The 61,123-nt window shown below is 41.5% G+C and overlaps 1 long non-coding RNA gene across 1 annotated transcript; it reads right to left on the reverse strand.

Moving 5' to 3' along the window:
* Positions 1 to 30,085: 30,085 nt before the first annotated feature.
* LOC131399633 (uncharacterized) lies at positions 30,086 to 60,585 on the reverse strand. Its single transcript, XR_009217175.1, has 3 exons — positions 60,528 to 60,585; positions 58,387 to 58,465; positions 30,086 to 32,200 (listed from the first exon to the last, which is right to left on the reverse strand). It is a non-coding gene; the product is annotated as an uncharacterized LOC131399633 (long non-coding RNA).
* Between the last annotated feature and the right edge of the window lie 538 nt (positions 60,586 to 61,123).

Here is a 61,123-nt window from a genome sequence, read left to right on the forward strand (position 1 = left end):
CCACTCCTTTAATCCTAATACATTCATGTTCTTCCTTCTTTACGGCCTTGTCCTCCACAAACCACCAAATCCTTCTTCCCAGGTACCTTTTATTCCCTAAACAAAATTGTCAATACATATTGTGTTATCTCTGCAAGGGGCTGGCTTAAACTTCTGATCATTAATCATCTACCAAATTCAGTCACCATGAGCAATTTCTTTAGCTTCATTCCATTTTACACCTCTCAGTGTAACGTCTTTGTCTCCACACGCTCTTCCTGGTTAGTCTTCATTATTTTCTCTCTTTCCTTATATGCTCTAATAATAATAATCCCCTACATAATCTAAGCAAAAAAACTTCAATAGCATATACATTTTAGCCTTCAATGGCATAATAACTTCCTCTATGCTCTTTTCTTGGGATGTACTAGAAGATCCATAGATAAGACCTAAAATAACATATACCTTTTCCTTCTCTACCCCACTCTCGGTTCCTGTTCGGTACACACTAGGCCCCCCTTATCCGCAGGGGATACACTCCAAGACCCCCAGTGGATGCCTGAAACCACAGCCAGTACCGAACTCTACATACACTGTTTTTTCCTATATATACACACCTATGGTAAGTTTAATATACACATTAGGCACAGTAAGAAGTTAACAACAATAACTAATAATAAAATAAAACAATTATAACAATATACTGTAATACAAGTTACTGTAGATCTTAGCAACCTCAGCACATGATTTTTCCCTTCCTTATTAAGTCGAGAACTTTCACCTTTTCACTTAAAGGAAGCACATTCTGCTCCTCCTTAGCATATCCGAATGCCAGCACCACTACTCTTACGCTGTGGGGCCATTATGAAGTCAAATAAGGGTGACCTGAACACAAGCACTGTGATACCACGACAGTTGACCGGATAACCGAGAGGGTTACTAAGTGACTAACGGGCAGGTGGTGAACACAGCGTGGATCCACTGAGCAAAGGGATGATTCGTGTCCCGGGCGGGACAGCACTAGATTTCATCAAGCTACTCAGAATGGCCCACAATTTAAAACTTATAAATTGTTTACTTCTGGAATTCCCATTTATATTTTTGGACCATGGTTGACTGTGAGTAACTGAAATGTCAGAAAGCAACACCGCGGATAAGGAGGGACCACTGCGTTTGTGCCTGTGTGTGGTAACCCCGTCTTCTCAGTTTCTGCTTTTACCAAAAGAGTGGGTAGTGATCACATTTTCTGAGGAAGGAAAGACTGATATAATTTCAGGTTAAAGTGGAGAAAAATCAACAATTAGGTTTGAGATGTTAAATTTGACGCGTTTTGGGACAACTGAGTGTAAGTGACAAGTAGCAGCTGGATACACCACTCTGGAACCCTGGAGGAAGATGTGGCTGGAAGTAACAATCTGGGAACCAAAGACACACAGATAATGTACAAGAGCAAATGCTCCCACCTATACCAGTAGGGTGAATCAGAAAACACGTATGAAAGAGGAGAAATCAGAAGTTCCATTTGAAACTTCTCTTATTAGCAAAGCTGGCCACTGGTGTAAGAAAACTAAAAAGTTAATGGCCAAAACGTGCAATGGTTACATTAATTTTAGGCACAATTTTGAAAATCAGAAGGAAAACCAAGTAAAATGTCATGGTTTTTCTTTAGATTTTTCAAAACCTCCAGATCCGTACTACTTCAACCTAGAGTATTTGCAGTAAAACACAAACAACAATAGTAACAGTAACAAACTACAAAGTCGTGACCACACTCGACAACGCCAAGGCCCTGTGCCCGTTGTTCTGCTTCCCAGGGATGATGCACCAAGAGGATATATTTTGAGAAGGGTGAAACGGAACTCAACCACACAACTCTCATAACACTAATAAAAACCGCAGTGTCCCAAGGCTGGCCCCGTGGCTTAGCGGTTAAGTGCGCGAGCTCCGCTACCGGCGGACCGGGTTCGGATCCCGGGCGCGCACTGACGCACAGCTTCTCCGGCCATGCTGAGGCCGCGTCCCACATACAGCAACTAGAAGGATGTGCAACTATGACATAGAACTATCTACTGGGGCTTTGGGCAAAAAAAGGAGGAGGATTGGCAATAGATGTTAGCTCACAGCCGGTCTTCCTCAGCAAAAAGAGGAGGATTAGCATGGATGTTAGCTCAGGGCTGATCTTCCTCACAGAAAAGAAAAAAAAAAAAAAAAAAAACCACAGTGCCCCAACAGCATATTTCTGATAGATTTACAAAGTGAAAATCAAATTCTGTCCTGACACATCAGTGATACCAGGGTCTGGTACCCTGATGGAAACATCTGCTGGTAAGGAGACAGAAGCTCTGTTTCTGAAAAATGTCACCTGCACTGTGTGGCATCAAGGTGAGTTCAGGCTGGACAAACTTGAAAATCACGCCTCCTCCACAAGCAAACACCTCCTCAGACGTAGTTTATTCAGGACACACCAATGGGCTCTGGACTTGATGCGTGCAAGTCACTCTGGATTGCATGGTATCGCACAGAGTGTTTCCCTTCACAGGGCTTATGTCAGCTTAATTAACAACGATCAGTACAGTTTTCTAAGTAACATCTGTCTCCCAGACTGTAATCAAATCCCATGGGGTAGGAACCATTTCCTTCTTGTTCATCATTTCATTGACCACTGCCTAGCACACAAATCTTTGTTGACTAAAAAACACAAGTGTGCCAAATTTCATGGGGGTGGGAGTGGGGGGGTGGCATCTAAAGAAATATAACACAGCATCCCTATCCTCAAGGAGCTTACAGACCTAGTTGGGTAGAGAAGGCATCACAGAAGATAAGACAAAAGATAATTTACAGAATAGATGCAGTATAAGATAAATGACAAATGAATAATTTAAATAATAATTTTAACAGACCTTTCACACATTAGTACAATATACATCTCTGTGCATAAAGCCCATATTGTGTAGAATTACATTCTTAAGCAATACTCCCAGAATTGGAATGAGTTGGTAGCATTCTAGAGAAAAATAACATTAACACACTTTTTTGTAAAAAAATTAATTTAAAAAATGTTAATATTAGGGGTATCCTAAGCAAACTTCCTGGTTAAAGTGTCTATAAGATATTTTAATGGAAAAATTATTAAAACACATGGAAAACTAGACAAAGATAAGGAACAATTCCTTGCCACTCAGTAACTGTTATTACCCCAATGTGTAAAGAGCTGACAAGTTGTTCCTCCTGCCCTTACAACAAGAAAAAAGCTGAACAAACTGAAAACTAATGACCCTTCTTGGAGCCATCCCAGAACTGTGGTCACAGGGCAAACCACTGCCCCCAAAACTGGAGACAGAAGAAGAAAGAGAATCTCACAAGATCAGCTTAGCTGGAGCAGGAGTGCTGCAGCCATGACTGGTGGGAACTCTCAAGCAGTGATTTTGATGAATGCTGGGGCTACATGTGGACTAGCTCGAGAGTGAGAAATTCCTGGGGGCCACAGTCTTAGGGGGCACCCCACACTTTCATGGGTTGTACCTCCAGGATGCCCACCAGATTCTCCGGTGAAGAGCCAAGAAAAATCCCCCTCTGTTTCTGGCAGGGAAAGAGGAAAAGTAACCAGTTTGAAAGGCACCTGGAGCACTCACCATTAGAAAGGCTACTCTGCAGGGAAAAGACTTGTCCCACCTGGGGGAAGACATTCACCCACTCTAGCCCCCTCCAGCCTTCCTTTCTCACCTAAGGAAGACGGTAGGGGCAGGAGCTCAGGTCTACTTACAGAAGGGCAGAGCATCGGAGAAGGAATCAATGAAGGAAAAGAAAGTATTTTTTTCATATTCTTAATTGATCTCATAGATAACTCTTCAAAGTAATCAAGATAGCTGTTCAAAGTAATCATCGTAACAATGCATTGGGTGACTATAGCATATGGGTAAGTGCAACGAATGACAGCAGTGTTATAAGGGATGGGCAGGAGGGATCAGGAACACTTTGTTATAAGGTACCTGCCCTCCTCATGAAGCAGGATAGTGTTATTTGAAAGTGAACTTAGATTAGTTGTAAATGTATATTGCAAACTGTAGGGTAACCACTAAAAAAAATTTTAGAAATAAGTATAATTGATGTGCTAAGAGAGGAGAGAAAATGGGAGCATATAACATTTTGATCATGTAACATAATTAAAACCAGAGAAGGCAGAAAAAAAGAGAGAAAAAATAAAGAACAAGCAACAAATACAAACATGATAGATATTAATCCAACTATATCAATAATCACTTTAAATGTGAATGGTCTAAATATACCAATTAAAAGACAGAGATTGTCTTGTCAGAGTGGATAAAAAAAACTAAGACCCACTAAATGTGGTCTCCAAATACCCAGTGTGCTTTCTGATTCCCTGACTGATCACAGCACTGTACCTAAGCTTGGAGCTCTGCAAGCATGGAATCTAATTTGTTTCAACACATCTCAGCAAAGGGATAGACACTAAAAAATAATAATAATGATACCTACCATTGATTAAGTATCTACTATATGTTAGGCGTTGTGACCTCAGGTTGTAGAAGTCCTTAAGGACGATTTGGTGAATGGATGGATAAATTAATAAACCAGTTATTTAATGAAAGCCCCAAGCATGCTGAATTCTCTCTTCATCTGTATCCATACCGAACTTTCTTTTCATGAGATCGTTTCAGATCGGGGGTATATGAGCTGCAAAGGAAGGGGGAAGAGCATAGATTTTAACCTAATATTAAGTTCTCCATGAGGAAACTATTTCAATTCAGTCAGTGAACTTTTCACCTTTCACTGCCTTGCCATTCACTAACACTGCCGAGGACTGGTCTCCCTGCTGCTTCTGTCCCCGTGCACTTTTCAGATGGAGAACAGGAAATGGATAAAAGACACAGCCTTGTTGCTTCACCAACTGGGTTATCACTGTCCAGTAGAGAACTATATGCCTTGGGAATAAAAGTCTCCAAAGTAATCCTGTCTACAGGGATCCTATCTTCCCTTCCAAAAGTCATGACTTGCACAATCTGGTATGTTACTTGACACCCAGTCTGAAGATGGGACTGAATGTTTGGAACCAGACCATCCTGGAAGCCCACTAATAAATGGTCACCAAGCAAAGATGGCGGCATGGGCATCAGCCTGAGCATCAAGAAATCCAGGTTCTTGTTCTGATGTCTTGCTAATTAGCTAGTAATTAGTCTATACAAGTTTCTTCACTTCTCTGGCCTCAGTTCCATCATCTATAAAGTGAATAGACATACTCTAAATAATCTCTACTATTCTTTCAAAATTCACAATTCTATAATTCTAAATTGATGATAATAATACAACAACAATTAAATGCACACAACACTCTACTGTGCAGTTCTAAACTATATGTGAATTTGCATACAGAGACAACACAAAATACAGTAAGATAAGTTCTGTTGCCATCATTAACATTATTTTATAATTTGAAAGCCAAATGGTAATTATTTTTTATCAAATGTAAACACAATGTACATAAAAATAGCCCCATTCCACACTACATTTGTTACCTCTCTTCACTCCTAAACTTACTTACGTTTTAATTAACACCATGTTTCTTGACAACGAGCCAACTTTCAAGCCTCTCCACTGTTTGTCCTGAATTTCTGACTATTGATTGTACTGTTTTAAAGCCAAGAATCCTATCACGTCACAATAACACCAATATGAATGAATACCACTTATGTCACTATACTGTACACTATACTTGATGGTGTACACACTGCTTCATTTAATCTTCATTACAGATCCATGAAGTAGGTATTATCCATATTTAATTCATAAAGAAACTGAGTCTCAGAGAGCTTAGGTAAGTTGGTCCATGTCATAAGTCCAGTACGTTTCAGAGCCAAAATTCAAACTCAAATCTGTCTGAGTTCATATCCATGTTCTTATCACTTTATCAGAGTTTTCAAATATCTTTAGTAGCAGAACACTTTTCTGAAAAAAAAAATGTACATAGAACCTCAATATACAAAACAAATAATAGTGATAGTATACCGGACGTATATAATGCATAAATAAATATATTAATACCCTATTATAAAGTAAATCAATGAAAATAATAATAAATTCTGGTGAACATTTGAAATCAGGAGTTGCTGGTTACATTAGCAATTTTTTCAGCTCTGTGTCCAATCTACTTTTGTATTTTGTTTGGTTGCACAGCACCCTACCTAGCTGAAAATAGCAATGGGTTTTTCACATTTCACCTTGCAGTCTCGGGCTACTCTTGAATCAGCCTGAGCCAGAAGGTTGAAAGAAGATGAGTAGAACAGCATAAAAACAAGAAACGAAGTGCCAGACTCACAACATATACCACCCTCACCTAAGATACAAGAGCATGACGCCAAGGTGCACATCCACTTGTCACTACAAAACTGGCTGGCGGGTCCTCACCAGCTCAGACCCAGATAAACGCTTCTGAGCTTCCCTCACATCTCACTGAGCCAGTAGCCAGTACAAACATATACCCATGCTCGGGTAACATAATCTTTCATAGAATTTGATGCGAGTAGGAACCACAAACCCAAATTCAAAAAAAAAAAAAAAAGATCATTTAAAAGCTAAAACTTTTTAAATTAATGATAGAGACATAGAGTTATAAGAAGTGCCGCCAAATGGCAGGACATTCTTTATTTTAAAGTCTTCCCCAAAGAAACTAATCTGGAAGCATAAATTAATGTCTTAATGGTTTGGTATTTTGTAACGTGTTAAAATATGGAATATATTGCAATTTGAGGATGTTACTTTTACCACTGTTTTTAAAAATAGTTTCAATTCCACACAAAGATACGTACTCATATACACTGTACTAACGCACACTGCCTTGGCATCATTGGGGTTAGTCCTGATTGCGACATGTACAGAAGGACCATCGAACACCAAATGCCCAACAGGACTGTCAAGATGCGATGAGTTCTTCACAGGAAGTCAGTGGCCTTGCTTTCTTGGTGCCTCTCCTTACTGGGAAGATAGCACAGCGATACTGCACTGGGTATCTTTTAAATGCTCCCTTCGAGGTGCGTGCTAAATTGGTATTTTGTAGACTAGTGACGTCTTGCCAAGTGTCAAAAGTAAAACAGCAGAGTGATTTGTTCCAAGGATTTTGTTAAATAATATACAGTTTTTGTGCTGAGTAATTTATTAACAAAACTATTAATACCTGAAATGTTTTTGTCAAGTTTTGCAAAAATGGCATAAATGTTTAAGATGCCATCCACACAGGCTAAGTGCCAGGAAAAAGCAGTCCCATTATGTCGGACTTTATGGAATATTTATAAGATACAATTTAAAACAATTCCAGGCAGTCTGCCAAAGTACAAGATAGTTGTTTCATTTTTATAATTTAAGCTTTTTATGAAATTCAACAAAACAGAAAAGGAAGAGAATTAGAATAATTTTAGGTGCCCCAATAATACTTCTCTTGGGATTGTTCAATATACTCATAGATATATTTTTATATAGTTATCCATTTCTTCCCAAAGAACCCCTAGATGTCTTCAGAATTTAGTTATGTTGCAAAAATAGTTGGTCCTTGACAGATTTTCAGTTTAGTCAACATATGAAAGAAAGCAGAGGGATTGCATGAAAAGTCAACAGACAGAAACGGGTCCCTGGACGTGGGTATTGGAATTATTAGACTATTAGACAAATTACATGTGTGAAAAGCTACAGTGGACAAAGCCCCTAAGTAGGATGAGCCCGACTTGCCCAGCGAGGAGGACACTGTCCGCCAGCGCAGCCTTCTAGTGTCCTCGTCCTCAAATAAGACCAACGTGCTGTGTTGAAAACAGCACATCCTTCAGCAGGAAATCACGATTTAATGAAGAGGGAAGATGCTAATGCCAGGGATTTTGCTACAGTTCAACTTTTCACTGGGGAAAGGACAGATTAAATGAATTATATGAACTATTTTTTTTTTAATCCAGACTCATTCACCCCAGGCCAGTTGAAGGGGTGTCATTTACATCATAAAACAAAAATTGTGCTTGAACACAGCCCTGATGAGGCTGAATGTTGTGGCCTACTTCCAGGAATTCAGGGCTGAGACTGATACAAACAGGGCATCTCCCACTGTATCACACGGAGAGCCAAGTTAAGGTAGAACATTTAAAAAATAGAGAGCTGAGCTCAACAGAAAGAACAGAAAACCCCAGAGGCCAAGACTAGAAAGAGAAGCCAGGAGAGGAAGTCTGCCAGCCAATACTTTGGTGACCCAAGACCCCAGGGACTGGAGACAGGGCTGCCAGGGCCCGCAAGCTTCTGAACGTGCGGCCTGGGTCAGACACGGGGAGCTGGGGTTGAGCCCTGCGGATGAATCGAGGACCACCACCAGCACCGAGGAATAGGGGGCAAAGACGCTTGCCGCCTCTCCAGGGTTGGGAGAGGTAAATCCTCAGCCATAAGACGCAGAGTGGCCAAGTCTGCAGTGCAAGAAGGGGGCAGAGCCTGAAGGTGCTGCCCGCAGAGCATGGGGCTCCAAGCAGGGAAACGACCCGCATTCTCGGACTGAACCTTGTGCCTCATGGACCAGAAGAGCCACAGGGAAAACACTCTGGATGGGGAGCTTCAAACCAGGACAGATGGAGATCACACACCACACACTCATATGCTCCACACTCACACACACCACACACACTCACACGCTCCACGCTCACACACACCACACACACACTCGCACGCTCCACACTCACACACACCACACACGCATACGTTCCACACTCACACATACACACTCACACATACACACACACACCCCACACACTCATATGCTCCACACTCACATGCTCCACACTCACACATGCCATACACACACTCACACGCTCCACACACACACACTCCACACATCACACACACACACTCACACACACTCCACACTCACACATATCACACACACACTCACATGTTCCACACTCACACACACCACACACGCATATGTTCCACACTCACACAGTCCACACTCATACACACCATACACACACACCACACACTCATATGCTCCACACTCACACACTCCACACTCACGCTCTCCACACACATGCCACACACACCACACACTCCACACTCACATACAACACACACTCATACACTGCACACTTACACACTCCACACTCACACAACTCACACTCACACACACCACATACTCATATGCTCCACATTCACACACTCCACACTCACACTCTCCACACACATGCCACACACACCACACACTCCACACTCACATACAACACACACTCATACACTGCACACTTACACACTCCACACTCACACAACTCACACTCACACACACCACATACTCATATGCTCCACATTCACACACTCCACACTCACATACACCACATACACACCACACACTCATATGCTCCACACTCTCACACTCCACACTCACACACTCCACACATACCACACACACCATACACCACACACTCACATACATCGCATCACACACACTCACATACTCTCACAATACACACTCATTTTTAAATTTTAAAAACTCAGTTTTTAAAACACAATTTTTAAATCCAACATTTAATCTCTACACTGTTGCACTCACACAGCTGAATGAGATAGGAGGAAAATACATGGCCGGGACAACAGATGTCACTTTGAAGGGAAATTACAAACTCAGAATCAAATGAAAATGGATGCACTATATAACCAAAATTTGGGAAAACAGCTGACATGGTACCTGAAGAGAAATACTTAGCCTTATGTGCATATGTGAGAAAAAAATTAAAAATTAATGAGCTAAGAGTCCAACTTAAGCTTGTAAATCCTCAAAAAGGAGAGGGAAGGTGATATGGACTGAATGTGTGTGTCCTCCCAAAATTTATATGTTGAGGCCCTGACCCCCAGTGTGACTGCATTTGGAGATGGGGCCTCCAGGGAAGTAATTAAGGTTAAGTGAGGTCATAAGGGTGTGATCCGCATCCAATTAGGATCAGTGTCCTTATAAAGAGAGACACCAGGGGCTGGCCCTGTGGCCTAGCGGTTAAGTGCGCACGCTCCACTACTGGCAGCCCGGGTTCGGATCCCGGGCGTGCACCGATGCACCGCTTCTCCGGCCATGCTGAGGCCACGTCCCACATACAGCAACTAGAAGGATGTGCAACTATGACATACAACTATCTACTGGGGCTTTGGGGAGAAAAAAAAAGGAGGAGGATTGGCAATAGATGTTAGCTCAGAGCAGGTCTTCCTCAGCAAAAAGAGGAGGATTAGCACGAATGTTAGCTCAGGGCTGATCTCCCTCACCAAAAAAAAAAAATCTGGAGTTCCTTTAAAAAAAAAAAAAGAGAGAGACACCAGAGAGCTCCCTCCCGAACTCACCAAGGAAAGGCCATGTCAGGTCACAGGAGAAGGTGGCCGTCTGCGGCCCCAGGGAAGGGGGTCCTCACCAGAACCTGACCCTGCTGGTACCCTGGTCTCGGACTTCCAGATCCCAGAACTGTGAGAAAACAAAAGTCTGGTTGTTTAAGCCACCCTGACGATGGTATTTTGTCATGGCAGGCTGAGCTGACGAAAACAGAAGGAAATAAAAGCAAGAGCAGAATAACCGTGTGGAAAATAATGAAATTAGACACATTTTACAACACGTGGTCTTCACAAACCTCTTGGGCCATTTTAATCTACGAGATCTTGGATGTTTACAAGATAGGTCATTCTCCAACATTTTTTCTCTTCAGAATTGCCTGGGCTATTCTTGGCCCTTTTTATTTTCATATAAATTTTAAAATTAGGCTATCAATTTCCACAAATATTGCAGGACTTTTATTGGAATTGCACTGAATCTGCAGATGTATTTGAAAATAATGACATTTTTACAACAATGTGTCTTCCAATCCATGGATATGGCAAGTCTCTCCATATATGAGGATCTTCTTTAATTTATTTCAGTGATGTGTTATAATTTTCAGTATAGAGATCTTGCACATCTTTCATTAGGTTTACTGTCAGATATATGTCTATGATGCTACAGTTAATTTATTAAAATTTTATTTCTAATTATCTAATGACAGTATATAGAAATGCAATTATTATTAACCTTATAACCTGCAACCTTGAAAACTTTACCTATTAATTTTAATAGTTTACCTGTAGATTCTTTTGGATTTTTCTATGTACACTATTCAATGCAATGTCTGAACACATTGAATCCAATATCTGAACTATTTTCTATTTGCTGAGTGACTCCCTCAGTAGCATTGATGACTCTATTTTTTAAAAGAATATTCAAGAAATATGTTCCTGTTTACTTCAATTTGATTACAGTACATTAGAAGAACTAGAATTCTTCTCTGACTGCCCCACCCTTCAGCCCAGGCTGAACTAAATGCCCTTTCTGCGTGCGTGGACAGCATATTGTGCCCATATTTATCTTTATGAAATGATCTGTGTATGAGATCATTTTCCCCTTCCTTGTCTTGAAAACAAGGTCTGTCTTATTCAATTTTCCATCCCTAACACCTACTAGAAGATAATAAGCTCTCAATAAATATCTATGGAACTGAAGAGCCCAATGAAATTGAGTCCTATGACCAAGAGTTTCACTGCATGATCTTATATGATCTTATTCAATCTTCATGAAAACCTATGAGGTAGGAAGAGCAGATATAATCAACAACCAGGCTATAGGAAATTATGGGTCAAAATAGTAATTAAATAGGAGTTGTCCATGGTTGCAAACCTGGGGCCGATCCAGGGCCAGGAACTCATGTACTTTCCCTTTTGGTGTAAATGCTGGGAGCATGACTCGGGTCAGATTTTAGAGTCATGTGCACATAAAAGAATATGCTTTGGTTGAAGTCATTACTGACTTACATGTCTGTCCCTGGCATCCAAGCCTTCAGGAATGAAAGGGCCATTGTAGCTGGCAAGAGAGTCTCCTGCTCTTATTGAAAACTGATGGTAACTAGGCAACATGGCTCAAATCTACAGATCATTATAGTCACAGTGGGCTGTTATCAACTGAACTGTGTCCCCCTAAAATTCCTATGTTGAAGCCCTAACCACACATGTGACTGTATTTGGAGACAGGGCCTTTGAAGAAGCAATTAAGGTTAAATGAGGTCATAAGGGTGGGGCCCTGATCCAATATGACTGATGCCCTCACAAGAGGGAGAGACACCAGGGAAGCACACAGAGAAAAGGCCAGGTGAGGACACGCAGAGAAGGTGACCGTCTGTAAGCCAAGGAGAGGCTTCAGGAGAAACCCCACCTGCTGACACCTTGATTCTCAACTTCCAGCCTCCAGAGCTGTGAGAGAATAAATTTCTGTTGTTTAAGCCGCCCAGTCTGCGGTATTTTGTTATGCAGCCTGAGCAGACTAATACATGGGCCCTTGGCAAAACTATCAGACAAAATCGTCTCCCATGTGTTTGCATCTCCCGTGCTTTGTCTCTCCCCCGCCTCTCATGTGCTCCCTCCCCTCCCCTCCAGGCACCCAGGAAGCTCTGAAGGATAGCTCTTCCCACTCACACTTGTCCTCTCCAGCAGAACCCGACATCGGACCCCACTCTCAATCCCCAAACATAGCTATCCTGTGTGCACAACCGTCTATGTGGATATATGAGGAGCCAAAGCAGAGGGGACAAAGACAAGCATTGCTACCATGAGGAACAAACGGGACACTATAAGCAGGACTCACCATACACACACAAGGAGTGTGGCTAGCTACATCGATGACCCCTATACACCCCAGTCTGGGCACCTAAGGCTTCTGGATAACGGTAAGAGGAGAGGGTAACACCCAAGCAACGGATTCCCAGCTTGTTCTGACGCGAGGCCGGCTCACTCCACTTCCCAGTTCATGGTTTATTCAGCGCAGTGATCATGGTAGAATAAGCAAGCAAAATGGATTTGCAACTGCAAGATTTATGACCAGTGCTTTCTTTGATCAGTCTCTGGAGAAGCAGCAGGCCCGCTGTACCCAACACGTCTGCATACACTATGCTTGTATTTGTATATTTACGCAAAACTCTAAATCTTTAAAAATACTCAACTTCGTACAAAAGTTATCATTCCATGGCTTCTTCCCTTGACTTCACCCAGGTTCCCACCTACTACCTCCTTCAAGACATTCACATAGTAGCCCATCCCTGGGGTCAAATTAGGCTCGCATTTCTAGTTACTTCTACTAGCATCTCCGTACAACATGAGAACCTGTCTGCGGTTCTGTGCCGCCTGTGGAGTCTGTCTTTGGTGGTAACATAAAGGGCAGTTGGTCGTTTTCCACCTGTGTGCAGACCATATCTTGCTTCTAGAATCCAAACTGTGCAAGAACCTCACATTTTGTTCCTGCTACATCTCACCAGGTCCCTGAACTAGTAGAATCCGGTAACCTCCGTAGTTTAATTAATAGCATTGTGCCCGTGTTCATTTCTTAGGTGTTTTTGTTAGTTCTGATTATATGATGGTTATACGTTAACCTTGGAGGAAGCTAGGTGAAAGATATATGGCAACTCGGTAATATTCTGCAACTCTTCTTTAAGTCTAAAATCATCTCAAAATAAAAAGTTAAGCAAAACAAAAACACTGGCTTTGGAGTTGGCCTGGAAATGACAGTGAAGAAAACATTAAAGTTGTTGCCTGTTTTCCGGTTCAGGAATTGAGGGATGGTGGTCTCACAGTTGTTAACAAGGAGCCCTCTATTTATTAAGAGAACATTGGCATCTGTCACAATCCCCAAAATTTCCATGGCTCAACACAATAAAATCGTATTTCCCCCTCAAACACCAGTATAGTGGAGGCTCTCCCATCTTCAGTTCATGGCTGCTGAGGTCTCTCGGGGTGCCAACATTAGTGGCAGATGGGGAGAGTTCAAAGGCTTGCCCATGAGAAGTTTTCATGGCCAGACGGGAAGCAGGACACACCACTTCTGCTTAAATTAATCGGTTAACACTCAGTCACGTGGCCACACCCAACTGAAGGGGAAGTCAGGATGCACAGCCTTTCTGCATATCCAGGACAAACACACAATGAATCCAGCAAGCACTGGTAGGCTCTGCCACTCCCACCCCTAGGCGCTGTTCAACGACCATCACAGCCTCACACGGAAAAGATATCATCTCCGATGGCGGTGGGGCAGCCAACAGGGCCCTGCTCTGAGTGGTGCCTCAGTTGGTGCCACAACAACCGTATGTTGTTGTGATGGAATCACAAAGTCATTCCTGAAGTTCTTAGTCTGGGTCACAGGGTTAAGTAGTCAGGACGCTGCAAAATCATAATTAGCCAAACTCGGCTGGCCACCATAAATCCGGTAGTTAGGCGAAAGCAAGGATGAGAGGGCACAGCCCATGGAAAAGTCTCTGAACCAGCTCCGATTATGAGAAAAGGGAGGGCCTAGTATTTACTAAGCCCTGTAACACTCTAGGCTGTGCGCTGTGTGTGTGACATATTGATATCTGCTTTATTACTCACTCTCCCCGCCCCCCCCCCCACCGTGAATTCAGGACTGATATGCCCATTTTAGGACTGAGAATCTGAGGTTAGAAGTTCCTGGGAATCCACAAAAGCAGGAAAAGACAGTCCCTGGTTCCTGGGACTTACATTCAGTTAGGGATTCCAGCTGACACGTGTGAAGGGAGCACATAAGTCATATTCCAGAGTGCCAAGGCCTCCACGTCCATGCCTTTCCACTGGTGACACACTGCCCAAAGATGTCCCTGCAGGATGCTGGCAGCTTTAAAGTGGCAGCAGTCCTATCTTATCTGGTCAACCCCATATTTTTAAAAGACCCACATGATTCTCCGACCAGAATTTTTCACTTCACCATTGCCTATAGATGCATCTTCTTTGAGAACTCCTACAAGAAATGTTAACACCATGCTTGAAAACTTGGCCCCAGGATACCTCCTTGTCATTATTTTGAACTTTTCTTGGTGAACTCCCAACTTTGGACAGCTAAGGACCTAACTTCACTGAGTTACTGGAAGTAACTACTCCTTAAAAAAAAAAAACTATTGAACGGAGAAGAAACTCAGTGTCCACACCTTACATTTCCCTCCTGGCTCTCCTGCGTCTCTCTGACATACGCCAGTTTAAATCCTAACACTCATCTTTTGAAACCAAAACAACTGAAGAGCTGGCTTGACCACCGTCTGCTGGGAGGGCAGCCCACTGCCCTTGGTCTTGCGCCCTTTCTCCTCCTTCAGAATTCCTTTGGGCTTTACATGCCCCTCCCAGGACCAAAAGACTTCCAACCAAGGCCCCCACGAACCTCGAGTCCTTTCTTTCCCTTTCCTTTCTTTTTATGGGCGAGGGCCGAGTGACTACAGCGCTGGCAGAAAGTGAGTGCTGACTCCCCAACAGCCTCCTTCAGGGCCCAGCCGCCCAGCAAACCCACCAGAACCTCCCACAAGCTCCCTCTGTTCAACGGCTGCTGGTGAGATTCATCATCGCTGCTGGCGCTGGGGCGGCCACAGGGATGTGCCATCCGCCACTTACAAGCAGGACTTACACATCACAAGTGCTGAGACCTTGAAAGAACCCACATTCCTGAGTGATATTTGTTCCTATGTTAATTTGATTTTGGGAAAACCAGGTTTCCCTCCCAAGGAAGGCAAGTGCCGACAGAGGAGCGAGCTTTTAGCCAAAGTAAACGGGCCAAGAATCCAATTCCATTTTTCCTCGTTTCACAGACCCTTTCCAACGTAGGGATTTAAAGAGGTTCCCCTCTCCACTTGTTTGTCCCTGTGACTTAAGACAAAGCCAGCTGACAACGACAAAGCACTTCCTTTGTCCCCACATCAGTTAATTTCAAGGGGACATGTTTACTACCAGCTTAATCTCTTTAGTGCAAATACTCTTCTACATTCTTCTCCTCCATCAAAACAAAACAAAAAAGCCTTCAAAACTGGCATGGAAACTTCCGAAGTCCTGAGTTGGCCGTCATAGCCACATGATGGCTGTGTGCATCCTCCTTACACAAACAAACCTTGGTCAGGTCCCCAAACTTCCTCCGTCCATGAAATGTCGGGACCAGAAGCTGGCGCTTTGGGTGGCTGGTCTCCATTTGCACAACTTCTCACCGCGCGAACAATGACACAGCCACGAACACTCACTTTGATCCAAAGAAATTCCTTCCTCTGAGAACCAGCTGAAAGGAAAGCAACTTTTACGCTCCGCAGAAAATTGACAGTAAGCTTAACTAGACTTGATATATTTAATAAGCAAACAATTGCTTGTAATTTCACAAACAGAAATAAGCCAAGTTTATTTTATTTCACAAACAGAATAAGCCACGTTTATTTTTCTCTAGCTATTATGTAATTTTATCAGGAAACGTTTGTTTGTACCAAAATAATCAGGCACATGGAAGTTTTAACATGGATTTGCGAGAGAGGTACAGTATGATTTTAATACTGTACTTTCTTATATTTTACTTTAAATACAGAGTAATCTTTTACATTGAATTTAACTATAAAACTTTCATAAAATAAAAATGCATGATCTCATAAAATCAAATCAGTCTTTAATTGTAATAATAAAAATTACATTTAAGTAATGGTGTTTCTGAGTTAATAGCCCCATAAAATAGCAGCTGAAAAGCCAATCTTTGCTACCTGAGCGATTATTTTTTTAACATTTCTGTAATTAAAAGATGAAGTTCTGATACGGACTCAAATTGTGCCCTGACTTGGCAGAACTCCTGTCTGGACTGAATTCCCAACTAGCTCACCAGTGAGTGGCGAGAGGGACAGCGCAGAGCCGAGACACGGCACCTTGGTCCCAGAAGGGGTCACTCATTTTCAGTAGACGCCAGAAGAAAACGGCCACATTAAGCCAGGAAATGTAAAAAGAATCTGTGCAACATTATACTTCTTCATCGAGAGATGGAAGTAATCGTTTTTGTTGGTGTTTTTCACTGCACACCAGGAATAATATTTTCCCAGTATTATACACCATTATTGCTAATTGGTGGATTAGGGGATTTATAGGTATGTTCTCCATTTTTTACAGCATCATGAAGCAAGCCAGCGAGGAAATTCTACTTTACAAAAGCATTTATGTCTAAGAAAGGCTCCTATTCGTTTAAATCTTCAAGGTAACGCGTGTTACTTCTGTGCATCAAAGGAGGCTATCCACAGTTAAAAGGCACCCACGGAACGGGAGGAAATATCTGCAAATCGTATATCTCATAAGGGATTGATATCCAGAATACAAAAAGAACTCCTACAACTCAACAACAACAAAAGAACCCAATTCAAAAATGGGCAAAGGACTTGAAGAGAAATTTCTCCAAAGAAGATACCAAATGGCCAATAAACACAAGAAGCAGCCTTGTCTATTAAAAAGTTAATTCCCCTTTCCAAGGTTGTCAATTTTCTATCCACCCAATTACTGGGCAAAATTACTTGCAAACAGCAGGACTAACTAGTGACTCTGATAACTCAACAGCAGACGCTGGGCTCTGAACTACCTGGTCATACCGCAAGAGCATGTTTTCCATCCTTGTTGGAAATAAAGGGACCACGGGGGCTCTGTGCTGACCTTTGGGCAGGGGACCCGGGGTCACTGAGTCTTGCCCCTCACACCACCCTCAGGCGCCATGAGTCCTGGAGGGAGAGGTACGAGCGAATCAGGCCAAGCGGCACCGCACCGTGTCGTTGGCCGGCAGCCCCGACCCCAGTGTACAATCCCATAAATCAGGCTGGACACGCAGATGCCTTTTTTTCTAAGATACTTTGGAATAAATGACTTTAAACCAGGAAAATTCGCGGCTGCCTCTCTAGTCTCTGTCTCCACCCTCCCCACCTCCACCTCAGTCATGGAGCCGCAGCCTAATCCGACCCGTGTGACACAAAAAAGGCCATGCGGTGACACCCACCATGGCCAGGAAGGCCGGTGGCCTGCCCAAACCGTCATCCCCTCCGCCTCGGGGACAGAGCCTGGTGTGCGCTGGGCGCTCGCTCCCAGGCATGGCAGACTATGCTGTCCCCCCTCCCCGAACACGGTGTGGCCACGTGACCAAGTTCCGGCCAACGTGTGTGAGGAAAAGGGCTCTGACGGGCCTAAGGCAGCTGGAGAGGGCTCCCGTTTCCTTCCTCGTTCCCTGCCTCTGCCGGTTTTGTCAGGACAGCTGCAGCTTCAGACGAGGTCGACTGTGGGAATGGACGTCACTCCAGCAAAACAGAAAGACAGGAGGATCCTGAGGGTCAGATTCTTTTGTGGAGCTGCCACACCAGCCTCCGTCTGCCAGATTTCCTGTGTGTTTTAGTTCCTGTAATCAGAGCTCCGTTATTGGCAGTGAAATATCATCCCAACAACGCCCTCCACCCCACCCAACCCTGCCGCCTCCAAGGGTGAAGAACGAGACTGAGACCAAATCCGCCCTCGGGGTCTGTGGGATTGGGGAGGAAGACTTCCCAAAAAGAGCTCCTTCCCACCCCACCTGCCCCTGGAGCACTGCTCTATGCAAAACGCAGAATACACATCATTGCTTATTACTGATACCATTAACTCACCCGAGAAATCCGTTTTCTTCTCCTTGGGATGGAATTAAGCAAGCAGAAGGCTGTGAGGATCAACTCGAGGTATTTTGGTAACAATCACCTGACTTCCGAAACTAACATTTTTTTTCAAAGTGCAATAAATCCTAAGTGAATGGTCATATACAGTGAATTCTGAAGATATTCAGAGGAAAGGATCACTCTAGGATGCACATCAGAAGGTAGGTGCAGAGGCTCCGACCAGACGCAATGGAGATCTGACCTGGGATGCCCGCAGTGGAGGGAAAGAGGGCGGGGCTGGACACGAGCGGAGACAGGAACTGCAGGGTCTGTGGAGCCACTGCGTCTGGTGTACACAGGCAGAGAGGTCAAGGACGATGCCCAGGGTCTGGCAAGAGCAACTGAGTGGATGGGCTGCTGAAACTAAAGCAGGGACACCTGGAGAGAACCCCACATAGGAGAGGGCCGTGAGTTCAGCTTTAGGAGACTGTGAGCCATGCAAAGGGAGATGCTGTGTGGACAGTGTGTGGGTCTGGAGACCAGCAGGCAGGTGGAACCTGGATATGAATCTGGGCAGACAAGAGTGGCAGCATAGGAGTTGATGGGATCACACAGGGGATGTGACAGAGGGGAGGCAGAGGACCGGGCCAACCCTGAGCAGTGCCAGCATTCACAAGGTAGGCAGAGAGAACGAGTTCCCGAGTGCTGCCAAGGAGCGCCAGCCAGGCAGGGAGCAGAGCAGGGGAGGGGGCCCAGAGACGAGGCCCCAGGGCAGGCGTCCACCACGTCCAAGGCTGCTGTTCCCGAAGCACAGGATTCAGGTTCACAGAAAAGAAGAACACGTTGCTCATTCAGTTGTGTCATCACTGGTGTGGTCATAGTTTATCATCTTATCCTGCATCTTGCAATGTTCAGTATTTTTGCTGCAATATTAGTTAAATGAGCTTTCTCAACTAACCTTAGAATCCACGTATAACTTACAGTTTGTGTTACAAGTTCCCCCAAAAAAAAGCCAAAGCCAGACTTACAAAGGTGTTCCAGGAAAGATGTCCATGACGGAGTAGAGACTTCACAGAGTGAATCCAGTCAAAATCATATTTAAGGAAAAGATGGGACCTCTCACAGAAAGCATCTATAGCTAGATCGCAGCCTAAAATTACACAATAATACAGCTCCCAGCCCACCACTGCCATTTTATAAGGCTCATAACCTCTGTGCTCTATTTGGCCAATTGTACCTTTAAACCAGCAGGAAGGTGCAAAGGACCTAACACAAGCACCTTTCAAGGACTTGCCCATCGATGGCACTTCTAAAGTGCGTGCTCAATGAAATGTGTTCAAAGGCAAACGTGTGTGTGTGTGTGTGTGTGTGTGTGTTTATACTGAACTTAAACATAATGAGTAGTCAACATCTAAACAACAGACAATGTAACTGTCATTGTTTTCATCCAGTATTAACTGGGAGCCATTGACTAAAGAAGAGAAATTATTTGCATCTATCTACATCAATGAAGTTTACTTTCTCTTTCACAAATCAACCTACCTCTTTGCCCCTCCCCTCTCTTTCTTTCTCTCTCTCTCACACACACACACACACACACAGACACTTTATCACTATCCTGAACTGAAATGCTAAGTGTCAAATGAATGGGATAGGACTTAGATGTTATAGCAATGAGTACTGAATCGACAATGCATTCATTGCCATGAGAATTTCTGTAGCACCATTTTGCCCACACTGGTAAACTACAGAGTTTCAGGAAGGTTTTTCTTGGGCTGATATGCCCACTAACAATAGTCGGATCCCACTGTCCTTTTGGCTAAGAAAAGCAGTTTTCAAAATAGTTTCACATCTAATTCCAATAGATCTTGTTCAGAGATTATCAGGAAATTCAGTGAGGGTTCTTTTTAGCTGACTCACCTAACTAAAAAATTCTGTTTTATACGTAAAATACGAAACAAAACAGATCATAAATTTGAAATAAGCAGGATAACTGAAGTCTACCAATCAGAGCTAAAACAACAGGGAGAGACTCCTAGATGGGAGGAACTGTGAACGTCCTCTTAGATTTGGGAAGGCCCTCGTTACTGCTGCCAGTAAATCATATTCTCTTTGCATGAGGCCTTCCTTTCTGGTTCTAATATTCTTTTTTTAAATCACTTTATTGGGGAATGATTAACATGTAAAAAGCTGTACCTATTTAATGTATACAACTCGATGAGTTTGGAGATAAGTACATACCTGTGAAACCACCCCCACCATTAAGGCCATAGACATATCCATCTCTTCCCCAAGTGTCCTCCCCGCCCTTTATTATTTGTGTGTGTGTGTGTGTGGTAAGAACACTTAGCATAAGATCTATCTTTTTAGCAAATTTTAATTATACAATACAGTTTTGTTAGTTATAGGCACTATGCAATATAGTAGATCTCTAAAACTTATTTATCTTGCACAATGGAAACTTTATACCCTTTGACCATAAGCAACCCACCCCTCAAGCCCCTGACAGCCACCATTCCACTCTGTTTCTATGAGTTTGACTGTTTTAGATTCGACATATAAGTGGAATCATGCAGTATCTGTCTTTCTGCATGTGGCTTATTTCACTTAGCATGATGCCCTCCGAGTCCATCCATGTTGTTGCAAACGGCAGGATTTCCTTCTTTTTAAGGCTGAATAATATTCCATTGTATGTATACCCCACATCTTCTTTATCCATTCATCTGTCGATGGACATTTAGGTTGTTTCCACATCTGGGCTACCGTGAATAAAGCTACAATGAACATGAGAGTTCAGGTATTTCTTTGAGATCCTGATTTCTATTTCTTTGGATCAACACCCAGAAGTGGGATTGCTGGATCATACGGTAGTTCTATGTTTAGTTTTCTGAGGAAACTCCATACTGTTTTCCACAGCATCTGCACCAATTTACATTGCCACCAACAGTGCACAGGGTTCCCTTTTCTCCACGTCCTGGCCAACGTTTGTTATCTTTTGTTTTTTTAATAATAGCCATCCTAACAGGTGTGAGGTGATATCTCATTTTGATTTTGATTTGCATTTTCCTGATGATAAGTGATGTTGAGCATCTTTTCGTGTACCTGTTGACCATTTGCATGTCTTCTTTGGAGAAATGGCTATTCAGATCCTCTGCTCATTTTTAAATCAGGTTATTTGTATTTTTGCTATTGAGTTGTTGGTTCTAACATTCTTAACGTTCCCAAAATGCAAAAATAAGCTACGCCCATGAGCTTTTAGGAGAGATTTTTGACTTCATATCCAAACTTTAGAAGAATGAACCTTCACACTTATGTAGTGAACGTCCAATTATTTTTAGCAGCTGAACGCTTTCTTCAAACAAAACCTGATGTGGAAGCCCCAGTTTGCCCTACACCCAACAGCCCGCAGACCCTCTCTGGGTGAGGAACGCAGGTGGCCTGTGCCTTCATTCGGCTGCTCACTCGGCCTCTAAGCTCCCAACGTGGCCACAGAGACCCCTCCACTGAACGCCCGGGATTTGGAGAACCGTAGCTTGAAACTCCTAATCTGCTCCAACACTCTACCTCACAAACGAAGCCCAAAGTGAGGAGTAACTTAGCAAAACCGCACAGCGCATTGTGGCGCCCTGAGCCGAAACGCCACCTACTGCCTCTTCCTGCTGTGCCACCATGGAGGAAAACTGACGAAGAGAGGTGACAATCAGAGAAATACAGTAGGACTGGGAGCCTCTAAGGGGCAACTGTGGAGGTCACGATGTCAAAACTTCGGGCTGGGAAAGTGTAGGAGGGCTTCTTATAACAATGCCATAGGAGTGTTAGGTGAGTCTATAAGACAACCTCGAAAAGACAAATGGATGACAGAATATGAAAGAAAGATTTCATGGCGCAGGTTAGAATCATATTATCCTACAGGTAAGAAACAGGTAATAACTTCATGCTGTCTTAGAATAGAGATTACTGCACCAGCGCCAGGCTGTGAATTTACCGATCACCTGTAAGTGCTCAGCCAAGGCGATGGAGATGAGAATGAGGAAGGAGAGTTCCACACCACCTATGAGAACTGGACCCGTTCTACCGACGAAGTGCACGGGCACGCACGGACAACTCACTCAGAGCTCTAGGATGAGCGCCACTGACATGAGTCAGCTACCCACGAGGTACAATGTGGACAGTACGTGTCGTGTTTCAGTGCTTCATAGCAGAACGCAAGGTGGAGTTGGTCTCGGGTCTGACTTGAGAGGGATACGGAGGTGAAGTACCAACATATGCACAAGCGGGTCTGGAGAAACATGGGCAGCACGGCACAGAGGAGGTGGACGGGACAGGGACAGGGTCGGCTCTGCGTGGCCCTGAACGACGTCCAGCCGTCCCTACCTCTAGGACACACAGCCCTCCACCACTGCCCACCTCGAGAACATCAGGACTGAGGTCACTGCACTTTACCCTGGCTTATCTCAGCCACCCCCAAAACCCACAGCTCTCGGGTGGTCCCTAGCCCCCAGACCCTGGGCCCCCTGGGGCTGCACATCCATCTCTGACTGCACCCTCACCGATTCCTGAGTCCCTACCCCTGTGCCTGTGCCCTGGAGCGCAGCCAGCAGCATCTCCGAATGCCATCCTGACCACATGCTCACAGCCCCCGCCCTCCTCAGCAGCACCCACCACCCTCCAGGACCCCTTGGTCCCATGCTCACGTCCTGGAGCACCTTTCCAGCTGCTTCGATGAAAAACCAGCTGTCATTCTTGCCTCCTCTTTTCCCCTCACCCCATTCCCACAATATCGGCCAGTCCTATCAGCTCCACCTTCACAGCACGCCTGAGCCGATTCTGAGGCTCTTTTTTTCTTTTTTAATTTTAATTTTTTTTTTTTTTCCTCCAAAGCCCCAGTAGACAGTTGCATGTCATAGTTGCACAGCCTTCTAGTTGCTGTATGTGGGACGCGGCCTCAGCGTGGCCGGAGAAGCTGTGCGTCGGTGCGTGCCTGGGATCCGAACCCGGGTCGCCAGCAGCGGAGCGCACGCACTTAACTGCTAAACCACGGGGCCGGCCCTCTGAGGCTCTTCTTACAGCCTGCGCTGTATTACACCACCAGCTTTCCTGGGTCTCCAGCTTGCAGACAGCAGATCGTGGGACTTCCTGGCCTCCATGATCATGGGAGCCATTTCCTCAAAATAAATCATACGTATATATAGGATTTAGGATATATATATTCTACTGGTTCTGTTTCTCTAGAGAACCTAATACACACACACACACACACACACACACACACACACATATATCTCCCTTGAATGAGACCTGGTGATCCATCCACAGGTGTCCACATTGCATTATCTGATTTGCAACTTAGATCAGATCAACCCCATCCAGGCCTTCCCTCTGCTCCCTAAAGCAAAATCTCTTCTTGCCCATGACTGGCAAGTTAAATCACTGTTAAATGTATGCTTTTTATGATAAAATATAAAAGTGATACCAGTCTTGAACAATTTAGGTTCACATTTTTGAAAGTCTAAAAACTGAATACTCAGTAACATGATAATGTTCCATCGAAACGTAGCTTATTCTGGCCTGCCAACACCAGGTGCCTCCAGGAAGACGTTTTCGCCTGGGGATGAGGAGAGAGCAGCCACTCCCCAGCTCTCCACCTCACCAGTTCACGGACCTTCATCTGTCGGCAAATTTTGAAAAGCAACAGTGCGTCACAGAAGCAGGAGCATTTCCCATTTCACGCTTCGGGTGCTGGGTGCTTGATTCTGTACTCCCCACGAGCCAGAAGCATGGCGTAGGCTTGGTTTGGGGATATTTCAGTTGTTTCTTTAATTATTTTCGTTTGGAATAAAATGGGGGAAAAGCTATTGAGTTTTGATGCTAGTTTTTAAAAATCCTGATGCAATAAAATTGCTTTCCCTAGCCGTAAAGAGTAAGTCACTAAATATCCTTAAACATCTCCATTGTAATTGGAAGGATACGTGGTAACTTGCCACTCTAATATTTCCTAATGAGGTCCAGAATGATCAAGGTAATAATAAAGCAAAAATCGATATTCATTTATGTTAAACTACTTAGATGGATTAGCTAATTTAATTTGCACATCAAATAACCCAGTAGAGGAGGTACTATTATTATCTCATTTTAAAGATGAGGGAGCCGATATTCAGATTAAGAAATTTGACTGAAGTCAGACCCTTATTCAGAAGCAAAGTCTGAGCACCTAACCCATTTCTCCCTCATTCCAAAGCCCATTCTCTTAAGTAATGATTTTCAAACTGTGGTTAAAGTCGAGTTCATAGACCTCCACCGGCACTTTGCTTATAGCGAAACAAAACTGGAAGGAGCTGGAAGAGAACAGAACAGAGGATCCAGTCGCGTGGAATTCGTGTACTCACATCGTCGCACGTTTGTGTGTGCTGGGCCTCGGGGTGAAGGGCCTTTCCTGCTGTGCTCACACTCAGAGGGCCCGAGGGCCGCAGCTCTTGAAGACGGCGTAAGGAGTCCTCTGGAACGTGGGGTAACAGTGTGCATCTCGGGCTCCTTCCCAGAAACCGTGATTCTGCAGATGTGTGGTGGGGCTGCGGGACCTCTGTTCTCAACAAACACGCCAGTGCTGCTGAGGGAGTCAGTCCCTGGATGCCCTGAGTCAGTCGCACAACGCCATACTGTGCCTACAGAGTTGTCAACAAACTGTCCTCTACTCCAAATGCAGTTTGGGTTCAACTGACAAAGACAACCTGAGAAATACTCCTGCCGGAAATGCTGGGTAAAATATGAAAAAAATTCTTTTAACCTTCAAAGGGTTGCACAGTAGTGAACAAAATGAGCTCAGAAAACTCTGCCCATTAGAGCAGGAAAAAACCAAGGAAGCTCACCTGGCTCAGCCAGGCTCTAGGTAAAACAACTCTCCCTCGGAAGGTTTGTGCCTCATGTGAGCTAGCATTTGAAACTCCACAGCCCATGTGATCTGAGGACCCTCAGGGCCAGAAATTAAAATAAACATTGTCCCTGTGCTTGTCAGACCCACAGAAAACCCATGGGAAATACACAAAAAAAATTCTAGAGACATGCACCTCTCAACTCAGGCTGCTCACGCTCGTCCAGATTGGACGAGCAATCCCAGACGTTAAACACAGAACTTACATTCTAACGGGAGAGAGACACACAAGATGTGACGGCACATCAGATGGTAAACAAATATTGATTTGGGAAGTGTGGCTATTTTTATAGAATGTGCAGAGCACATCACTGATAAGACATGATTCAAACAGGCCTGAGGAAGGAAGCGAGTGGTCCAGGCAGATATGTGTGGGAAGAACCTGTCCGGCACAGGGAAGGAAACTCGAGTGCAAAGGTGAGAACACGCCCAGCATGTTCAAGAAACAGTGAGGAGGCCTGTCTTGCTGGCAAAGGGAGCAAAGAGAAGGAGGGAGGAGATGGCGTAAGACATGGGGGAAAGGAGATGTGCAGACAGTATCAGGCCCCGTAGACTACTGTAAGCTTTTGGCTTCTAATCTAAGTGAGGTGGTATATCGCTTTTAGTAAAGTAATACATGGTCTGATTTTCAATTTGAAAGGATCTCTCAGCTGGGGTTTCCAGAAAAGAAAGTATGGAGCAAGGGTAGAGAGACAGGAAGACCAGATAGGAGGTTGTCCTCAGGACAAGAGAAATGATGGTGGCTTGGTCCACAGGGGCAGCATAAGCGAAGGTAAGAAGGGGCTGGATTCTAGACATATTTTGAAACTGAGCCACCGAGGAGGTGAGCCAAGGATGAATCCGAGGTTTTTAGTAAGAGCACCTGGAAGAATGAGGTTGCCATTTTACGACACAGGGAAAGCAGCCAGAGGAGGAGGAAGTGATGGTGAAACCAGTTCAGTTTCCACACGCTAACCTGGAGAGGTCTATTAAACGTAAGTGTCAGACGTCTCGTAAGCACTGGATCGGATTCTGCGAATCAAGGAAGAGGCCACGCTGGATATCTAAATTCGGGGGGCACCAGCTTTTACATGCTAATACACTAGGTGAATGAACCTCGGAGTGAATGCAGGCAGAGAAGGGAGAAGGTCCAAGAACAGAGACCAGGCGTGCTCTACATCCAGAGGCTGGAAAGACGAGGAGGAACCAGCACAGCAAATGCAGACACAGCAGTCCAGGAAGCAGGACAGAGCCAAAAGAGTGGCGTCCTGGAAGCCAAGCCAGGAAAGTGTCCAAGGAGGAAGATCAACACCGCCCAAGGCTACTCACAGGTGGGAAAACGAGGAGTGAGAACTAGTGACCTTGATAAGAGCTGTTTGGGTTCATTAGTGGAGATAAAATGCCTGATCAGAATGCTTTCAAATGACGAGAGGAGAAAAAATAAAAACAGCAAGTATAGATAATGCTTTCAAGAATTTGTGCTGTAAAGAGGAACAGAAAAACAGAATTGGTAGCTGGGACGGGATGTGGGCCAGGGAGGATTTCTTTAGGATGGGAGATATTATGCAAGTCTGTATGTTGATGTGAGTTATGCAGTAGAGGGAACACTGATGATGCAGAAGACAGAGGGACAAGTACAGGACGTCCCTGCACACATGGTAGGGCTGGAATCTAGTGCACAAGTAGTCAACAGTCGACCCATAGAAACAAGAGTGAAGGCAGAATTTGCCCCTACAAATGCAAGCAGATTGGCAAACGTGAGCCGGTGAACATGTCTCCTGGTGGCAGCTATTTTCTCAGTGAAATAGGAAGCAAGGTCATCAGCTGAGAGTAAGGATGGGCAAGGTGATGTTAGAGGTGTGAAGAAAGAGGATAAACGATAATTATTTGGGAGAGTAAATGGACTAAGGACGTGTGTTTGGATTACTGGGTGGTGCTAAGCATCCAGCTGAGGTCAGTAATGATGAATCTAGGCAATGTAGTGGTGAGTTTTTATCCAGCCACAATTCAGCTGCTTGGGTGCAGACACAGAATGGACTGAGAGTTGGATTTAACAGTGTCGAGTTTTTCCTAGGTGACCATAACAAAGCGAAAGAGGGACAAAGAAGTTCGGGGTACGTTCAAGAGTAATCACTGTTAAATATGTATCCTGGATTAAAGACAAACCTCCCTATCTAAGCTGGGGAAGGAGGAAAGCGAGGACATGAAGGGGGGCAGCGAGGACACTAAAAACGTGGCAAGATAGTCTGTGGTTGAGACAGAGATGAAAATTTCTCGGAGTTGAGGGAACTAGAAGAAGTGAGCAGAGCTGGGGTAGTGCTGGGAGTGTGGGTGCTTGGCATCGAGTGATGAAGAGGGTGTAATATGGGGAATGTCGGGGTCCAGGGTATGACCATGGAAGCAGGCAGCGGAGGTTGAGCAGATGAGGAAATATGAAAGAGAGGGGGTCAAGGAACAGGAAGTCAGGTGATGGGAAGAACCATCCATGTCAATGTTATAATGACCACAAATTAAGATAGCAGGAAGACAGAGGAGTGACAGTGGGCCAGGGGTTAAAATCTCCCAGAAAGGGAATAAAAGGATTATAAAAAACAACACATTTAATTGAGAACAAAATGAAAATTATAAAACTGAAAAATATAATCATTAAAATAAAAAATCCAATGTGTTAAAAAAAAGGAAATTATTGCCCTGGAATATAGAGCTATAGAGATTGCCTACAACACAGCATAAAAGGATGGGAAGCAGGAGGAGAGGGTAGGAGAGTAACAAGATGTAATGTATGTCCAACAGAAGAGTTCCAAAAGGAGTGATGAGAGAGAGAAAAAGGCAATACTTCAAAAGATAATGATACAGAATTTCCAAGAATTGCTCAAAAGCATAACTTCTCAATTCAAGATGCATACTGAGTCCTGAGTAGAGTAAATAAAAATGAATCTATACCTGGACATACCATAGTGAGTCTGCAAAACACCAAAGACAAAGGCAAGATTTTCAAGGCCACCAGAGAGAAAAGACAATCTACACGGAATGACTCTTAGACTGACAGCAGCATTCTTCTCGTGAGAAACAGTAGATGTGATGGAACAATAAGACATTGGAATAATAACTGCAATAACAATAACCACAACCGCCCTTACCGCACAAACTACAGTTCACCACGTTCTGCAGATTATTCCTTCTTAGCGCCTCTGAAATCTGAAATGCATCACTTCCTTCCTCTCCAGTCCAGGCGCTCTGCACGACATGCCTGGATTATTGCATCTGCCTCTTAACTCGTCTCCTGGCTGTTCCTTCTACTTGCCTTGACTCCTCCACCCCAGCTCCCAACCCATCCCATAGAAACCTGACCGAGTGAGCTGCACACGCTATTTTACCGGCTACCTCTCCACCCAAACTCCAACAGCTAACACCTACTCACTCATTAAAGTACCATTTGAGCAGTTAGTCTGTGCCAGGGACTCGACATGCAAAGATATAACAGACATGATCTCCACTCTCAAGAAGCCCCAAACCTATTGGAAAGACAAATATATTAAAAAACAAACAACTAATCGGAAAGTCTGATGTATCACATAAGAAGTACATACAAATTGTCAGAGAAATACAGAGATGAACTTGGGGAAAAATCAAAGGCTTCATAAATTTTCATGTCATCTTTGCATAGGAAGTGAGGACCTTAAGTCCAAACCCTCTGCCAGACTCGTGGGCCCCTTGAGATATGGCCCCACTGTAACTCCCCACCACACAGTCTACTGCTCGCTATTCTGTGCCATGTGGTCATCCCTTCCCTCTGAGCACATCATGGTCTCCCTCTAGCCCTGTGATCATGATACTCCTGGCCCTCTTCTCTGCCTTGCTAACCCCTCTCCACTCATCCAGGCCCACCTGGGCAAAACTCTTTCACAAAGATTCCTCTGGCTTATGTTGATTTTTCTTCCTTCCTGTTGATTTTATAGACACTTAATTATTTCTAATTGCTTTGTGTATGTTAATCAAGTCTTCCTAATTTAAACTCTAAGCCCTTTGAAGGTGCTATGGAATGATATTAGACCAGAAGATGAGTCTACTTAGTTCTGACAGTAAATAATTCTATAACCTTGTACAATTTACTCAACTTCTCAATTTACTCTTCTTTAAAATAAGGGCAACGGGCCACACAATCTTGGAGCTCTGCCTTAGCTCCCAGCGACAATTCCAGGGAGGAGGTTTTATTCTACTGTAGTCCTCATATTAATGAATTTGATAAGACAGTGAGTAAGCACTCAGCAAATATTTGTTTATTGGGGGATTTTCCTCTTTAATAGCTTATATTTAAGGGAAGTTGGAAGGTAGGAAAAATGCTGGTCCACACAAGGACCATCAAATAATATCCATCCACAGGTAAGAGGCCCCTAACCAAACCTCTAACCACCCTCATAAGCACGCAAACACGAGAGGTAGAAAGTGTTTCCAATGCCCAAGTGGGTCCTGCCCATCGTCTGAGACCCAACGCTGGACCAGGGAGCCCGGGGTCAGGCACAACTTTTATGACACTGCTTTGTCGTGGTGAGACTCTGAGAACGTGGTTTTAGTTAGTGATTTTTTTTTCCCCTCTAGTTAAAGAAAACAGAGTGTATCTGGCAATTTCAGCTCTTAGTTAAGTCCTAAATAAACAGAACATTAAGTAATTTTTCTTGGCATAAATGTTGTGTTTAGAATTCCCGGATTTCTTCCCACTAGATATAAGACAAAGCTAGACTTGAATCCACACGTCTCATGTTTATTATTCCTAAAAATTTATTGAAAACAATTTATTAAAATTGTTTCAGAAAGACTTATCAGTGATAATAAACCAGAATTGAAAATTTAAGATAACTTTTACTTCATGTACCTCTCACAGGCTAAGTATATGGAAAAAGCCTTGAACATAAAGGAAGTATAACCAAGTTCCAGACAAATATTTACTAACTCTACAACTACCAGGTATCACCTCTCAGGCCTGAACAAGCATCTCAGACCCTCTAATGCTCAGTTTTTTCAACATAGAACAAATATGTCGCCTATCTTATATAACAGTAGAATGAGGATCAAATAAGACACTTCTGCAAAATTACCTACAACAGCACCTGTGAGTAGTAAGTGCTGAGTAAACATGTGTTCCTGTCTAGCATCCTTCCCAACACTGCACAGGCTTACACTGCTAAACTCTCATCCATTTCATCAAAGCACAGGGCTAAATAACACAGGTAAACTGTTGAAGGGTGAGCCATGGCACACAGCAAGACATCAGTGTTTAAGAGGAAAAAAATAAATCAGATTCCATTTTCAGTATTCTGATGCTTAGAACACAAAGAACCAAATTATAACCTAATCCCCATTTGAGGCACACGACCTACAGAAGACTAAAGAAAACAGTGCAGATATTTTACTGAGTCCCACGTCCTAAAAATCCATAGCTCTCTCTGGAGACTCCTCCTCACATCTTTGCTGGATTAGAAGGTGCTGTCAGGTGCTGCACCTGAGCAGGTCCTGAATTGTATCTGAGCCTCCAGGGCACCAGTGTGTGCTCCTCGTCTGTGGGATACACAGCCTACTTCCATTTTCAGATTCAGGACACTGTCAAGTCAGGATAGAGGGGCCAGCAGCAAGTGGGAACAAGAGGCGGTGAGCCCCGGAGCCAGCACTGCCTGCTGGTCCGAGCATCTCTGAACGCTGCATCCAGGACCTGCATGCAGGGTTCCCTCTTCCACTGGCCAAGACCACGAAGATAGTTGAATTCCGTCCAGCCACATTTGTGGAAGCTCCCACGATGCTCCAGTGCTATTTTAGGCCTCGGAGTATAAAGCTGAATAAGGGAAAAGTCCCTCCCCCGGGAAACCCAGAGTCTAGCACAGGCACAGACTCCTAAAATCATCGTGACGACTGAGTATCTGCAGGGCTAGGACAGATGGCAAACAGGGAGTTAGGATGCCCAGCAGTCTTGTCAGAGGCGACGGTACTTGAGCTAAGGCTCAAAAGATGAGGCCTTGTCAGGGGAGCAGAGCATCCTGGGGCGGCGGTTCTTGAGCTTTAGCTGTGTCAGAATCACCGGAGAGCTTGTTAAAGGACAAATGTCTGGGTCCCATTTCCAGAGCCTCTGATTAGTGGGTCTAGGGTGGGGCCCAAGAATCTGCATTCCTAACAGGTTCCCACCTGATGTTGATGCTGATGGTCCGGGGACCAAACCCGAGAAGCATGATGGAGAAAGGACGGCCTGAGCCAAGGCAGAGAGTATACAGAACACGAAGGGAGTGGTGGGGTGCCGGTGTCAGGGCTCTTCTCCCCCAAGACTTTGATGTGCTCAGTCAGGGCGCCTTTTAAGCTCCCCAGGGGAGTGTGACATGCAGCCAAGGTTAAACCTGAGTACCCCGGATCAGGGCACAAGCTCTCTCTTCCAGCTCTGTATCACTCACAGACGTGTGGGGATTCTTTAACTCTCCATCGAAGCCACTGATCAGACGCTGAACAAGGTGGAGTCAGGAAGCACGACTCTACAGATATTCTCCTCCCAGTTTACAAGAGCCACTTCACAGGTCTGGCATGGGCCCTGGGCACTGAGATCTGTTCACTCATCTCTTGGTGGGGCGCCCACTCCACCTTGCACTAAATTATAAGCCCCACAAGAGCAGGGACCTCAGTCACCTTGTTTATCACTGCACCCTGCTGCCCAGCACAGCACCTGGCACATAGCGGGCACTCTGCATGGATGTTTGCTGAATGAACATACTGGGAGCCACTGAAGTCTTCCATTCCAGGGGGTGTCATGGCCAAACCTGCATTTTAGATAGATCCTCCGACGAAACTTCCTATATATGATCTAGGGACGGAAATGGAGAGACCTTTTATTCTATTGCAGTAGTCCTGGTAAAGGCAGAGAGAATACTGGAATGCAAGGAATAGATAAGGTTTAAAATTTTTTGAGTTAAGATCTATAGGACTCAATGACAAGAAATGTGGTTTACCGCTTACTTTAGTGCGCATCTGTTAGTTTTATCAACAGAATCCTCAAATATCTGATTAAGAAAAACTTCAGACTTGTCAATTCTACCTTTCCCCATTTCTCGTCTTTCCTTTTCTTCCACACGAACTGGATGTTGTCTGACCCCCAGAATCATAAAACTGGGCCTGTACAGCAGCTCTCCATCATCAAATTGAAGCAACAACTATTAGCTCAGACCCAAGTAGATTCTGAAAGCACAAGTAAGTTGCATGAGCAAGTGGCTTTGATCCCACAGCTCCTACGCTGCTGCAATGCATCCTCTCTCGACCCACACCCACGGCCTCAGGAACAGCATCCGAATGAAAACTCAGGCCTGGTGTACAGACGGCCTCTCGACCCACACCCACGGCCTCAGGAAGAGCATCCGAATGAAAACTCAGGCCTGGTGTACAGACGGTTGTGCACAATGTGCTGGTGCCACCCAAATACGGGCAGATGGAGCAGTAGAGCCCCATACAGAATGGCTCTAACAGAGAGGAGTGAAGAGAAATTCTCCCAGCACGCAGAACTTCAACCAAAGCATCTGGATGTTCATTTTGCCCAGAGGGAAATATGGCCACAGATATCATGAGCAGTGGGTATCAATATGGCCAGATGGTCAAAGATTTGGAAGGAATACAATTGGAAAATTGATGACAAGGAAGTCTTGGGAGGAAACGTGGATAGATCTCTCCAAAGGACAGAGCATGAATATATCTGTTACATGGGAAGCTTACCAAAGAGCAACTTCATCAGAGAAGGACTAGAAGATCGGCTTTGTGAATGTCAGACAGCCTCCTTCCCCAGCCGCCCATGGCCTTGCCAAATGGACCCTTGAACAGAGTGGCTACGGCAACAGGAAAGGAGGTTATGTGTGGAGTCAGCAACATGGACTTCCATTCACTCAGGCTGATGCAGCTATGGCCACCACTGGGTACCCAAACCACCAACAGCAGAGACCAACTCTCAGTCCTCCACGTGGTACCAGACCCCAGGGAGACCAGCTGCCTCATGACGGCAGGCGGACTGCATTTCCATCACGGGAGAGGTGGAAGTGTCTTCTCTCTGGAGTAACAGGTACTCTGGATAGAGGTTTGCTTTCCCTGCCCACAATGCTTTTGCCAAAATCACCATCCACGGAATTATGAAATACTTTTTCCATTGTCAGACATTCCACATAACATGGCTTCTGACTAGGGAACTCATCTCACAGCAAATAATGTGTGGCAATCAGCTCCTGTCTGTGAAATTCCCTGGTCTTACACGTTCTCCATTACCCTGAAGCAGCTGGCCTAACGAACAGCAGAATGGCCTTTTCACTACTCAGCTGCAGCACCAGGTATGTGGGAACACCTTGCAGGGCTGGGGTTGTCATTTACAGAGGTTTCAGTCGATTAGAACTAAAAGTATTAGCAAAGAAATCCTAAAGAAAATATTACATATCAAATTTGTAGATTTCAGCTAAAGCATAATTAAGGGAAAATCTGTAGTCTTAAATGAATATGTTGGAAAAGAAGAAAGCCAAAAATAAATGAGCTAAGCATCCATCTCAAAAAGGAAGAAAAAAATGTAAAATAAACCAAAAAAGTAGAAGAAAGAATAAAGAGCTGAAATTAATTAAATAAAAACAAACACTCAATAAATAGGATCGAACGCCAAAAGTATGCTCTTTGAAGTGATTAGTGAAGTTGACAAGTTTCTGACACTGACCAAGAATTTAAAGAAAAGGAACAAACCACCAATAAATCAGGAATGAAAAAAGCAACACCACTATGGACACTTCAGGAACTATAAAGAAAATATTACACAAATTTTTCTTTATACATAACAAAACTTTATACCTACAAATTTGAAATTTAGAACAACTTGAAAAATTCCTAGAAAAATATAACTAATCAAAATGACTCAAGAAATAACGCGAAGCCTAAGTGGCCCTATAACTATTAATGACATTGAATCAATAGTTTTTCCCACTAAGAAAATATCATACTCAGATGGCTGTAGAAGTGACTTTCATCAAACTTTCAAGGAACACAGCACAAATGCCTTAACAAAGTAGGAATAGAAGGGAAATCTTTAGCCAGATAAGGAATATCTACCAAAATCTGCATCCAATGTCACTTTAGTGATGAAACATGAGAAGCATTCCTTTTACTATCAGAAACTAAACAGTGATGTGCACTGTCTCTTCTCATCAACATTGGACAGGAGGTACAGCTTGCACAATAAGAAAAGAAAAAGAAATTAAAGGCATGAGAATTGGAAAAGAAGCGGGGCCGGCCCAGTGGCATAGTGGTTAAGTTCACACGCTCCACTTTGGCGGCCCAGGGATTGCAGGTTCGGATCCTGGGTGCAGACCTATGCACCGCTTATCCAACTATGCTGTGGCAGGCATCCCACATATAAAGTAGAGGAAGCACGGATGTTAGCCCAGGGCCAATCTTTCTCAGCAAAAAGAGGAGGATTGGCAACAGACGTTAGCTCAGGGCTAATCTTTCTCACCAAAAAAACAAAGAGAGAATTGGAAAAGAAGGAATTTCATTATTCATAAGTGATATAACTGTCCAGAAAACCCAGAAGAATATTCAGACAAATTATTACAAATAATCAGTTTATCAAAATAGTTTACTATATGATCCACCTACAACAATCAATATCATTTCTTGATCAGTGACAGAAAAGAAAAAAATTTTAATACCATTCAAACAGCAAAAAAGCCTCTATAGATAATGAGGTACTAGTCTGACATATGATTGGTAAAACCTGCATGGAGACGTTTTATTAAGTTTTATTGAAAGGTATTAAAGAAGAACTACAAAACAAGTGGAGAGAGACCCTATGTTTATGCACAGAAAGACCCAACATCATGGTGAATTCTCCCACAGCTGATGTAGATGCAATGGAACCACAATCTCAATTCCAATGAGGCTTTTTATGGAACATGACAGACTGATTTTAAAATTTATATGAAGCAGTAAAGGGCCAATAATAGCCAAGATACTCTTAAGAAAGTTGACGGGGGGAGATGTACCCCACCAGATAGCAAGAAACACTATAAATCTAGAGTATGTAAGATGGCGACATAGCAATAGACAATCAACCAGTGGGAAAGAACAGAAATCCAGACTCAAACATGTACGGAAAGTTGATACAAAACAGAGACAGCTTTGTATACCATTGAGGAAAGGATAGCTATGTATTAAATGGTCCTGGGAAAGTTAAGTATCTATACTGAAAACAAATCAGACTGGATTCCTACATTACATCATAAACAAAACTCTATTCCAGGTAAATCAAACACACTTTAGGTGAATATTTTCATTATCTCAGAGAAGAGAAATATCTCTTAAACAGAATACACAAGGCACTAACCATAAAGGGAAAGCTCAATAAACTGGACTACATTAACACTAAGAACTTCTCTTCATCAAAAGATAATATAAAAAAAATTAAAAATAAGCCACAAACTGGGATATTAGCAACACATCTAACTGACAAAGAACTTGTACTCAGAATACATACAGTACTACACATGAATATACTAGGAAAAGGTAAATGACACTAGATAAATAGAAAAAAAGATATGAACAGGGATTTCACAGAAGAGGAAACACAAACATAAAATTATCATATGAAAAGTTGTTCTACCTTAGTAACCAGGAAAATTCAAATTAAGACTACAATGAGATTACATGTTACACTTACTAGACATAAGAAGCCTAACAATGTCAAATGTTGGAGACACTGTGGATTAGTGAAAACTTTACATACCATTCTTGGGAATATATGTTTGTCACAACCACTATGAAAAGCATCTTGACACTGTTTTCTAAAGTTGGACATTTGTATATCTTACCTAACAATTTTATTATTAGGTATATACCCTAGAAAAATTCTTGCATCTCTATACCAGGAAACATGTGTAAGTCCCTAAGTCTAATAAAAAAATGAGCTAGGAAAAACCTGAATGTCCACTGACGGGAGAATGTATAAAAAAATTAAGGTATAAACATCATGCAGTAGAAAATTCAGTAGCAGCAAAAAATAAGTGACCTACAACTATAGGCAACAGCATGGATGAATCTTAAAAATATAACATTAAATGAAAAAAGTCCTAAAAGATGATATTCAGTATGATACCATTTGTATAAAGCTGAAAAATAAGTGGAAAATGTAAATATATTGTTGAAGATTAGAAACATATAGAATAAAACTATATAAACAAGAGCAAGGAAATGACAGACACCAAATTCAGAACAGTGGTTACCTCTATAGGAGAATCCCTGGGATGGAATAAGAAAGGAACAGATGCAGAGGCAAGGCAGTGGTAATCTTCTAGTCCAGACACTGGGGTGGTGGGTTCAAACATGATTTTATTCAACTTTCATATATATTTATATATAAAATATAAGAGGAAGGAACCTTACTCTATCTTACATGATACCAAAACCAGGCAAACCCAGTACAAGAAAAGAAAACCGCACACCAGTATCCCTCATGAACATCAATGCAAAAATTATCAACAAAACACTAGCAGATTGAATCTAGAAATACACAAAAAAGAATAATATTTCATTATCAGATGGAGCTTATCCCAGGAATGCAAGGCTGGTTCAACATTCAAAAATTCAATCAATGTAATCCATCATATAAACAGACAAAAGAAGAAAAACCACATGATCAGATGACTGGTAAAGAGAAGCACTTAACAAAATTCAACATCAACTCATGATAAAACACTCAGCAAAATGGGAATAAAAGGGAAATCCCTTAATCTGATAAGGAGCATCTACAAAAAAACCTAGAGCTAACGTTATATTTAATGGTGAAAGACTCACTGCTTTCTGCTTAAAACAAGGGAATCACTCATGACTCCTATTCGACATCACACTGGAGGTCCTAGCCAGTTCAATATGGCAAAAAGGAAAAATAAAAGGCGTATGGAAAATTTGCTGTATTCTCAGATGTCATGATTGTAGAAATTCCCAAAGAATCTAGAAAATAAGCTTCTAAAACTAATAACTGAGTTTAGCAAGTTTGTAGAATACAAGGTCAACCCACAAAAATCATATTTCTATATATAAGCAATGAATAATTAGAAAAAAAATTAAAAACAACACCATTTATGACAGCTCCAAAAATGATATATTTAGGTATAAATACAACACATATTCTGAAAACTATTAAACTCTGATGAAAGAAAGGAAGGAAGATTTAATTAGAGAGGCATACAATGTTCATGGATTGGAAGACTCTCCCCAACCATTCTACAGATTTAATCCAATTTCAGCCAAAATCCCAGCAGGACTTGTGCATATACATTCAAGCTGATTTCAAAATTAATACGGAAAGGCAAAGGATCTAAAACAGCCAAACAGCTGTGAAAAAGAAGAGCAAAGTTGGAGGACTCCCACCAACCAATTTTAAGAATTATTATAAAGGTACGGGAATCAAGACAGTATGGTATTGGCAAAGGAACAGAAGAAACATACACCAATGAAACAGAACAGAGAGTTCAGAAATAGACCCACACAGATATGGCCATTTGATCTTTGACAAAGGTGCAAAGGCAATTATAGGAAAATGGATAGTGTGTTCAACAAATGCTGCTGGCATAATTGGACATCCATACGCAAAAAAATTAACTGCAGGGGCCGGCCCGGTGGCGCAAGCGGTTAAGTGCGCGCGCTCCGCTGCGGCGGCCCGGGGTTCGCTGGTTCGGATCCCGGGCGCGCACCGACGCACTGCTTGGTAAGCCATGCTGTGGCGGCGTCCCATATAAAGTGGAGGAAGATAGGCACCGATGTTAGCCCAGGGCCGTCTTCCTCAGTGAAAAAAGAGGAGGATTGGCGGATGTTAGCTCAGGGCTGATCTCCTCACACAAAAAAAAAAAAAATTAACTGCAATCTAAACCTCACACCTTATATAAAAATTAACCCAAAATGCATCATAAATTTAAATGTAACATGTTAATCTATAAAACTTTTAGAAGAAATCATGGGGGCAAACTTTGAGACCTGGAGTTAGGTACAGATTTCTTAGATAGGACACTAAAAGCATAATCCATGAAAAGAAAAATTGATAAATTGGACTTCATCAAAATTAGAAATGTTTGCTCTGCAAAGGCATTGTTAATAAAACAAAAAGATGTGCCATAGACTGGGGGAAAATATTTGCAAATCATTTATCCAACAAAGGACTTGTATCCTGAACTCTTACTATTCTAGATTATGATTCTCTTAAAAGAAATTTAGCCATGCTCTTCAATCTGTATTGAATACAATGAAATGAAAATACAATAAATTTAAACAACCCAATTTTTTTTTTTAAATGGGCAAAAGACTTGAAAAAACACTTCACCAAAGAGAATATACAGAAAAAAATAAGCACCTGAAAATATTCTCAACATCATTCTCCATTTGGGGAACTTAAACCACGATAAGATGCACCACATGCATTATGAGGATGGCTTCAAGGCAGAGGGGAGGAGGGAAAACTGACAATACCATCTGCTGGTGAGGACGCGAAGCAACTGGAACTCTCCCACAATGCACTCTAGAATACACCTGACAGCATCTTATAAAGTTAAACACACCTACCATACAACCCAACAATCCCACTCTTAATATTTATCCAAGGAAAATGAAAACATATGCTCACACAAAAACCAGTACATGAATGTTTATAGTGGCTTTATTCACAATTGCCAACAACTGGAAACAACCCAAATGTCCATCAAGCTGTGAATGGATAAACAAAGTGAGGCTCACTCACCTAATGGAATACATCTCAGCAATAAAAAGGAACAATGGATGCACGTCAGGACAGGAATGAATCTCAAATGCATTATGCTAAGGGGGGAAAACCAGATTCAGAAGGTCACATATTGTATGACTTCGTGTATGTGACATTCTGGAACAGGCAAAACCATAGTGACAGAAAACAGGTGAGTGGTTGCCAGGGGCTGGGAGGGAAGGGAAGGGACTGATTCCAAATGGACGCAAGGAAACTTCTTGTGATGATGTGGATATGTTATAAATCTTAATTACGGTGGTGCTTACATAACTGTTTGCATTTGTCAAAATGCATGGAACTGTACAATTAAAAAGATGTATGTATTTTTTAACCTCAATATACTTGACTTTAAAAATGTACTAGGTACAGAAATACAAATTTACAGGAAAATTATTGCTTCAAAACAGGAAACAAAGGGAATGCCAATAAATAAAGGCATGCTTGAATAAATTATGTGACATCCATACTACCAGGTATTATTTTCCAGCTATTAATAATATTTTTAACATACAAGCTTGAAGTCTCTACCAACAATTAACTCTACAAATACAGATTGAACAGCACAGCTACATTTCTTTTAAGAGAATCATAATCTAGAAGAGTAACAGTTCAGTATATACAGACATCCTACATCTCAGACCTCTCCCTGTTACCTTTTTATTGATTCGAACCATTGTTTGTTAAAACCAGAGAGGAAATGGAAGTACAGACCAATACAGAAAACAATTAATTTATCTCACAGTATAATCAACCCAAGAGCAATAAAAGAATCTGAAACCAAATGTTCAGATGAAGATTATATGCCTTTGTTTTCCATCCAGTTTTTATGGTGTTTAAACAAGGATTTTTGTAAAGCCTTGACTTTCAAAAGGTCACCTGTGCAACATTTCCCTAAATCTCTGTCTGGTCTCCCCACAAGGTGGGTTTCCTTCACGCAGCCGAGAATCGGGTAAAAGCCATGCCGACGGGAAAGTTAAATAAAAAGCTATCTCAAACAGCATTTTTTAAAAGGCAAACATCAACCTTGTAAGTATTAAAAGCACGTTCTAAAATCCACTCCGATGACAGTTTAAGAAAGCCGCTTTTATGTGCTCGGAGTCCCGCTCTGCAAGGCCTTTTAAATGCGAGTGTTTACCTAAAAATACAGGCAAGGCCAGGGTCTGGCCTTGAAGAGGCGCCTTTGATTGCACACAGTGAACTCGATCTTTACTAATAAATCGCCCCACACCTTTGTCTCGCCCAAGAAAGGCAGAGGTCTGCACGCTCACAAGAACATACACGCCTCATTAAAGGAATAGGGGTTTTCACTCTGCGTCTCCGTACTTGTTGATTCAGAGTTTCTATGAGTGACAATGCACATCACTGCGTTTTTTTTAACTCTGTCATCTGTGCTACTGAGTGTACTTTGACTCAGATCAAAGTTGAAAGCTTCTAGAAAGATACACAAACCACAGTGTGACAAATAGCATGCTGTGTTTGACCCGGCAAACAATAAATTACTTTCATCAATCCAGGTAAAGAATCCCATGTTTTCAATGCTAATTCTGAGGTCTGAAATGATAGAACTTTACTACATTCTCAAAGAACCAAGAGCTTCAAATAATAAGGAAAAGACATAAATAAAACTCAAATACTACAAGCACTGAAATTTCATTGTTCAAACAACTGTGGTTTCAATTTGCTGTTGTCTGAAACTCACTGTAAAGTTTAAACTAAGCAGCATAAGTTCAAATGAAACATGTTAATTTGCCTCTATTTTCTTAGTTGAAAAATAATTTGTAGTATATATAGTATATAGTATATAGTATATATAGTATATATATAGTATGTAGTATATATAGTATATATAGTATCTGTGTCCAGCCAGATTGCATAAAAACAAGCCCTCACTATTACTTAACAACCACCTACCTCTTCCCTGGGTAAACTTTACCACGAGGGATGCTTTAACAAGGAAAGGTAACTCAGAAACACTGGAACAGAAGCACCAAGTTCACCTGTACTTGCTACCTGCCAGACACTGGGTACATGCTTTACACGTCTCATCTAGTTTAATCCCTACAAAAACCCTGTGAGGCAGATATTGTTATTCCCATTTTCCAGATGGGGAAACTAAGGCACAGAGACGTTAAATAATTTGCCCAAGATCACACACATCTAGCAAGCGACAGAGCCTAGATTTGAACCTAAGTCTTTCTACTTCAAAACCCAAACTTTGTTGCTCTGTGGTGAGTAACATAGGAGTTACTGTAATGGTTTAAGAATTGACGCATTGATCTTTTATTTCACAATTCTTCCTGAATCAAAGAGAAAAAGTCCTATTTTATCCCCTACTGAGCAGTTTGAGTTATATGGGTATTCCAACATGGAAAACTATGAATTCAATAAATATTCACTAGGTGCCTACTATAGACAGGGTACCGTGCTGTGTGCTGGGCGTACTGCAATTAAGAAAATAAGCAACAGTTACTTTCAGTTCTATGAGAATTATGTCTTTGACTTATTTAAAAAATTGTATTTTTGGATTCAGAAGTCCTGCCAGAAACTAAAAATCAGTAAATCCAAAATTGAGCTAACCATTCAACACTTTCAACTTTCACTAATCCTTCTACCCCTACACTGACCCAGAGTAATTAGGCAACACAACTTGTGCAGCAACTGATGATCACAGAACCATTCTGTCTGCTGCAACAGTGACTAACCAGGAGACCAAGTGTGTAAGAAGCACGGTGCTAAGGAAAACGTGGTAGCGCCAGTAGAGGAATCGCCTTTAGTCTGGAGCAAGAGCTAAACGTACTCAACTGGATCTGCTTAGTGACATTTACGTTTTATGGCTATAGACATCTTTTTTAAAGGTTATATAGAAATTCCAACAGAAAAATAATAACTTTCAACGAGGAATCTAAAGCTTTCTCCTTTTCCACAATGAGACTCTTTTTTAATGAGTTTTGATCATTCGAGGCGATGCAGGAACGCACTTGCTCCACACAGAACATCCTCTTTTCCAGACCCTCCACGCGCCTAGTCTCTAAAGCTCTGCGTCACCTTTGACTCCCTTCTCCGCATCCTGCGGAGAGCAGGCCTGGGGTCCACCCTCCTCTTCACCTCTTCGTAAGCCTGCTCATTGCCTTTCAGAGAGCTCTCCGGAGCTCCAGACCCTTCTCTTTCCAGAGTCGACGCCTGCCAGCACGCAAGCCTTCTCAGAGCACAGTCCTGACCGTGTGTTTCCTTGACCTCGCCCAACACCTCCAGTCGGTCCCGGTTCTTACCAAACAACGTGCAGCAGAACGTCCCACGTCCGTGAGACTCGGCCTCAGAGGCTCTTTGCAAAGGTTTGCAGGGAGGTTTCCTCTCCCCCTCCCCTCCATCTCAGGTCTTCCTGTGCTCACTTCTCTCCTTCTGAACCGTAATCTCCTTGAGGGCAGGGCTCTTAACTGATAACCTGGCTGTCTCTATAGTTCCTGGCATCATCCTTCCATAAAACAGGCATTTAATAAATATTAGTTTAATGAATAAACAAATCAAACATGACTTTAAAGACATGGCCACCAGCTCTCCTAAACTGATTATGCTGAGAATAACACAGAAATGGACATCAATTAAAATACACATGAAAATACCCCCAAACCAAACCACTGAGAGGATTATAATAAAATACAACTATACAAGACAGAACTAATTTTTAATGCATTATTCCTTTACTTCGTGGTTTCTTTTTGTATTTCTACTTGCATAAAACTACATCTTTTTCTGTTCAAGAAGTTTAACCTAGGTAAAACTTCTTCAGATGACATTTGTCCCAGTGTCGTGTTTATTCCGTATTTGAATAAGTATTTTAAAAGTAATAAAGCATTTCAAGGCAGTCACAATAGGACGCTGTCACAGCCGAGGCAGCTGGACCCTTTCAGGACTCACCTTCACGCACTGCTGTGTACACAAAGCGTGATGATACCTCAGAAGATTCACACACCTGCTGTCCTTAAATATACTCAAAATCACTTCCTTTATGATTCATCTTAAGGGTAATAAAGAGGCAGTGACAGTTATTACAATAGGATTTCATATGAATGAAGAGTGTAACCTGTCTGCAAGACTGTTGCTACCCAAAGGCTCATAACCCAGAAACCGACTGCAATTCAAAGAAGTGAACAGATACTTCACATGGAGACTCCTGGAGGATTTACGTCAAGGTGAAAATAAACACTGTATGAATGACACATATGGCACCTAAAACTTTCACAGAAACATTTACTTCCAAATTATCTTTGTGCTAGGAAAAAAACAGATATGTGAATTGTGGAAAAGTAGTTTAATGGCCTCATTTTAAACATTTTCTCTCTGAATTAATAAATTCTGGACCCATGGGTTAAAATCCCATTTAAAAAGTAGTAATGATATAGTCCATTTGTGAAAATTAATGAACCACCACCAATGAAGCTGTTTTCTCATACCCAACCGTTTCACTCGCCTGGACAAAGCAGACAAGGTGGCCAGGGTCCAGGGGCGGGGCAAAACTGCGAAGTCACCAGGCAGAGAGGCTGCAACACTGGCTCCCGTTTGTCACTTCTCCCTGTCCATGCATTTTCCCAGGCCACTTTGCAGTCCCTCCCATGCTGATTCTGGGCTCCACCTCGTGACCTGCTTTGAGAGTGGCATTTTAACAGACAAGCAAGCAAAGGCTTGGAACAGGCTTGCACACTGGGGCTTGGCCCCCCTGCACATCTGCCGTCACCATAAGAGGCACGCCTGGGCTAGCCAGCTTGAGCATGAAAAGCTTGTGGGTATGGCACAGCTGCCCCACTTGCCGCAGCCAGCCTCAGCCTCGGTTAGCCAACAGTCAGCCAGTTCCATTTGAATGATAGCTCTTTTTGGTTCCTTCTTCAGTAAATTTCCTGTTCATATGGTAAATGATCCCAGCTGAGACCAAAATAACCTCCAGCTAAGCCCAGCCAACATTGCCAACCTGTAGGCTTCCTCATAAGTCAAGTGAATCTTCCTGTTTGAAACCACTAAGTTTGGGGGAGAAACAGGCTATAGTACAGCATTATTGTAACAACAGACAACTGACGCCGGCATGGAAACATCAAGGAACTGAATACACAAAGGGACCATGGCCAGACCATATATGACAACAGAATGTTGACCCACAACCTCTGCAGCAACCAGCCAAGGAAGTCAAACCACAACCTCTGCAGCAATTGGTCCCAAATGGTTGGGACCTGGTGAGTGACTGCAGCCTCCCCATGTTTTACCCCTACTTCCAACTCAGGACAAGCTAGAGACGGCCACATATGCCCCCAAACCAGTCATACAGGATGTCCCACTTCTATTTAGCCCATCTCCAGCTTCCACATGCCAAGAGCCTCCATCAGGGCACAGCTGAGCCTCCCCCTTTTTCACTACAAAGCTTCCCCACTCCCCTGCCCCCCTTTAAGTCTCAGCTGAACACAAGTGCTGGTGGTCAACTGCGTTGCTATACAGCAAGCTCTGAATCAACAGCCCATGTGTTCTCATTCGGCTGGTCTTTCCTTATTTCCACAACATGAAAGGAGTAGAGAATTGTGGATATTACTACAAGCTATGACAGACATATAACCAGGAACCAAACGGATGGATCATCGGATATGATTATGGTTAATGTGAATAAATAGTGCCAAATCAAAAAACTATATTGTAACATTCATTCACTTCAACTTTGACTTGTAAAGCATACACTTTTGTCATAAATGATTCAAGAGATTCTTCAATGTGTTCCCAAGAGCTTCTCTTAATTCTCCAACCTGTAAACCTTTCTCTTTTGAAGCTCCTTCTCAGCCATCATCCTTGTCATTTTCTCTTCTAAAATCACTACCTGGTCTAATTCTGCCAGATCTTCACTCAGTAATGGCTTTACCTGAGAGCCTACCACGTCATTTTGCATCAAGTACATTGAATCCTAACTCTTTCACAAGAGTTGTAATTTTAGCTTTGCAATCTATTTGCCTCGTACTCTCTTAAAAGTTTACTACATCCTCAGTCTGTGAGAGACTCACAAAGATGCTGATGGCACAGATGATAGCAGGGGAAGGGTAGGAAGGGGTATTTGCATAGTGCTAATTTTATGTTTCAGTAGAGAAACTTGGTAAGGAAACTGGGATGTCAATACTCCAATGTTTTCATAATTTTCCCTATATTTTATATCTTTTAGAAATAAAAAAGTGTAGTAAAATAATTTTATCTAAAAATAAACCTCAATACTTTTTATTTTAAAATAGCATGTATAGTGTGATCTCCTTTATTTCAAATCAATTTTCATAATCTAGCTATCTGTATATACACATTGGAAACATTGCTAAACAACGTCCACCAAATGTTCATGATAATTACTCCTGAGTGGTAGGGTTTTAAGTCTGTGCACACATCTGTGTATGTGTGTGTATGTTTACTTTCTTCTTTGTATAGTTACATACTGTTAGAAGTTTTATAATAAGGCTCTATAATTTTTCAAAAACAGTAAAGTTATTCTTTTAAAAAACCCAAAACTTGAAAATATACAAATAAAGATCTAAATCTATTCATTCAATAACTTACTAACAATTTATGAAAGTAAAATACTCAGGAAAGAGTTTAGAAAACATATATACACCAAATAAATAGTAGGTACTAGAGAGTAATAGAACAAGTCAAAAATTTCTGGGATCGTGTAAAATAAAAGCTAGAAAAACTAAGAAGAGGGAGGGAGAAAGAAAAAATACCCAATGAAAAGGAATAAAAGGAAGTAACACAGCAGGAGGACAGTTAAAGAAAAAACAAAACAAAGCCAAACAAACCGAAACTCATCCGGATTCACAAATTCTGGCTTTTACTCTAAGCTTGCAGTTGTCACCTCCATCCTCACAACAAGAAAAAAGCCAAAAAAATCAACAACAGTTCTTAGAATAACCAGAGCATTGAGGTCATAGTGCAAACCACCACCCCAAAAACTGGAGAGAAAAGTGAACGAAGCAAATCACAGCTCACTGGGTGTGGAAGCCACTGCTGGAGCCAGCAGCTAGCAGGCACACAAACAGAACTGATAATTGCCAGATGCTGAGTGTGGACTAGCTTAAGAGTTCAAAACCACTGGGTGCCCAGGCTTATGGGGCCCCCACACTTTCAAGAGCTTTACTTCCAGGAGCCTGACAAGGTTCTTGCAGCGAATATTGCAGAAAAATCCCCTAGTGATTGTGGCAGTGGGAGGAGAAAAGAAGGCATTCTGAAATACACCCAGAGCCTTTGCTTCTTCATGGCAGGGACCCACCCTTAAGGGAAACTTTCTTGTTGGAGCCTGTAGGACCTGGGGAAAGAACAATCGATGGGACCGCAATCCCCACTGGTCTTCCTCTTTCATATAAGGGGAGGGGAAAAAAACTGAGGGACTCTTCTAAAGGTCATAGCCCACGGACATTGGCCCATTAAAAAAATGAGGATTTAATCATAAGATTACAGAATGCTTTTCCTCCCCAATACCTTGCCACCATATGAACAGGGCTCCAGTATAATCAGAGTGGATTACAATTAAGAGAATTGAGACACAGCATCTATTTCAGAAGCAGTTTCAAGGGAAATCCAAAGACAATAGAGGAGAGAAAAACAAGGGCACTGGAGAAAATGGAAGCTTTGACACCTACAGCTACAGCGAAGACTATGCACAACGCCTCACCAGATAAAAATAAAACCTCACACTAAAGGCCTGTTTACCTCAGTTCCTATCACCCAATACATATACCTGGTTTTCAACAAAAATAACAGAATACACAAAAGGCAAAAATAAAAAAGAGAAAAGACCGTCTGAGAAGACAAAGAAAGCATCAGAGCCAGACTCAGACATGGCAGAGATTTTGCAAGTACCAGTGGGGAATTTTTCTTAAACTATGATTAATATGCTAACGGCTCTAATGGACAAAGTGAACAGTAAGCAAAAATAAATGGGTAATGTAAGCAGAGAGATGGAAACGCTAAGAAAGATTCAAAAGGAAATGCTAGAAATCAAAAACACTGTAACAGAAATGAAGAATGTCTTTGATGGGCTCATTTGTAGGCTGGACACGGCCAAGGAAAGAATCAGTGAGACTGAAGACATGTCAATAGAAACTGCCCAAACTGAAGTGCAAAGAGAAAAAAGAATGGAAAAAGAAAAAGGAAGAGACTATCTAAGAACTTGGGACAATTACAAAAGATTTAACATATGTGTAACGAGAATACCAGAAGGAGGAAAGGAAGAGCAGAAGAAATATTTGAAATAATAATGGTTAAGAATTTCCAAAATTAATGACAGACATCAAACCACAGGTTCAAGGAGGCTCAGAGAACATCAAGCAAAATAATACCAAAAAATGTACACCCAGGTACATCATATACAAACTGCAGAAAAGCAAAGAAAAAGATAAACTCTTGAAAGAAGCCAAAGGAAAAAACCACCTTACCTACAGAGGAAAAAGGGTAAGAATTATATCAGACTGCTCCTCAGAAATCATGCAAGCAAAAGGAGAGCAGAATACAGTATTTAAAGTGTTGAAAGAAAAAAAAAACCAGTAACCTGGAATTCTATATGCAGTGATATTATCTTTCAAAAGTGAGGGAGACACTGGCAATGAACAATCTGAAAAGGAAATTAAGAAAACAATTCCCTGGACAACAGCATCAAAATGATAAAATATTTAGAAACAAATTTAACCAAGGAGGTGCAAGACTTGTACAATGAAAACTACAAAATGCTGCTGGAAGAAATTAAAGACTTAAATAAATGGAAAGACATCTTGTGTTCATGGACTGCAGGGCTTAATACTGTTAAGATGATGGTACTACCCAAAGCGATATGCAGATTCATTGCAACGAGTCCCTTATCAAAATCTCAACGGTATTTTTGCAGAAATGGAAAAATACATTCAAAAATTCATATGGAACTTCAAGGGGCCCGGAACAGCTAAAACAATCTTGGAAAAAAAGAGCAAAGTTGTAGTCTCATACTTCCCAATTTCAACACTTACTGCAAAGCTACAGTAATCAAAACAATGTGGTACTGGCATAAGGATAGACACATAGACCAAAGGAATAGAATCAAGATCCTAGAAATGAACTTTCACGTCTATGGTTAATTGATTTTTGATGAAGGCGCCAAGACCATTCAATGGGGGAAGAATAGTCTCTTCCAAACAATGGTGCTTGGAAAATTAGATATCCACATGCAAAAGAATGAAGTTGGACTCTTGCCTTAGACCACACACAAAAATTAACTCAAAACGGATCAAAGACCTCAATGTAAGAGCTAAAACATAAAACTCTTAGAGGAAAACAGGGAAAAATTTTCACAACATTGGATTTGGTGATGATTTCTTGGATATGACACCAAGAATACAGGCAACAAAAGAAAACATAGATAACCTGGATTTCATCAAAATTAAAAACTTTTGTGAATCAAAGGAGACTATCAAGGAAGTGAAAAGACATCCTACAGAACGGGAGAAAATATTTGCAAATCACATGTATGATAAAGATTTTATATCCAGAATACATAAAGAACTCCTAAAACTCAATAAAAAAGACAAGTCAGCTAAAAAATGAGCAAAGGATTTGAATAGACATTTCTCCAAAGAAGATATACAAATGGCCAATGAGCACATGAAAAGGTGCTCAATGTCATTAGTCATTAGGGAAATCCAAATCAAAACACAATGAGATACCACTTCTCAACTATTAGGATGGCTATAATTTTTTTTTTAAGTGGACAATAGCAAATCTTGGAGCTAACGTGGAAAAATTGGAACCTCTTAACATTGCTGGTAGGAACACAAAACGGTGCAGCTGTTACAGAAAACAGTTTGGCAGTTCACATAGAATTATCATATGACCCAGCAATTTCACTCCTAGTATATACACAAAAGAATTGAAAACAGATACTCAAATAAATACATGTACACACCTGTTCACAGTAGTGCTACTGACACTAGCCAAAAGGTATAAACAGCCCAAATGTCTATCAACAGATGAATGGATAAACAAATTGTAGTATATCCATACAATAGAATATTATTCAGCCATAAAAAGGAACGAAGTACTGAGACACACTACAACATGGATGAACCTCAAAAACATGATGCTAAGTGAAAGAAGCCAGACACAAAAAGGTCACACAATGTACTATTCTACTTATATAAAATATCCAGAATAGATAAATCCATAGAGTTAGAATGCATATAGGTGGTTGCAGGGACTAGGGGAGGAGGGAATGAGGAGAAGCTGTTTGTGGGGTACAGGAGGTGACTTTCACCATGGAGTTATGAAATGTTTTAGAACTAAACAAAAGGGGTGGTTGCACAGCATTATGAAGGTATCCAATGCCACTGGACTGTTCACTTTAAAATGGTTAATTTTATGCTATGTGAATTTCATTTAAATAAATTGTTTAAAAAGTGATGGAGAAATAAAGACTTTTTCAGCCAAACAAAAACTGAGGGAATTTGCTGCCAGTAGACTTGCCTTGCAAGAAATGTTGAAAGAGTTCTTCAGAAAGAAGGAAAATGATATAGGTCAGAAACTGAGACGTACTTAAAAGAAGACTGTCAGAGAAGGAACAGATGAAGACAAAACAAAATCTTTCATTTTTCATATTCTTAATTGATCTAATAGAATCCTGTTCAATATAATAAAGAGAAGCATTATATTGAATGACTACAGCAATGGATAAGTGAAATGAATGACAGTAACGTCATATGGGACAGGAGGGAGGAATTGGGAACACTCTGTTATAAGGTTCCTGCACTACCCATGAAGCAGTCTAGTGTTGTTTGAAAGTGGACTGAGATTAGCTGTAAACGTATACGGTAAACTCTAGGGTAACCACTAAAATAACTTTTAAAAGAAGTATAATTGATATACTAACATAAGAGAGAAAATGAAATCATATAAAATGCTCAATTAAAACCACAGAAGGCAGAAAAAGAGGGGAAGATTTTAAAAAGGAAATTAAAAGGTGCAAAAAATAGAAAACACAAATATGATAGATATTAATCTAACTATTTAATAATTGCTTTATATGTGAATCATCTAAATACATCAATGAAAACACTGAGACTGACAAAGTGGATTAAAAAACAAGACTCAACTATATGTTGTCCAAAAGAAACCCACTTACGACAATCCTAGATTAAAAGTAAAGAAATGGAGAAAGATATACCATGCTAACACTAATCAAAAGAAAACTGGAGTAGCTACGTTAATTGCAGACAAAGCTGACCTCAGAACAAGGAAAATTATCAGGGGTAAAGAGAGGCATTACATAATGATAAAGGGGACAATTCTACAAGAAGATATAACCATCTTTAATGTGTATGCACCCAAGAACAGTGTCAAAATACACGAAGCAAAAATGTATAGACCTGCAAGAAGAAACAGATAAATCCACTGTGATGGTGGGAGACTTCAGCACCCTTCACCAGTAACTGACAGATCCAGTAGGCAGAAAATCGGTAAGGATATCGTTGAGCTGCCCAGCACTGTGAATCAACTGAATTTAGTTGACATGTAATGAACACCTCATCGAACAACAGCACAATGGACATTCTTGTGCTCCACCAGCACAGAGCACGTTCTGGCCACAAAACATACCCCAACAAATCTGAAAGACTGGAAAAAGCATGAAAAGTGTGCTCTCAGACCACAACGGACGTAAACTAGACATCAGGAACAAAACATAGCTGCAAAGCGCCAAAATACTTGCAGAATAAACAACTCACTTCTAAATAAGACATGACTCAAAGGAAAAGTCTCAGGAGAGATTTTTAAAAATATTTTGAACTAAATGAATATGAAAGTACAATTTATCAAAATGTGTAGGATGCAGCCAAAGCAATGCTTAAAGAAAAATTTATAGCATTTAATGCATATACTAGAAAATAAGAAAGCTCTAAAATCAAGAATTTAAGCTTCCACCTTAGGGAACTAGAGAAAGAAGAGTAAAATAAACCTAAAGCAAGCAGAAGAAAAGAAATGATAAATATTAGAGCAGAAATAAATAAAACTGAAAAAGGAATACAATAGAGAAAATCAACAAAACCAAAAGCTGGTACTTTGAAAAGATCAATAAAATCAATAAACCTCTTGCCAGGCTAACCAAGAAAAGAAAGCTTGAGTAGCTACATTAATTTCAGACAGAGCTGACCTCAGAACAAGGAAAATTATCAGGGATAAAGAGAGGCATTAAATAATGATAAAGAGGTCAATTCTACAAATACAAATTACTAATCTGAAATGAAAATGGGATTATCAATGGATCACTACTGACCCACAAAAAATAGTAAGGGAATATTATAAACAACTCTATGCTCACAAATTTGATAACTTAGATAAGATAGACCAATTTCTTGAAAGATACAATCTATAAAACTCATAAAAAGAGAAACAGATCATCTGAATAGGCCTACAATTTAAGATATTGCATCAACAATTAATAACCTGCCAAAAAAATAAAGTACCAGGCCCAGAGTATTTCCTTGGTGAATTCTATCAAACATTTAAGGAAGAAATGATATCAATTCTCTACAGTCTCTTTCAGAAAATAGAAGCTGAAATTTCCAAACTCATTCTATAAGGTCAGCATTACCCTAATACCAAAACCAGGTAAAGATATCAATATCCCTCATAAAAATAGATCTCCATTCCTCAAAAAAATATTAGCAAATAGAATCCAACAATGTATAAAAGAATTATATACCATGACCAAGTGGGATTTATCTCAGGTGTGCAAGGCCTATTCAACATTCAAAATCAATTAATATCATCCATCATATTAACAGATTAAAGAAGAAAAATCATCTGATCATATCAATAGATGCAGAAAAAGCTTTAGGGAAAATTCAACACATTCTTGATAAAAACTCTCAGCAAACTAGAAATAGAGGGGAACTCCCTCAACTTGATAGAGAACACTACAAAAAACCTACTGCTGACATCATCCTTAATGGTGAAAAACTAGATGCTTTCCCCCTTGATGGGGACCAAGGCAAGAATGTCCTCACTCACCACACCTATTCACCATCATACTGGAAGTCCTGGATAATGCAATAAGACAAGAAAAGGAAATAAAAGTATACAGGTTGGGAAGGAAGAAATAAAACTACCTTCGTTCACAGAAGATATGATTGTCTATACAGAAAATCCTAAGAATTGGCAAAAAAAAAAAGTCCTGGAACTAATAAGCAATTATGGCAAGGTTGCAGGATATAAAGTTAAATACAAAAGTCAATCACTTTCCTATACACCAGCAATGAACAAGTGGAATTTGAAATTAAAAACAGAGTGCCATTTACATTAGCTCCAAAAAAATGAAATGCTTAGGTAGAGATCTAATAAAATATGTATAAGATCTATATAAGAAAAACTACAAAACTCTGATGAAAGAAATCAAAGATCTAAATAAATGGACCATGGATACGAAGACTCAATATGTTTAAGATGTTGCTTCTTCTCAACTTGATCTATAGATTCAACACAATCAAAATCCCAGCAAGTTACTTTGTAGATATGAACAAATTGATTCTATAGTTTATTTGAAAAGGCAAAAGACCCAGAATAGCCAACACAATACTGAAGAAGGAAAACAAAGTTCAAGGACTACACCTCCCAACATCAAGACTTACTATAAAGCCTCAGTAATCAAGACAACGTGGCATTGGTGAAAGAACAGACAGATCAGGGCGGCCCGGTGGCGCAGCAGTTAAGTGCGCGTGCTCTGCTGTGGCGGTCCGGGGTTCACAGGTTCGGATCCCAGGTGCGCACTGATGCACTGCTTGTCAAGCCATGCTGTGGGCGGCATCCCATATAAAGTAGAGGAAGATGGGCACGGATGTTAGCCTAGGGCCAGTCTTCCTCAGCAAAAAGAGGAGGATTGGCAGATGTTAGCACAGGGCTAATCTTCCTCACCAAAAAAAAAAAAAAAAGAATAGACAGATCAATGGAACAGAATAGAGAGCCCAAAAACAGTCCCCCACAAATACAGTCAACTGATCTTTGACAAAGAGCAAAGGCAATTGAGAAAGGACAGTGTCTTCAACAACTGGTGCTGAAACTACAGGACATTCCCATGCAAAAAAAAAAAAGAATCTAGACTCAGACCTTACACCTTTCACAAAAATTGACTCCAAATGGACCATACATCTAAATGTGAAATGCAAAACTATAAAACTTCTAGAAGATAACATATGAGAAAATCTAGGTGACGTTGGCTTTGGGCAATGACTTTAATTACAACAGCAAAAGCACAATCCATGAAAGAAAAAATTGATAACATGGTTCATTAAAACTCTGCTCTGCTAAAGACACTGTTAAGAGAATGAAAAGAAAAGCCACAGACTGGGAGGGAATCTTCACAAAACACATATCTAATAATGGACTTGTATCCAAAATATACAAAGAATTCTCACCACTCAACAAAAAGAAAACAACTTATTTTTTAAAAAGGGCAAAAGATATGAAGTGACACCTCACTAAAGTAAATATACAGATAACAAATAGGCGTATGAAAAGATGTTCAACGTCATGTGTCATTGGGGAATTGCACATTAAAACAAAAGTGAGATACTACTACACACTTATTAGAATGGCTAAAACCCAAATAACTTGCAATATCAAGTGTGAATGAAGAAGTGGAGCCACAGGACCTCTCATCTATTGCTGGAGGGGATTCAAACAGTGCACCGGAAGGCCGTCTGGCAGTTTCTTACAAAGCTGAACATAGTCTTCATATAATCCAGCAATCATGCTCCTTGGTATTTATCTGAATGAGTTCAAAACTTATGTCTACAGAAAAATTTGCCCACAAATGTTTACAGCAGCTTTACTCATAATTGCTAAAGCCTGGAAGCAACCAAGATGTCCTTCAGTAGGTGAATTGGTAAACAAACTATGGTACATCCAGACAATAGAATATTGTTCAGTGATAAAAACAAATGAGCCACCTTCCTTGACATTGGTCTTGGCAATGATTTTTTGGCTCTGACTCCAAAAGCAAAGGAAACAAAAGCAAAAATAAACAAGTGAGACTACATCGAACTAAAAAGCTTCTGCACAGCCAAGGAAATCATCAAGAAAATGAAAAGGCAACCTACTGAATGGGAGAAAATATTTGCAAATCATATATCCGATAAGGGGTTAATATCCAAAATATATAAAGAACTCAGATAACTCAATAGCAAAAAAACCAAACAATCCAATTAAAAAATGAGCAGAGGACCTGAATAAACATTTTTCCAAAAAAGACATAGAGATGGCCAACAGGCACATGAAAAGATGCTCAACATCACTAATCATCAGGGAAATACAAGTCAAAACCACAATGAGATATCATCTCATACCTGTTAGAATAGCTATCATCAAAAAGACAAGAAATAACAAGTGTTAGCGAGGAGGTGGAGGAAAGGGAACCCTTGTGCATTGCTGGTGCGAATGTAAATTGGTGCAGCCACTAAAGAAAACAGTATGGAGATTCCTCAAAAAATTACAAATATAACTACCATACAAACAGCAACCCCACTTTTCCATATTTATCTGAAAAAAAATTAAAACATTAATTCTAAAAGATATATGTACTCCTATGTTCATTGAATCATTATTTACAGTAGGCAAGATATGGAAGCAACCTAAGTGTTTATTGATAGATGAATGGATAAAGATGTGGTATATATACGCAATGGAATATTATTTAGCCATTAAAAAGAATGGAATCTTGCCATTGTGACAACAAGGATGGACCTTGAGGGCATTATGCTAAGTGAAATAAGTCAAACAGAAAAAGACAAATACCATGTGATTTCACTTCTATGTGGAATCTAAAAACAAACAAATCAAAACAAAACAAACAAAAAAGCCAAATTCATAGATACAGAGAACAGATTAGTGGTTGCAGGGCTGGGGGGAGTACTGGGTGAAGGGGGTCGAAAGGAAAAACTTCAAGTTATAAGATAAATAAGTCATGGGAATGTGATGTACAGCAGTGTGACTGTAGTTAATAACACTGTATTGTATATTTGAAAGTGGCTAAGAGAGTAAATCTTAAAAGATTTAAGATTTTTTAATCACTCGAAAAAAAAATTTTGTAACTATGCATGGTGATGGATGGTAACTAGACTTATTGTGATGATCATTTTGCAGTGTATACAAATATCAAAACATTATGTTGTACACCTGAAACTAATATAATGTTATATGTCATTTATAGCTCAATTAAAAAAAGAAAGAAAGAGAGAAAGAAGTGAGCTATCAAGCCATGAAAAGCCACAGAAGTTTAAATGCATATTACTAAGTGAAAGAAGCCAATCTCAAAAGGGTACACACTGTATGATTCCAACTCTATGACATTCTGGAAAAGGCAAAACTATAGAGACAGTAAAAAGATCAGTAGTTGCCAGGCGCTCTAAGGGGAGGGCGGGGGAGATTTTTAGAGCAGTGCAACCATCTGAATGATACTGTAATGGTGGACATGTGACATTATGCATTTGTCAAAACCTTTAGAAGTATACAAAACAAGGAGTGAATCTCATGTGAACTATATACACTTTATTTTTTTTTTTAATTTTTTGTTTATTGCAGTAACATTGGTTTATAACATTGTAAAAGTTTCAGGTGTACATCATTGTACTTCTATTTCTGCATAGATTACATCATGTTCACCACCAAAATACTAATTACAACCCATCACCACACACATGTACCGAATTATCCCTTTCACCCTCCTCCCTCCCCCCTTCCCCTCTGGTAACCACCAATCCAATCTCTGTCCCTATGTGTTTGTTTATTGTTGTTATTATCTACTACTTAATGAAGGAAATCATACGGTATTTGACCTTCTCCCTCTGACTTATTTCACTTTGCATTATACCCTCAATGTCCATCCATGTTGTCACAAATGGCTGGATTTCATTGTTTCTTATGGCTGAGTAGTATTCCATTGTGTATATATACCACAGCTTCTTTATCCATTCGTCCCTTGATGGGCACTTAGGTTGCTTCCAAGTCTTGGCTATTGTGAATAACGCTGCAATGAACACTTTAGTTACCAAAAATGTATCAACCTTGGTTCATCAATTCTAACAAATACAGCATACAAATGCAAGATGTTAATAATAGGGGGAACTGCATATGGGAACTCTCTGTACTATCTGCTTAATTTATCTGTACATTGTACTAAACAAATAAAATCTATTAATTAAAAAAACTTGTCTGGATGCAATCAGGAAACAGCCTCCACTGTATTGAACATATCAGAGCACCAACTAATTCAATTTTCAGAGAAATTGTGCTTTAGCTGCAGTGGTTAGAAACCAGCACACATGTAATTCCCAGGTTATTTTAGAGGTTATACTAGTAACCTGGCATTTGTGATGCTTTTACACACCTCCCAACACTTTTGATTAGGGCAGAAAAATCACAAATGTCTGAATAGTGTCCACATTACCCAATCAAACTTTGATACGATGAATATGCATAATTGCCCTTGGCAAGATTTTTAAAGTGTCTCGTACATGGGGATAACAGCGTAGTTAGCACGAATATCTTTATCATGTCCGTTATTAGATCATAGTAGGACAATGTTCTTCACCAAAGTGATAAATTGCTTCTAAATATATTGGATTCAACAACAAAGAATGAATTTTCTCCATTTTATATTCAGCAAACAAGTTTTTAAAGGGGCTCTTTTGTTATGTCCACGACTGTAAATTATAGGCAAAGAACTATAATAGGATGATCCCTCCTCCCTTTCTCCAGTGCAGGCTGTGTTTTCATTAGTGTTACTCTACCGCTGTTTTAACTTGAACAGGAATGATGTCATCATCATGCCTCTTGTCACAGATATTATATATATATATCTATATACACACACACGCATTTCGCCAGCAGAGTTGAAACAACTAGTCCTAAGCTCTTTTTCATTTCTTTACTAAAAACGAAATAAAACTAGTAGAATTTCTAGAAAAGAAAATACTTTAGGGGCTGGCCCCGTGGCTTAGCAGTTAAGTGCGTGCACTCTGCTACTGGCGGCCCAGGTTCGGATCCCGGACATGCACCAACACATCGCTTGTCCGGCCATGCTGAGGCGGTATCCTACATACAGCAACTAGAAGGATGTGCAACTATGACATACAACTATCTACTGGGGCTTTGGGGAGAAAAAGGGAAAAAAAGGAGGAGGATTACCAATGGATATTAGCTCAGGGCTGATCTTCCGCACAAAAAAAAAAAGAAAATACTTTAGAAAGTCTCACTGGTATCTCTGAGTCTGGACAGCGACTGCTGCTGCGGAACCAGGAGGGACCACATCTCCTGAGGAGTGCTGGACCTCACATATGGCACAGGAAGGACTTCAAGTTATCGGAAAAAAGAAGGACTCGGGTGGACGTAAATTTAGGAATAGAAACGGTAATAAATCTAGACACGTTGGTGGGAAGTTAAAGGCAATACTAAAGATTCAGAAAAATAAATGGAAGGAAAGGTGTTTTGGCTCACAGTTAAAATTGAGAGCTAAAGTAAAGAAGAAGATGGACTCTACACCACTGATTTCTGCTCCTTAGGTTTATTTTCAGTGTCAGGGACTGTGTTTAGAGAGGCAGGAGTAGAATGTGCATTGAGTAGGATCAAGAATATTCTGCAGATAACAAGGGAGAAACGTGAGAGCATTAAGATATTAAACATGTGAGGAGGCGGATGAGGAACCAAGAAGAGCCATCCTGATCCTGCCTAGGCGTCCATCAGCACAGTGCTTGGAGGCTACGCAGGTGGGAAAACCCACACCCTGCGGGCGGGCTGTGTTAAGGACCCATACATTCTCAGCCCTTGTCTCTAGTGTAATCGTGGGAAAACCTCATCTTCAACCAGGAGACAAACTCCAACTGCCAATTCTAGTATTTGGACACCTTCCCTGCATTGTTCCTACACAAGCAAGACAGAGGATAAGAGTCTCCCTTCATCTACATGTTTCCCACTCAACGAGCGAGCCCCTCCCATCTTTGGCTGCCTCTCCTTTGAGATGTGCAGGTATCATCTCCTTTCTTGTCACAGTGTTTACACATGTATCTCTTAAATATAGTGCCACACACGACAGCTTATTGCATAAGCGTAGTGGAGAACAGAAGCATAGCTTGTTCATTCTAAGCACATCCATGTCCTTCTCCGTGCAACTAAGCAGAGCAAACCAAACGCATCTTATCATCTACATGTACCTCTAATTTTCTCTTCAGTCTTCTTCAGTCCTTTCTCTTCAGACCATTCCCAGAACATCCACTTCATGTTTTTGAAACCCTAAAATAAATTAATCATGTGTGACACAAAAGGCAGGAAACAGTACCGTGCAGAACGTACTCAACAAGGGTTTTCAGGAGATGCAAACGTGCTCTGCATGTGTGCAATGTCTTAGGCCCATCGTTAAACCAACAAAAAAGCTAAAGGCATAATGCTAAAATATAAATTTTATATATATTTTATATATATATATATTTTTTATATATTTATAAAAATAAAGCACAGTTTTGGGAGGAAGACAGGTGAGTTACCCATGTTACTGAACCCTGTCCAAGATGCTGCATGCTGATCACGTCACTTAGTTCAAGGAGGGAATACATTCTTTTTTTTTTTGAGGAAGATTTGCCCTGAGCTAATATCTGTTGCCAATCTTCCTCTTTTTTCTTTTTTCTCACCAAAGCCCCAGTACATAGTTGTATATCCTAGTTGTAGGTAGTTCTAGTTCCTCTGTGTGGGCCGCCACCTCAGCATGGCCACCTGAGCAGAACCCGTGACCTTAACCACTGCACCACCAGGCCGGCCCCAGAACACATTGTCTTGAGGAGGGATGAGGAACATGCCCTTTATAGCATCTTCTTCAAGTATCAACCATGTCAGCTCTGCTTTCATCAAGAATTACAAAGTAAGAATTACAAAGTTAAATTTTCAAGCAAAAGCCTACAGAAAAATATTCTGTGTGGCTAACAATAAAGACCAATTTCTCTTGGGTAGAAAACACGCAGGTATCAAACTGTCATAAAATTTTAAACACTTGGATGGAGAGAAGGAATTTAAAAATGCGACTTTTTCATAGAACTTTATGAAGTTCAAGCAAAAGACCTTAAAATGGATATAAAGAGCAGCAAGCACTGTACTAAGCAATTCCCATACAGGCGACGCTTCAGTCTCCCCACAGCCCTAAGGTGGGAACAGCACACCTGTCTATCACTGGAACTCTTCCTGTTAGACGTAACAGACAACCGGACCCAAGCGGGCTGCAGCGTGTGGGGAACTGATTCACCACGGGAGACGGCAAGACCAGGAGGAGGCCTAGCTGCAGGGCTTACTACGTCACCAGGCTTGGACCCTATCCAAATCTCTGCCATTTCCTGTGTAATCCTCCTTCCAAGGTTCCTGGGATGGCCCCCAACAGCTTCAGGCTCTCACCTTGTGACGACAAGACAGCGGCACAGCCGCAGTTTCACGTCTTTTCTTGTCTCTACATTCAGTAGGGGAATTAAAGGAATTTTCCAGCAGCTCCCACAAGCAGACTGCATCCATTTGATTGGCCTCACTAGGTCATATGCCCGTCCCAATTAAGTCTCTGTGGCCAGGGCACGGTGGTTTTCTGACATCCTTGAATCAACGATCAATTTCCAATCAACTTTGTTGGTAATTTCTTTAGACCTCACTTTCAGGGAAGTAAAAAAAACAAATGACTATTTGCATTTTGTATGTTTTCTTTGTACTTTCAGCTGAACTTTATTTCCATAAAACTCCAAACACAAGTTTAAATAACAAAATTGAGTCACTGTCATCAAAAAAAGTAATTTCTATTGATTTCTACTTCTGGCCATGATGGAGTGTTAAGGACCAGATTTAAGCTCTTACCTCAAACAACTAAAAAATCAGACAAAATATATGAAACAATGGTTTTCAGACTCTGGACAACAGGCAGTGCAGGACTGTGATCCTTAAGAGCCAGGAGAGTTCTGGGGCCACAACCAAAACAGGGGACAACAGTCTGTTTTGAGAACACAGAGTTAAGAATTCTAGGGTCTCGACAGAATATCAGAGAGGAAAGACCCTCAGATAAAGAGAGCTCCAGAGACCTGGAGAGGGCTCTTCTCGGGTCTTTACCTGAGATCTGCTGGGCGCACGCACCTGAGGACACCACCCACAGCTGAGAACGAACCACTGACGGCGGAACCAGCTCAGAGCTCACACAGGCTGGCAACAGTCCGACAGCCAGTGTGGAGGCGGCTCCTGACCGTGGGCACCCGGTAAAGCACTCCCAGCGTCTCAGGTAATGGGAACAAAGTAGCCTGGGCTAAAGGCAACAAACTGTTTCCAGGTGACTTACCTGTGTCACACACAAAGCCTGAAACCACGGAAAGGAACACAAAAAAGCCAGCACCCAGCAACATAAAATTCACCATGTCTGGCATCCATCAAAGACGACCAGGCACACAAAGCAGCAGGAAAAAACAACCCATAATGAGAAGAAAAAGAAATCAGTGAACACAGACACCGAAATTACACAGACCACACTATTAATGGACAGGCCTATAGAGACGGCTGGAATAATTCTCCTCCACGTCTTCCGGGAGCTGGAGGAGAGCACCAGCACTGCACCACGAGACGTACGGAAGAGGTAAAGAGACCCCCTCCACTTCTGGGGACGAAAAGCACTCCAGGGGACACTAAATACTGCAAAAGAAAAGGTTAGCAAACTTGAAGGCGTAGCAATAGAAATTATCCGAAATGAGAGGAAACGCAAATTTAAAGATGCACAGAGCATCAGTGAGCTCTGACACCTATCTGTCTAGCGAGAAGTCCGACATAAACGTAAGTGCAGTGGAGAGGAGGGTTGGGGTGGGAGGCAGAAAAGATATTTGAATGAGTATGGCTGAAATTCTGTCGAATGTGCTGAAAACCAGAGGTCTAAAAAGCTCAGTG

This window comes from Diceros bicornis, chromosome 3 (assembly GCF_020826845.1).
Source record: "Diceros bicornis minor isolate mBicDic1 chromosome 3, mDicBic1.mat.cur, whole genome shotgun sequence".
NCBI classification, from domain to species: Eukaryota; Metazoa; Chordata; class Mammalia; order Perissodactyla; family Rhinocerotidae; genus Diceros; species Diceros bicornis.